The sequence below is a fragment of the Miniopterus natalensis genome, chromosome 3 (assembly GCF_054644295.1).
Source record: "Miniopterus natalensis isolate mMinNat1 chromosome 3, mMinNat1.hap1, whole genome shotgun sequence".
Taxonomy (NCBI): Eukaryota; Metazoa; Chordata; class Mammalia; order Chiroptera; family Miniopteridae; genus Miniopterus; species Miniopterus natalensis.
The window spans coordinates 70,752,292-70,815,851 of NC_142083.1; the positions used below are offsets into that span (position 1 = coordinate 70,752,292).

Sequence of the window (63,560 nt, forward strand, 5' to 3'; positions counted from 1 at the left end):
ACTTTGAAATGATGAATCTTATGTTGTATTTTACTACAATGAAAAGATACAGAGCAAATTAAGCAACAAGGGCAATTATTAACTATGGGGAAAATAAAAGATTAGACAAGAAAGGCATGATTTTAGGGCATGGTTAGGCTTGGTTGTTTTTGCATATTCACAATAATTAAATGATGTCTATAGATTTAACCAAAAGCTGCAATATTAGCAGAGTAGAAGTAAGAGTTTATGTTTGGGAAAGTGGTAATAAGAACATCATTGCTCACTTACCACAAGCCAACAGACAATACCTACATTGACAAATTGAAATATAGCAGTAAAAGCTTATTATTTAGAAATATGGAGGTCGATAACAGCAGAAAGGTGAGGGTGATTCTCTCTCTGGTAAGTGGGGACTGTGGGAGAGACAGAGCAGGAGGGAGCAGGAGCTGCTGGTGTTTGTTATAATTATTCTAGCCCCATTTGAATTTTTAATTGCACACATACAAGTATTCTTTAAAAACACACTGAAACAAAAAAGTAAGCAGAGGGAAATATTTGTAACCTAACTTCTTAAATTGGAAAAACAATCAAGGATCAATAGATTTCATTATATGAAAAGTCTAAAAATTAGGTACATCAAAATGTATCAAGTTTCTGGGACTGAAAATAATGGCCTGTCACCTAATCTCTTCACACACCTTCTTAAAAACCTTCAAGACCAAGTTATGTGGAAGGAGTGCTAAGCATGGAGAGGGCAGAAATTGCAGAAACAGTAACCTGTGCAAATGTCTAGAGCAATCGGGCAGATAAAATAAATCAGGGAAACAGGATAAACAAGTGACCAAGTCAGATGTAAGACAATGGGGTGTTGGGGACCACAGGAAATGAAATTTATTTGTCTTTAGCTGGAAATACTGAAATAGAAAACATCTTAAAACACTCCAAACCAGCTTCCTCCTGGCAACCTTGTTTGAGTGAAGCCAACAGGAAAGAGGTTTGAAAGTGACTAGCTTAGAGCAGAGGAGCAAGGACACTGGCCCCTCTCGGTCCCTTCAGCATTCTCAGGGACAGAGAACACCCCCGAGAATGTTCTGTGAGGAGAGCAAGATGTAACAGCATCCTGATTTGCTTTGAGAAAACTGCCTCGTCTCCACTGTGTGACATCCCATAACAGAAGCCCAGATGGCCAAGTCTTCCACGCCCTTCCTATGGAGCCACTGTCAGGCCTCTAGGATCAGCCGACTGGATGCTCTCTCCAGGGACTGGAGACAGACAAGATCCTAAGAAACCTGGGGTTCAGCACAGTGGCAGACGTTGGCCTGCTGACCACAATTTCCTCGGGTCCACAGTGAGGGTGGGAACCGGCGGTAAGGCTACCACAGCAGACGCAGGCGGAGGGCAGGACAGTCGGCCAGGGCTCAGTGCAACTAGTAATCAGCAGTACAGGGCCCCTAGCACCTCAAAGCCCACGGGCCAGGAACGACACATGCAAATACGCGTTTTAACTTTTATGGCTGAAGATACTAATGAGCAGTTCTCACTTGTTAGGTCAAAGAACATAGAACACAGGGAACCAATGTAAAAGTAAAATTTTTTAATAAACATTATGGCAAAAATGTCCTTGTTGTTGATAGAAATATGTAAAAAAACTATAAATTAGTTTCAAAGAAAGCTTTCAGAATCAGTTTAACTTGACTTCTACTTCGGAGATCAGAGCTGCCCATCGCTCCCACTAGCCAGTGTACTGGAAATTAATTATTCTGAGTGGACACAATGCCGTGACTTTTGCAGAAACACGGGAGGATGGAAAGCCTCCTTAAATACCTAACTGCAGAGAAATTATACTGTAAACACTTATGAAAACAAACACTGATGCTGCTTTTAGTTGGGAATGCTTGTTTAAAAATAATATGCTGGGGGGAAAACAGAATATAAAAAATATTTTAATTAAAAATCTTCCACAATTTCACAAAACAAAAATTATCTATTATTATGTGGTTCCTAAAAATGTTTTAAGTAGTACTTTACTTTCTTCAGAAAGTATTGGAGGCAGTAAACCAGACAGGCCTAGAATACTTCACGCTGTGACACAAAAAGAGAAACCATGGCAAGATTTTTAAATGCCCACATTGCATAATTTTCTTAAGCAACCACTTATCTTAAACAGTATATGTGTATCAATACAGAATTATCTAGTCTATTTTAAACTCTAAAAAATGGAATAAAAGTAGGCTTTCAGTAGGAACATTTTATGACTTTTTTTAATATTCCCCTGAGGATATTTTTTCCATTGCTTTTCAGAGAGTGGAAGGGGAAGGGAGAGAAACACTGATGTGAGAGAGACACATCTATTGGTTGCCTCCCACACATGCACTGACTGGGGCCAGGGATTGAGCCTGCAACTGAGCTACATGCCCTTGGCTGGAATCGAACCCAGGACCCTTCAGTCCGTGGCCCAACACTCTAACTACTGAGCTAAACTGGATAGGGCTTATGAGACATTTTAAAAGAGCCCCCAGTTCAATAACGGGGAGCAACAAGTGTGCAGGTATGCGGGGAGTGGGGTGGAGGAAAGGGAGTCTGGAAATGCAGGAATCCACGGATCAGGAAATTCCTGATTCTCCAACAATTGTGGTTTTTTTTGTTGATTTTAATTTTTATTCAGTTATACATTGTCTTGATTTAAAAGAACAAAAGAGCTCTACAGGACTTGTTATAAAAAAGAACAATCTGTCCTGTCTCCAAGCTCCACCCCCCACCTGACCTCCCCCGAAGCAATGCCTCTTTCGGAATTTACCTCCCTATCTTTATAACCCTGTTACTATTTTTCTTTTGTAATTTTAGGTATTACTGATGTTCCACTATGGAGCATACAGAACTGCCCTCCTTTCTAACGGCCTCACCCCTAACTTCTCCCGCCCACACCTTCTCAGAAGGTGTACCATCAGCACTGGGCTCGATGAGTACTGAAGGCTGAGAGCAGCACACGGCGCACACGCGTCACACTGGGCCGTGGAGCACAGCACCTTTCCTTCCCAGATACATTTATAACTTAGTTTTTTCATTTGCTTGCTTCGCTGTCATAACAACCCCAAACTCCTTGCCAGCTGTGAAAATCTCTCCATACACCCTGATGCATCAGGTCATCTACAAACGTCATCTTCAAAGGCGCCTGCCCCGTCCAATCGGCAGCAGCCCCGGGGCGGGGTGGACTGCCGGGAAGAGGAGGACCGCCCGGGCCAGCTGGAGCTCCGCAGGGCCCCTGGGCAGCTTCTCCAGCAGAGGCGGAGGGCTCTCAGCGAAGAGCAAGCGCACTTTGCTCAGTTTGCCAACACGCGCTGCCACACACGTGGCGGTCCTTCTCCGAGAGCAAACCCAAGGGCAAGTGCAGAAGCCTAACAGCTCAAGAAGATGGCCTAAAGCCACAGAGGAAATCCAGACACGCTTTCTATAGAATCCTGCACAGGCCAAGTCCACGGGAGGTGCAGGCTCCAGGGCAGGAGTGACATCTACGTCCCCCACAAACTTCTCCTGTGGTGACACAAGCCACCGCGAGCAAGAGAAATCGTAGTGGTGATGAACACCTTAGTCGTTTTTCACAGAACAGGCCATTCCACAGGCACTGTGCTGTGGCCCCCAATACATGAGGATATACCCCTTTCTTCCAGTACAGGCTAGTGGAGGGCAGTGTGAACCAACACTCACCGGGGAATTCTTTTCTTGCTCAGATGTTCCTGCATCTACTGAGAAGACTTCTTTTTTCTTCTCTATTATTTTTGTTCTATTTTTCCAAATCCCTACAATGGCATGTACTATTTTTCCTAAATTATAACCATGAACTTTTTAAAAATTAGTGACTACTAGTAACATAAAAATCCATTTTTTTTATCTTTTTACTAAATACGGCTATGCCATGACCATTTTTATTTTTAAAAAATGAGTCTCTTGATTTAGTCAGGACCTAGGGAGCATAAAGGATTAGCCACTGTCATACTCAAAATGATGCATTTATTCAGGGCAAATCTTAATTTTCTTTGTCTTCTTCAGAAGAAAGAGCTGCAAGAATACCTGGAAGACTTGAAGTAAAGTCAATTTAAAGCACCTTTACTGAAACTTGATTCCTTGGGCCAGCGGAAGGTCCTTACTGTAGTTGATGGTACTAGGGAGGGGAAAAAAAATGAACAAAATTAAATGAAGGATAGTACATACATGATATAGAATATTTTTATGCTTTTAAAAATGTAGCAGATCTATATATATCAACAAGGTGAAATGTCCAAGTTACAAGTTGGTGAAGAAAAAAATCAAGATGTAAAACAATACTAATATGGATCTACTTTTATAAAAGAAAAAAAAGGAGAAACAGAAAAGTCTGGAAAGATATACAGTATGCATGTTATTCATAGTTTTCAGGGCATAAGAATATAGGGACTGTAACAATCTTCTTTATCTTTCTCAATAACTTGTATTGAACTAGCAGGAAAAACACAGATTCCCATTGTGAAAAAACTATAATATAGAAAATAAAAACTTTAGTCATTTAATCATCTCATTTTTCTCCTACGAGAAAATGTGTCCCATTAAATGGGTTCCCAAAAGGCCATAGCTAAGTGTCTTCCACTCTAGAACTCAAGTGCACAAGGAAGTAAAAGGAACATAAGTGACTTTGAAGAACAAGTCAGGCAAAAAGTGAGCATGTATTTGAGACAGCAAGCCACAGCCAAGACCACCTCAGAAATTCCTCACAGATATAAGGTGCTAAGGCTACAAAGGGTCAGGGCTGAGAAACCCACCGGAGGTTACAGAACTAGTGGGAAGCAGTAAATGGGACAAGGATGGGTGTCCTTCGTTCCTCACCACATGGGCCTGACCCCACATACTGTTGTATTGCACTTGGGTAAAGCTATTTCTACCCAAGGCGGAGGGAAAACAGAATACATTTAACAGAAAGGACTCCTAGTCAAAATCTCCCAGAAGCTGGGTCCCTCACCAGCTATCCATGTGCTGGGTGAATGAACTAATCCTACTTCCAAGGGTCATGCTCACTATTCTGAGAGCGGGGATCCCCCAGCTTGCTAGCCAGACCCCCAGGCCCCCTGCCCATCTCCTCTCCTCCTGCTTCTGCAGTCTGCAAGGGTGGTAACCGCGCCCAAGCAGAAAACTCAAAAGGACAGCTTCTTCCACTTTCTCCTGCGGGTTGACACCTTTCCCCAGTGTCCTGTTCCTATGCTGCCTCTAGAAACCACAGTTGGGTGCTAGCTGAAGCTGGACGGGAAGGGTAGAAAAATAACAGTACAAAATGGATGCTCTGGGAGGGGAGAGCTGGGAACATTAGAAAAATAAAATTAAGTAGAAATGCATAAAGCCAGAGCAGGAAGTAGAAGAGTGTAAAAGCACGTTGCAACAGCTTTAAGTCCAAACCCGTCTTCCCAAAGCCTTTTCTTACCAAGTAGATCTTCTCATGTACTGTTTCCAGGCGTCACTGCCAGACTCCCTGCCTCCGCCAGTGTGCTTTTCTCCCCCTAGAGAAACACAAAGGCAGCTCACATCTCATCTCCTGGGCTGTTTTGTTCTGTGTGGGTTCCTACTTTGTATCACTGAAGTGAAGATACCAAAAGGAGACCAGAGCTACCTGACCAGTTCCCGCACATTTAGCCCTTCACATTTATTCAACTCCTTTACATTTATTTGGTAAACAAATGCATAAAAGACAAAGACCAAAATAAACACAAAAAAGGAACTAAGAGGGAAAATAGAAGGAATTAAGAGGAAACAGAAATGTGTCAGGAAGAAAATCTTTAAAAAACAAACCTCCCATTAGACCAAGGTGTTAAGAATAGTGCCTCTGGGCAGTGAAAATATGTTATTTTCTCATTTATGCTGATCTATGTGTAATTTTCTATAATATACATGAACTGCTTTTATAATAAAATATTGTAAATGTTAAATTAATATCCTTAGGTTAAAAGAAGATAATGATTCCATAAAACAAGAAAATGATACTATCGAAAAATGTGCCATTGCCAGGCCGGGCGTGGCTCACCGGTTGAGCATGAACCTAGGATCCAGGAGATCATGGCTCCATTCCCAGTCAGGGCATGTGCCCCGGTTTCGGGCTCAACCCCCAGTAGGGGGCGTGTAGGAGGCAGCCGATCAATGACTCTCTCATCATTGATGTTTATCTCTCCCTCTCCCTTCCTCTCTCTGAAATCAATAAAGATATATGTTTTTTAAAAAAAGAAAAAGAAAAATGTGCCGTCAAAGCACAGGAATTAAGTCTTGGTGGTGTTTTTAATTATAGCAAAGGAGGAAACACTTAATAGGATTAGAAGAAACATTTGAGGTATTGGTGGTGTTTTTAATTATAGCAAAGGAGAAAATACTTAATAGGATTAGAAGAAAATTTTGAAGAGATCTTGCATACAAAAAACAAAAAAGATAAAGAGATGGAAAATAGGAGAAAAACACAACCAATTTTTCAAGAGATATTCAAATAATAGGAGTTCCAGAAATTAAAATAGAAAAAATTCAAAGGGCAAAAATTGTCAAAAAAACACTACCAAAGCAAAATTAGAACTGAAAACTATGAGTCTCTATATCCTAAGGTCAATCACTGGCCCACTGACTACCCAACAAATACTTTTACAAAGATCTCCAGTGAGGCATATTACTGTGAAATTTCAGAACATCAGACATGAATTGTAGAACTAATATTTTTTGAAACAGGAAGAAAAAAAAACTATCAGAAATCAAAGTGGATCGATTGGACTTTTCAACCACAATATTAGAAACCAGAAGACAAATGGGTAATAGCTTCAAAAGTCTGAGGAAAAATTATTACAAAACTGCAGCAAAAGCATAGCAGGTCTGCTTGCGATGCTGCTGGCACCTGGGACCTTGGCTGCTAAACAGTTCCCTGCACTGGTATAAAACATTCCCAAATGGTCGAGGTGTCTTACTGAGCCTAAACTGTTTCTGCACAAACAATGTGGTTTATGTTCAACACCTGCCTTCCTCTGAGGGTCTGGAATTTGGGGTACGTGCCAGGTGGAGGGTGCCTCCGAGACCAGCCCCCCCATAGAAGCCTTGGGTGCAGAGTCTCTCATGAGCTTTCCTGGCAGACTATGTATGTTGTCACAATCTGTGGCTGGAAGAATTAAGCACCTCTTTTGTGACTCCCCTGGAGAGGACTCTTAGAAGCTTGTATCTCGTTTCCTCTGGACCCCACCCCACACGATAATGTCACATCACTTACAGGGAAAGAGAGAGAGGACTTAAGAAGGTTAATCGAGCCCGGCCGGGCGTGGCTCAGTGGTTGGGCATCGACCTAGGATCCAGGAGATCGGGGTTCGACTCCGGGTCAGGGCACGTGCCTGGGTTGCGGGCTAGGCAGCCGATCAATGACTCATCATTGATGTTTCTATCTCTCTCTCTCCCCCTCCTTTCCTCTCTCTGAAATCAATAAAGATATGTTTAAAAAAAAAAGGTTAATCGAGCATAGCAGAGGGTCAATTCATAATGTCCAAATTTGTGAAAGAGTACAGTTAAAGCACACTATTAAGAAAAATTGAAGTAAATGCTAAGGTAAATTGACTTTTTTCTTTAAGTGTGAACCTCAAAGTGGCTGCCTCTGGGAAAGTAGGAGGAGGAGGAAGTGTGGGCAGAACTGCTTTTTCCATTAAAAGATTTTTTAAAAAAAATTTCAATTAACTGTGAGGGCTGAAATGAAGAAGAGTCCATTGGAGAGAGAAGGCATGGGCTGGACACAGGGATTAAAGGGTTCAGAAGGACAGACAGACGCATTCAGGCCACTGAACAGTAGAGGGCAGGGGTGACGGGCTGAACTGACAGCAGGAACCTTTTGTCAAAGTCTGCACACTGAGTAGTAATTATAGTCTTTTGCTTAAAATATATGAAAGAATGACCCCAATTATTTAAACTTTAACAGGTGTTCAATGAATGTTTGTTTTGCTTCTGTATATATTTAAAGGCAATCTGTTTTTACTGTACTTTGGATCATTTTTAATAAGTAGAACAGCAAGTGATTGTTTGGAAAAGGTTTTTTTAATTATTACTAAGTTAAGCACTAAGAAATCAAAGCATATATAGAGAAAATAGAGACAGATTAGGTGAAAAGAAACAACTTAGCATTTTCTCTAAGATTAAAGATAACATTTAACATTTACTATGCCCACTTTGCCAGTAAAAGCCAGAATTTTTTGTGTGAAGTTTTCTGGCTTTAAAGCAGGGGCTCTTCATCTTTCTTGGGTCTTGAATCCTCTCCCCAGAAAATAGATGCCACCACTTTAGGGGCGCACACATCTCAGGCTGAGGGCCCTGCCCCAGTGTGATACTAAATAACTAAACACAGCTGAGAATAAAATGCAGGACCTGGACAGTCAGTCACTCAGAAAATGGAGCATGAGCTTTCTCAAGCATGTCAGACCAGGTAAGACTATCATTTCAGTTTCTTGGTCAAACTTTTCTAAAAGCTACTACTGCGTTTCCTTTACTGCCTGCCTGTTATGATCTGAATTGTCTCCCCCTCCCGTCCCCCAACCCCATTACTATGTTGAAGCCCAAAAACTCTGAATGTAGCTGTATTTGGCAATAGGGTCCTTAAGTAGGTAATTAAGGTTAAATGAAGTCATAAAGTTAGGGCCCTAAGCCAATAGGACTGGTGTCCGTATAACAGGAAGAGACACCAGGGATGTGGGTTAGAAAAAAGGCCACGTGAGGACACAGGAGGAAAGTGGCTGCCTGCAAGCCAGGAAGAGAGGCCTCAGGAGAAAGCAACCCTGCCAACACCTTGATCTCAGACCTCCCGCCTCCAGAACAGTGAGAAAATTGACTTCTGTCGCGGAAGCCACCCGGTCTGTGGTATTTTGTTATGGCAGCCCTAGCAGACCAATACTCTGCCCAACATGGAAAGGAGAAACGATTCTCCACATACCAAAGGCACCTCCGATCTCAGCGCCGCTCGTCGGAATATTGACGTTTACGATGCCACAGTCTGATCCTTTCGGTCTGCGTGTAAAAAGGGAGGCATGGTGAGACCAATGTACAGGAAAGTAAAAAACAAAACAAAAATTAAAAATCCAAACAAAACCTCTAAGACTCTCAGTGCCAAAACATGGATTTTCAACTATGATGGTTTCATTTTCTATTTTTTTAAAGTCTGTCACCACACAGATCAGACTTACGCAGGTTTTTAAAATAAAGAGTGACTGGGGAGGGGGAAGGAACGGGGGGAATGGGTCATTGGGGAAAAAAAGGGACATCTGTAATACTTTAAACAAAAATAAAATAAATAAAATAAAATAAAATAAGTTTTACCCAAGCCAGCGGAAGATTCTGCCCAAATCCTTGGTAAAGACGCTACTTGAAAGTCCCTGTTTTACTTCATTATTCCACGCAAAGACTTCGTCTTCATTCTAAAAGGACAGATGTTAGAAGCTGATAGATGATACAGGGTTCAGGTCAAAGTTACTAATGTTAAACTCATTCCATGAGATGTGCCAGTATAATTTTAATGCAAAAAAGGAAACCACAGAGCCAACCTCCGACTAATTCTGTTTCTCTTGTACAGTGCCTTTGTGGGGGTTTTCTCCCCAACTGTAATTTAAGAAGCAAGTATCTTTCTTCCATTCTTCCAGTACTTCCTTCCATTCAAGCAATTATGTATAACAGCGAATGTTTACTGAGGCCTTATAACGTGCAGCACACTGACCCACGCACTTAGAATATATTTAGTTATTTAGACCTCAACCTGTGACACAGGTTTTCTATTTCCCCCAATTTACAGATTAGGCAAAGGAGGCCGAGAGAGGCTAATTTGCTCAAGGCCTCATAGTCGCACACACATTACAAAACATGAAATTATACTCTCTAGTCACCATATGTGGAACAATTTAAAGCAAGATTTTAAGCCCTGGCGGGGTAGCTCAGTTGGTGAGAGAGTCATCCCTATGCACCAAGGTGGTGGGTTCAATCCCCGGTCCGGGCACACATAAGAAACCACCAATGAATGCATAAATAAGTGGAACAGCAAATTGATGTTTCTCTCTCGCTCTAAAATCAACACATAAAATATAAGAAAAAATAAAGCAAGATTTTAAAAAATGCAATCATGTGTTTGCAATGAGGTGTGATTCACATTATTCTTCAACTGTTAATCATGGCACATTCAAACCCTGATTCAATCTCTAAACACGTTCCAGCCTGGCTAGGGCCTGTCTCATGCTGGGGAAGGGGACCCTCTAGTTTTCTTCATCTGTTAAAATCTCCAGACTGTCCTCTGATACAAACTGTAACTGTAGATCTTTAGGTTGCCCCATACCTTCCCATTTTGTCTGCAGATACTTAGCTCTCAGTCTATCAAACTACCTAGTCCCTCTGCGTAGAAGCCAAATTTTTGGCCCGCAAGGCTCAGAATCAGGTGATACAGGCGATGAGGGTCACATTCTCCATAAATTACAACACTGGTTCTCTGCTCGTCTTGGTTTCCCTGGCAGCTGGCTTGACATGTTCTATAGTTTAAAGTGTTCATCCCATCATATTTTATCCATAACCTTCAAATTTATACTAATCAGAATGACTTTCTGAAACCTCCCTAAAGGCCAATCGAGTGAAATTTTATACGCCTTCATTCTCTCCTAGTCTTCTCCAAATGTTTGCTTCAGCATTAGACTAGAGAAAAGAGAGACAGAACCCACTTTTACCTTGAATTTGAAGACATAAAGAATTGGAGCAAAAGTCTCTGTGTGTGCAATGGCTGCATTGTGGGCAAGGCCTGTCACAATGGTCGGTTCTACGTAATTTCCAGGGCGATCCATGGCCTTCAGTAGAGAAATGAAATAAAAACAATGAAAGCATTTTGTTTTCTAGTACTTGTGGTCCGGGGACAACATCTTTGCCTAAACTTATGAAGGAGAAAAAAAAAAACACACCCACGCCATTTTAGGTGAATTATTTCTGCAAGGTAACTTCCCATCATGAATGAAAATTTTGTCTGCCTCTTATTGGCTCTAACTTGGTCAAAGAAAAACAGGAAAAGAAGAGGAATCAAGGATAGAGAGCTGTGCCATGTGTCACAACCAAGTAGTGTTGAAAAAACAGTTGCAGATGATGATTTTAAAATTTATATAACTTTAAAATAGGTCATCTATACCCACTGTGTTATAGACTACATTGTGTCCCCGACCCCCAAATTCACATGTTGAAACCTTAACCCCCCAGAGTGACTGAATTTGGAGACAGGGCCTTTAAGAAGATAATTAAAGTTAAATGAGGTCACATGGGTGGGGACCCAATCCCATGGAACTGATGTTCTTATAAAAGGAAGAGACACCAAGACCTCTTCTCTTCATGCACGGTGGGAAGGTCGTGTGAGAACACTTCCTGCCAGGGATAGAGGCCCAGCAGCATTTAGACTTCTAGCCCCCAGAACTGTGAAAAAAATAAATTTGTTTTTCCAGCCACCCAGTGTGAGATACTTGGTTATGGCAACCATTGTACAAAAATCAAAAGCTCCAACAGGATATAGTGTAGACACTCCCAACCAACCTTCATGTAACCAAATTACTAGATTATGTGCAATTAATGAATTTTCACTTTTCCTTCCATGCCACACTGATGCCCACAGCAAGCTGCTCTGGCAGGTGCTCGGCTCTCCAGTGTGCTGTGTAATTCTGCTCTCAGCCTCTGAGCTTCTGTTTACCAAGAGTCCAGGGGATTTACTCCCAACCCTGGGCACAGCAGCTGTACTTGTTACTGCAATGCTATAGTACATTGCATAACTTAAATAAATATTACACAAAGGAAAAAGGAGCTATGTCTATAAAAGTGGAATATTTCAGGAAAAAACTCACCAAAAGTAACAAAAATATACATAATATTCATACGCATGCTGTCCAATGAGATGTGGGTATGTCGATGGTCAGATGACTAGGGAGGAGTCTCCTCTCGGAGAGCTTTGCAAGAGACTCAGTTCTCAGTGATTTTTAAATAAAGTGAAACTCAATTGTAGATAATTACTGGCATAGCTTATGCAAGGATGAAGACGAATTCCTCCCGCACAGGAAGGAAATGTTTTGAATACATCTAAAGACTCAAACAAGTGTAGTTATCTGTGTTACATTAAAATGTTTTCGGCGTGTATTTTTTTGATTACTGTCTTACTTGACCTTTTAAAATAACCATTAAATACAAATCCTAATTACTTTGAATACAGTCTTCTACCGTATCATGACAAAGTCTCCCTCCATATAAATTCCTAGACACTCAATTCAAAGGCAACCATGCCTCTGAGGTTCTTGTGCGTCCTTCCAGAAATTTCCATGCAGCCTATGTTGTCATTCTTTAAAATATGTTTCCCCCTTACAAAAGGGAAGAGAGAAGCAAGACAGCAGTGGGGACCCTTCTCTTCTCCACCAGTTTTCCCAGGGCCCTGCTTGTGCCCAAGGGAGAGGAGCGAAAATCTCACTTCTGAGCTCCGAGGGGTCCTTACCTTGCCGCCATAGACCACTGTGCCTCCTTCCTTTTTCGCTGCCTCCACTGCTCCAAGAAACATGCTCACTGCCTGTTTGGTGTGGAGTGGCCCATAGAGAACATTAGCTGGAGAGAAAAAGGAATGTTCTTCATTTTCCCCTAAATGGCACCATTTTATTATTATAACAGCTTTCCCAAGGAACAGACCAATCCCTTCCTAAAGCTTCTCAGTTGAGAGCAGGAGTCTGCAACCTTTTTCTGTAAAGGGCCAGACATTAAATATTTATATTAAAATATTTACATGACATATGTGGTCTCTGTCACAAAAACCTGGCCACTGAAAGCAGCCACAGAAGATACGTAAACCAGTGGGTGTGGCTGTGTCCTGACAGAAGTTTCTTCACAGAAACAAGTGGCAGCCAATCTGTGTGTCACCCCTGGTCTAGATCAATTAACCAGAGTGCACCTGTTCATTCACCGCAGTGTGATCACTCTCTAAGAACTTCGTAGGCTCAGCAGCTGGCGTGCAATTTACAGGGGAGAGATGGATGCCGCCCTATGACCAGCTGCCAGAAAGCAGAGCATTAAAGGTGAGCCCAGGAGAGAGGAAGAGAAAGACTTAGCTGGGCCTCAGGAGGAGGTGGCTTTGAGCGGAAGTAGATGTGGGATGGCTTAGACGAGAGTAACAGTAGTGAAGAGTGAAAAGCTCATCAAACTCATCCCAGCGGAACACCACCCCCCAGCTCACATTGACCGCTCAAGATCCTGACCTAGGAGCAGATGCATCACCCTAAATGCCCTATAACCTGCTTTCTATGCCCTCAGTCTCCTCAGGAAAGGTGGGGCAGGGGGCAGGGGGATGGTCAGAAACACTTGTAACACCAGCTATCAGAAAGGAACACCTCTGAAAGCAACTCACCGTCCCACGGGTTCCCGACCCGGATCTGTGCATAGGCCTTTTTAAGCCTATTGACAACTTCATCATGGACACTTTCATGCAAAAACTAAGTGAAAAAAAGAAATATGCAAGGGCATCGTCAAATAAATGTATAAATTTGTTAACAATTACAATTTTTCTTAATAGTGCTGATTTATAGTTCATAATAATTTTTGAAAAATTGTGATCTCCAAAAATATATGCAAATGAAGTATGTTTATTTTTGTAATTATAGAATTTCTAATTTTAATGTTAACTACATGAAGATAATAATTTCCTGTAGGTGGCTGTTAGAATAAAATCATAAGACAAGTCTTTATCAAGTCTCTAAGGATCTGTTAGACTAAGCTTTACAAATCAATTATGCCTGTTTCTGTTCTAGAGCATGTGACGCCTTAAGAAACAGAAAACCTAAGCATATGTATTCCACAGCATGCCTGTGTGAGTCACGGTGAGCACACAGCACAACGGCCTGGTCAGCCTACCTCTGCTGCTGTGTAACTACGTGCTCCCAACCTCAGGCCGAGATCTCCAAAGTGAGGCCTTACTCAGGTGACGACAGCCTTGGACTCGCTCTGGGTAGGACGTGAGCTCCACGCTATGTTCCCAGTGGTGGAGGTGAACTTGTCAAGCAAGCCACACATTCTCTGAGTTGGTCTCCATGTGGCAAATGCACTGACATTACAAGTAGTACATTAGCCTGTAGTGCTACAAGGGATTTTTCTACATCATCACTTAACTGTTCCTATGGAAATCAATTTGGGCAATGAGCAATAATATCCTCTAATTTTTAACACTAAATATAAAGCATGCCTATGTATATTTGCTATAAGACACAAAGGAAAATGAAAATTTGGCTGAATAAGGAAATACTTCTTTTATGTCATTTCATATTTTGCCATGTAATTAAGATTATAATCTTTTTTAAAGAACCCATTTTCTTCCCAGCATTAATGGAATAAATGTTTAAGGTGAATAAATTTAATAAACTGTATATACTTTATGAATATTGCATCATAGATTTTTTTGAGAACTTCAACTGAGTAATGTCAAAATAAAGGAAATAAATTTTTTGTTGCAAAATACAGGAAAAAAATGAATAAAAAATGTTATGGGAAAAGTAAAGACTTAATTTTCATATATATGTTATCTTACTTTTATTAATTTAGATTTTGTCAACCTCATGAACAATTTGATCATACTCACTGTGGGTGAGAGTTAAAAACCGAAAGCCAATTCCTCGGTAATTTTACCATAAACTCTTTTTTAATTACAGGAGGTAAACACTAATAATTTAAAAATGACAAATGAAGCCAAATTTTGTACCTAATCAAACCTGTCAGGTGGTAGTACAGTTTTGTGTCAGGTTGTATCTGACACAAAACTGAAACCCAGCCCAAATCTAAATGTGAAGATTAACATCCCAACCCCTATTCATGCTGAAGCTAAACAACATCTCATATGCACTTAATATTCATGTCTTATTTATATATTTATTTATATAGAGAGAAAGCACATACACGGAGTCATTTGCTTTTCAATAAACCATGTCACATCAAGTCGAATCTGAGACTTGATTTATAGGCCAGAAATTAAAATCTTTAACATGTTTTTATAAATAAAAGCCAACAGCTTTATCTTTTAGCTCACAGTTTTAGAATTCTTCATATATTGAGCTTGTTTTAGTCTCTAAGTGACACTGGACTTTGTCCATATTGTTCTGGGTGGGACTGAAAATCGTCTCATCTCCCAGTCCAAGGTTAACCAGTTAGAGTGAGGCCACTTTCAGCCTGGGGGGGAGGGTTAGACAGAGCCCTGGCTGATTGGCAACATCTGCCATGGGCAGAGAAGAGAATAGGGCCATGAATTTGCCAACCATGTCTAGGAAGTACATGTTTCTAACAGTACTACCACACCTCCGTAACACTACAATTTGTTAAAAAGTGGTGTTTGAAGAGCAGGACAGCCTCATGTGCCTACACAGACACACTCACCAGGCGCCTTGCAGTGGTGCACCTCTGGCCGGCTGTCCCCACGGCGGCAAAGAGAGCTGATGGAACGACTAAGCTGAGGTCCGCATCCTCAAAAGCTTAGAGAAGCACAAACACACACCCATCAGTGTCATGAAGCAGGCAGACAAGGTACTTGCTAACTGGTATGAAATGATGCCTTTAGCCCGGCCGGGCGTGGCTCAGCAGTTGGGCATCAACCTAGGATCCAGGAGATTGCGGTTCGATTCCCGGTCAGGGCACATGCCAGGGTTGCGGGCTTGAACCCCAGTCGGGGGTGTGCAGGAGGCAGCTGATCAGTGACTCTCTCATCATTGATGTTTCTCTCTCTCCCTCTCCCTTCCTGGCTCTCTGAAATCAATAAAGATATATGAAAAAAAAAAAAAAGAAGATGCCTCTATTACTTGCAATAAATCATATCAGAATGAGCCCTGTAAAACAAGCATGTTCACATTGCAGAGGCCACTTTTCTTACAGAGATTCTATTAGAATAGAGTGATGAACCCTATGGTCTTTATCCAAGTACATGTATACGGAGTCTCTCACTCGTCTGAGCTCCTCATCTTTCATTTCTCCAAGTTTCTGATACTGAGACCACTACCCTTTTTGTCAGCTTTACTTGCCTCCTGCCTCAACCCCAAGGCCCACTCTGATGCCAGCTTCTCTGGGCCCATAGAGAGCAAAGGGAGCTCTGACCATCACCGCCTCCAGACTGGCTCTCTAACATCTATAGCCTCACGGGCACCAGGCCCTGCCCTGAAATGCCTCTTGCTGCTCCTCGACAGACGCATCTCCAAATCTCTGAAGCCCCTAGAGCTCTTTACTCCTTCCCCAGGTCACCTCACCCTGCTCAGGAAAAACTCTCAAAGTGACCCCACGCGCAGGGCCCTTTCCTGCTTCCTCTGAAGGGGTCAATGCGAGCTCATTCTGACTCCTAAGTCTGTGCCTTCGTTCCTCCTCCCCTTTGGCCCTCAGAAGAAAACACCAGCACAGTCTTCACAAAGTGAGCCTTCCATTCATATTATCTGTAATTCCTTCCTTCCTGTCCCTTAGAGAAACTTACGGACATGATTCCCTCTGACATCTTCAATGGTCCCGTTTCCAATTGAACAGCCTTCTCAGCCTGATGGTTAAGGTGGTTTGTGCAAACAAACGGACCAGGGTTCTTGTCCATTTCCACCACTTTTCAGTTGTGTTATTTTACCCTTGTAAGCCTCAATTTCCTCATCCATAAAATGGGATAATGATGTCTGGGGTATGATGGGTGATAGTAAGGAGTTAAGGAAAGAGCCGAGCTCTGGGGCCTGACTGCCAGGCTATCACTTGCTAGACCATCACTTCAGCATATAATCACTTTAAGCCTCAAAGTGTAACCTTCGAATGAGGCTGATAATGAGATTGGTAATTGATAATGGCCTCCTGGACTTACTGTGGGGGTTCAATGAAACAAAACATAGGAAACAGCTGAGCACCGTACCCAGTGAACACCCAGTGCTCACCGAGTGCTAACTGTATTTTTAAATGAACTCTCTTTAACTACATTAGAATTTCATCTCGAACAAACCCTTTGCCATGTACTTTTTAAACTTCTGGTGTGCACCACAAATGTATAGGCATTTAAACATGATGATGATGGCAATATACACAAATTAGCAAGTTTTTGCTTTTTATCACAAAATCCATGCTTTTATTGTCTCAGCCTACTGATGTTCATTATATTATCCAGTTACGCTGGTAGACTATTTCCTTTTGTGCCCAATAATTGAGAAACAGAATTAAGTAATGCCCAGGTCTATAGGTAAGTGATTAAAATGCCTTAATCACTCACCTGAGCATTCCATCTCAGTTATACAAGCACTAAATATCCCACTAAAAACAACTACTGCTTTTGAAATCTAATGTAATCAGCAAGTTACATAAGAGTTACTTATTCTAGAGATACACGTGGCCATTTTTCAGAAAACAGAAGGAAAAACAAACGCCTCATTAGGAAGTCTAGGTTACATTTTCCAAACATGAACCTTTCCTTCCTAGTCATCTCTGCCTTCAAACTATTGTGTCCTGTCTCATAATTAAATTCCTAAACATGTGAATTAGGACTTAGGCACGTACCAGCTAGCACAGGTGAGTTCCTAAGCAAGTTCTGTACATTTAGGAAAACTACTGAAAATATTCTGAACAGGAAACAAAACAAAAACAAAGGGCAGCCTTACCAATAATGGCGTTATTTCCTCCAAGTTCTAACAAGCTTCTCCCTTTAAAAACATATAAAGACAAATTAATGCCCGTTTTAGTATTTAATGCACACTGATAGACGGCCCCAAACCATAACCTATCCCACTTATGTTCTCATTTATTTTGATTGAAAACAATACATGAGCATTGAATCAATGTCAAATTTCCTGATTTTAATAACTGTACTGTGGCTATATGACAGAATGTGCTTGTTCTTAGGAAGTACACTGACATATTTAGTAGCAAAGGAACACAAGGTCTTCATCTTTCTGCAAATGGTTCAAAAATAACATGCAACCACAATATACGTGTGTGTGTGTATGTGTGTGTGTGTGTGTGTGTGTGTGTGTGTTACTGGAGAGAGAGAAAATGATAAAGCAAATGGGGCAAAATGTAAGCCATTGGTGAATCTGGGTAAGGGTATACAGAAATTACTTGTGTGTCTTATAACTTTTTCTTTAAGTTTGACATTATGTCCAAAAAAATCCCAGTTAGTATAAATGGTGCAGCCACTATGGAAAACTATATGGCAATTTCCCAAGAAACTGAACACAGAATTACCATATGATTGATCTAGCAATTCAACTTCTGGGTACATAGCCAAAAAAAGTAAAAATCAGATATTTGTACACCCATGTTCACAGCAGCATTACTCACAAAAGCTAAATGGTGGAGGCACAGATGGATGACTGGATAAAAAAAATATGGTGTGTGTGTATATGTGTGTGTGTGTGTGTATACACACACACATATAATGAAACATTATTTAACCTTAAAAAGAGTGGAAATTCTGACACATGCCTCAACATGGATGAACCTTGAAGATATTATGTTTAGTGACATAAACCAGTCACAAAACGATAAATATTGTGTGATTTTAGTTATATGAGCTTCCTAGAATAGTCAAACCCATAGAGACAGAAGGAAGAATAGTAGTTGCCAAGGGGCCGGGGAAAGGCAGAAATGGAGAATTAGTTTTAATAGGTACAGTTTCAGTTGGGAAGACAAAAAAAAAAGTTCTGGAGATGGATGTTGGTGATAGTTGCACAACAATGTCAATATACTTGATGCCAGAGAACTGCACAATTAAAAATGGTTAGAATGGTAAATTTTTATACATTTTCTCACAATAAACAAGTTTAAAAATTATGTGGTCATTGAAGAAAATTATTTTTTTAAAACAACAAAATGTATCAAGCAAGCAAAAAGCGATGGCCCATAGGTGACCATGATATCTGTCCTTATATTTTGGTATAGTGCCTTCCAATCTTTTTCCTGTGCATTTATATTTAGTTTAGATCACACAATCTAATTAACTTTACTTTCTGATTAATATATTTTATACCTTCTCCTAAGTTATTAGCAGCTGTTAAAAAACATATTGCTGCATTGTATCCATCATAGTGATGTACCAAATTTTATTTCGCTACTTCTCTAGTACTGAATATATGGACTGTTGAACGTCTACATCTTACCTACTTAGGTCAGGGCCAAAGGGCATGAATATTAGGGCATACATACACACACACACACACACACACACACACACACATATATATATATATACACACACATATATATATATTGCCAGCTTACATTCCAGGCAATTATACAGCAGGGTATGAATGCCATTCTGACCTTACACTCCCCAGCATAAAGATCTGAAATTTATTTGCCTCATTTTAGAGCTGTGTTTACCACATCTTTTGAACATACACTTATTTTTCCTTGAATGCATTCTAAAATCAGCTCCTGTGCAAATCACTTTTATTTATTTGTGGTGTCAGGAGTGTATGTGACAGGGAGAGCATGTTCTCACTTCCACGGCTCTGAAACAGCTACGCATCAAGTGAATGTTAATTGTAAGGGGAGGGCTGTTATTACCAAGCCACTGAGTGCTACGTCAGCTCCAGTCTCCGCTGCAGCAGCTGATGTGGTGACAGCTTGCTGGCTACAGCAGAGCACTACACTAGACGACAGGAAAAGGGGAGGGAACAGGAGATTCTACACCTCACACCAGCTCCTCCTGCCTGGCTAGAAGTGCTGTGCGGCAGAAGGGAAGGGACCTATACTCCCTGCACCCTTCCAATTCCCTGTCTGCTCCCAAACCACACTCCTGCAGACAACCCCCTCTAAGACAAGCACCTGTACCTTAAGACAGGTGGATACACTTTTTAAAATTACAAACCTATTAATAGTGCTACTTAAGAGAGAACAAACTACTGCTTTGAAGAAGAGGGGGATGGGAGGGGGACCAGAAGAGGAAATTTGCTAGTGGGGAGAGTGGAGTGAATGACCTTGAGCACCTCCGGGCATGCTTGTTGGCCAGTCCTATATCTTCTTTGAAGTAGTATCTATTCAAATCCTTTGCCCGTTTTTAATTGGGTTGTTTGTCTTTTATATTGTTGAATTGTTAAGAGTTCTTTATATAGTCTAGATATAAATCCCTTATCATAAGATTTGCAAATGTTTTCTCCTATTCTACAGGTTGTCCATTTTTTTAATGGTATCCTTTGAAGCACAAAACTTTTTCATTTGATGATATCTATCATTTCTTGTGTTGCTTGGGCTTTAGGTGCCATGGCTAAGAAACCATTGCCTAATCCAAGGTCACAAAAACTTATTTCTATGTTTTCTTCTAAGAGTTTTATTGTTCTAGTTCTAATATTTAAGTCTTTGATACAGGTGAGTTAATTTTTACATGCTGGGTAAAGCACATATCTAGTTGTCCTAGCACCATTTATTGAAAAGGCCATTCTTTTCTCATTGAAACATCCTGGCACCCTTGTCAGAATCAACTGGTCATAATGGTTTATTTCTGAACTCTCAATTCTACTCCACTGATCTTTATGTCTGTCCTTATGCCAGGACCACATAGTCTTGATTACTGTAGTTTTGTGGTAAGTTCTGAAATCAAGAAGTGTTAGTCCTTCGACTTTGTTTTTCTTTTCCAAGATTGTTTTGGCTACTTAGGGTTCTTCGTATTTCCATATAATTTTAGGATCAGCTCGTCAATTGCTACAAGAGGCAGCTGACACTCTGAAAAGTATTGCATTCAACATGTAGGTCACTTGGGCAGTACTGATATTGGGCAATAACATTATTAAGTCTCCCAAAAGATGAAAATGGGATAACTTTACTTTTATTTAGGTCTTTAATTTCTTTCAAAGATGCTTTATAGCACTCTGTGTGAAAAACTTATACATCTTTTGTTGAATTTACTCCTAAGTAATTTATTTTTTCTGATGCTATGTTATTAAATGAAATTATTTTGTAGATTTCATTTTCAGATTGTTCATTGTTAATGTATACAAATGTAATTGATTTTTGTTTATTAATCTCATATCCTTGCTGAACTTGTTTATTAGCTCTAATAGTTTTTTTGCAAACTTGCATTTTAAAAGCAATGCCAAGCTCTGGCTGGCATGGTTCAGTGGTTAGAATGTCAGCCCGCACACCAAAGGGTCTTGAGTCAGATTTCTGGTCAAGGGCACATACCTAGGTTGCCAGTTCAATCCCCCACCCCGGTCAGGGCACATGTGGGAGGCAACCAATCAAGGCAACCAACTGATGTGTCTCTCTCAAATCCATGTTTCTCTCTCTTTCTTTCTCTCTCTCTTCCTCCCTCCCCCATCCCCATTCCTTCCACTCTGTCTCAAAAAAAAGCAATGCTTAAAAAGCAACAGGGAGGCCTGGCAGATTTCCTAGTCAAGTCTCATCCTGTTAGAGTCTAAATTCACAATAGCCAAAAATGAAAGTCAATATTATCCTTAAAAAACCTCTTTAATCAGTCATAACGTACAGTGTACAAAACTATGTTTACGTAAATGAGGGAACAGATTTAAATCTCCTATTCCACATTCACTGTAGGTCCTGTACTCAATGATGCTGTTTAAATTGTGAGTTTTCTTTTTTTAATTTGCCAAATAGGTCTGATAGAATTTGATAAATATATTTGATATGATATTATTGTAGTCATTTGGAGAGAAATTGACATCCTTTTCCAAATTATGCTATTTAATTTGCGACTGCCCTAATATTAACCCACTAATAACTGTATTCTTTCATTTATTTGGACATTCAAATAAACATGGCTGGTATAACCCCGGAAAGGGTCAAAGAAAAAACACTGTTAGATTTCATATCCATAGCTCTGAGGGAATTAAAATCCTCATTAGAAAGCCGACACTTACCGAACCTCTCCTGCACCATAAGGGCCACCTGTTTCCCCACCTGAGTGCTCCCGGTGAAGGACAGCAGGCTCACTCGCTCATCTTTGGCCATTGCTGTGCTGCAGGGGAACAGACAAGGGCGCTCAAGCAGAGAAACCCAGCAACGGCGCCACCTGGTGGTACTGGCCAGAAAACCCTGGCCCGGGCTCTTGGAAAGGCAAAGTCAGGAGAGCCAGGGAAGGTCTCCGTGAAAATGAACTAGGTTTCCATAAGCAGAACCATATAACAGAATGGGCTAACCTCTTCCATGAGCTCTCTATAAACAGAAATCACCTTGAAGACATTATTAAGGAAGAAAGCCCTTGTACTGAGTGGGTAACTGGTATGTGAATTATAGGGTGGTTTTTAAAAACAATAAATTTAGATATAGAAGCTGTATTCCCAGGGCTCCCTTTTACAGTCAGCTGAAGAACCCAGACAGTAGGCTGTGTTCTCGGGGCAGGGGGTGAGACGCCAGACCACAATTCCACAGCTCTGCTTTGTAAGTAAGCACCTTTATAAACCCAGTGTCAGCAAGCCATGGACTGACACTGTTACAGCAGTTTGTTATTTCAGGATATAAGCACCTTACAATATCAGCTCTGGGCAATTCAAAGGACGATTTATTTATCCTCCAGCAGAGGCTATGCCTTCATAAAGGCAGAGCCCACTGGGGTCCATAATAATGACTCCAAAAAACCACTCTCACTCCAGCTGCACTGGGTCTGGTTATTTTAGGGCAGGTGGTTCTAGTTGCTCAACCTGGGGACCTTCAACAGAAAGATGTTCTCTGTCTATCCACCTACCCGATATCGGCTCCACCACAAGTCAAGGAACAAATCGCACCAGGCAGCTTGTTGTCCTCCAGGACCTTGGCTATTATCCTAGGAAGGAAAAGCAAGTACTGCTGAGGGAGCAATTTCATTTCTTAGGGTTTTTGAAAAACTAAGAATAAATTCCAACCACCTAACTTCCCTGTTTCAACTCTCTTCCTCCCCTCGAACATCCAAGCCTGCATTTCTCCTCACATAACAGAAATGAGGTTTCCAACCCGGCTGGTGTGGCTCAGTGGTTGAGTACCAACCCATGCACCAAGAGGTCACCAGTTTGATTCCCTGTCAAGGTACACGCTCAGATTTCAGGCCTGGTCCCCTGTAGGGGGTGTGCGGGAGGCAGCTGATACATGTTTCTCTTTCATTGATGTTTCTCCCCCTCTCCCTTCCTCTCTCTCTCAAATCAATAAAAACATACTTTTTAAAAATGTTTTTCTTAAAAAGAAATGAGGTTTTCAAAGAAAAGCAGAACTCTTTTTTTTCTCCCTAAGAGAATCTTAAAAAGAAATTTTTTTAAGAAAACATGCAAAAGAAATAAAAGACATAAAGCATTGGTCAGATAGTGTTTTTCTGCCAAACTATAAGGATAAATCTAATTCTAGACGGTTGACTGATCACAGGGCATTTTTTGTCTTCTGGTCTCTCACTACAGAACCACTAAAATGATGATAAAGAAATTTAAAAAAGAAATACTAAGAAATAAGCCCTAGAAAGATGACGAAATGAAAGGGCATCCCCATCAGCAAACGAGAGGTTTCAATATGTCTTGGCAAAGCAGAGGCAGCCAGAAAAGTGGCTCAGACGTATGATATGTGGCCCGTGTTCCTCTTATGAGTCTGAACTTACGAGTTTAGTTGAATTTAAGAACTCCTGTTGGACATGGCGGCACCCTTGCTTAAATACGGCAACATTTCAGCATCATTTTACTCATTGTCTTTCATTACAAAACAAGATATTCTCAATTACCTGAAATATCAGCCACGTTCCTATGTGAACATTCAAACCCTTCAACATATTTAAAGCAAATAATAAACAACTCAAAGCAACAATAACTTAGGACATTTGAAACTACTATCAAAACTGACAATATTTTAAACCAGTTGCTTAAATTGGCGAGTTCTACGTTTTTAATTTTTTAAAAATTGCCTGGGGACTCTCATCATTGTTGTATGTTTTGTGTATCAGAGTTCAGAGTTCTGTGTAATATTTCATTTAAACACCCCTGCCTTGAAGAATATATTTTCCTCAATATCACACATTCCTTTCGAGTACTGTAAATATTCTCTTTTTCAGCTCACTTTTCACTTCCTAAGCAGTGTTCCTAAATGACCTTCTAATATGACCCTCTTACATATGGACTCCACCACAAGCTCTCTACAACAGCTCAAATCAGAGAATGCAAACCATGAAAATGACACTGTTGTAATTGACCCAGTTATTAATAATAGGAAAGAAGCACAGGAAAGGCCAAATATTATGGGCCTGTCATTTGGGCAGCTCCACCAGGAGGCTAAAGCTTTACACAGACCAGGGAGCCACCAGTCTATTCAGTCTATTCCTGCAGATTTCTGGGGCAGGGACTGGACAGGGAGGAGATAGACACATGCCCAGTAAAGTGGGGGTGACACTGGGAGGGTACTTGCCTGTTAGTCACATCTGGGAATAGGTCATTGGCTAGAATGGGTGTGGCCACTGCAAGTGCTGGAAGATTCGAGATATTTAATCCCCTAAACAAAGGAGTTTGCCCTCTTGGTTGACTCCTAGCTTGCGGGAATCTCTCTTCCGCTTCCTGGCATTCTCCCGTGTGGCCCACGGTCGTGTGGCCCTCCACACACAATGCACTAATGGACTAATGGAACTAGCCAGATGCTGAACTAGACCGGGCTGCAACGTGGAACGGCAACTCTGGACACTGGCTTTCCTTCTAGCTCTACTGATACCCCGGTTACACTTCTTCTATAACTGGACTAAAGGAAATGCAACTTTGGAAACCCAGGGATGTAAGTCCACGCAAATAAAAACCACTCATTCTCCCACGTAAATCTCAGAAAATTCTTTTCCCCAATATCATAAGGACTCCACCCTCAGCACCCAGTGGGGAAAGGGATACCCCAATTTCCCCAATAACAAAATCAATCAACTATGAGGATGCATCATCACCCATCATGGGAAGGTGCTCTCTTCTATATGATCTCTAAATTCCAGAATGATAAATTAGTAACACTGATTTTATGACATAATCAGAGTTATCAAGTTTTCAAATATGAGTAAATAAAAAAATTTTTAATCAAAAGATAAAATACATTTTAGATAGTGTGAGAAGAACCCATGGAATAATGTAGTGAACATTTGTCTCTGCTTTGCTATAGTCTATTAAACAAAAATAATAAAAGAATTAGCTGGGTGGAAATTAAAACCATTAACATGTAGAATAGTTAAAAAATATAGCCCCTAAATCGCAAAAAAATTTCCTCTCTGCTAGATTTACTTTTATTTTGCAAGTGACAATAATGTTTATAAGAGTTCAGTTTCAACACTTAAATCAATACCTGGCCTGTTTCTAAAGAGTTAAATGATTTGGTCCTGAAAGAGCTCTATACACTGCAAAATGATACCAAATGTTATTACAACCAAATGAGAAAGAGGTTATCCAAATTCCATACTTAAATATGACACTTTCACATCCCATTAAAAATGCAGTGCCTGTCAATCACCCTTTTGAAATTACTCCATACCCAGGAAAAAGAAAGACACACATACTCACTTTGTGACGGCGACACTGATGAGGGAAGTGGTCGGAGCGCCTTTCCTTGAGAGGATTAAAGAAAAAAAGGCAACTTAACTTGGTGGAAATCAAAAATACCTTTTATTATCAAGCAGGAGCCAAAGTCTTTTTAGACAACTGAGCATAGTAACTGAAATAGTGGTGTCTCTGGGACCTAGCAGACTACAAAACTTCCATAAATATAAAATGGCAAAGAGCAATTTTAAGCCTGCTTGCTGCACTGACCATAGGAACTGCTACATTCATCTCCACCAGTTATGGGAACTGTGTGAAGCGGAAGTCAGCATGGTTTTTGTTGGGAGGGTCAGACAACTGCAGGAAGCATCGGTCCCTTTGGCAACACAGTGCCAAATCATCAATCCTCCCACTATGCATTGCTTCTGTAGACAGTCTTAGAGTACATTCGACTGACTACATTGAGATCCGCATATATAACTAATGGTAAGATGCAAACAGGGAAAGACAATTCTCCTGGTTTTCCTGACCTAAGTTCTTCCACAGAACGTGAAAGCTATAAATAGTGTTTTGTCATCTATAAGATAGACATTTTCCCACTTAACTTTTATTATCAAACAGTTTATAAAATGTAAATTTTTTTTTCTGATCCTCACCAGAGAATACTTTTTCCATTACTTTTCAGAGAGAGTGGAAGGGGGGATAGAGACAGAGAAACATGGATTTGAGAGAGACACATCGATTGGTTGCCACCCCAATGTGCCCCGACTGGGGCCGGGGATGGAGCCTACAACCGAGGTACGTGCCCTGGGCCAGAATGGAACCCAGGGCCCCTCGGACCAAGGGCTCATGTTCTAACCACTGAACCAAACCGGCTAGGGCTATAAAATGTAAAATTTAATGCATCAATGGCAACATTAGCCCAGTGCCTCAGAATCACTTGAGAATTCACTATTGAATTTTTATTGGGGGGGGAGGGGGAAAGGAGCCAAACTTTAAAAAGAAGGTTGTGACTTATCCCAAGTTCTTTTTCTCCCGCTTGTCTGCTTAGTTTTCTGTTGGGGAGTGCAATATAACAAAGATTATTTCTCTGGTCTTTGTTCCTAGCACGGAGTTTCAGAACACCTTGGCATTCTGAGGGATAGGAGTGTGTTTGTTATGCCAACAAGGTGACTTGTGGTGTCCACTAGATAGCTTCCAGATGCGGTTGGTCGCTGGTCACCAGAAAGACCACCAATGGAGAAGGGAGGAGGAATCTAGATTGAGTTCTATCACATGTCCAATGACATAATCAATAATGCCTAGGGAATAAAAGCCCAATAAAAAAAACTCTGGACTCAAGCTCAGTGGAATCTCCTGGTTGGGAGAGTGACCTACCCCAACTTCACTGGGTGAAGGAATGGGAGCTCTGCATCTGGGACCTTCCAGACCTTGCCCTATGTGTATCCTTTATAAAAAACTATAATCGCCCTGGCCTGTGTGGTTCAGTTGGGTGGGCATCCTCCTCTGCACCAAGAAGTCTCAAGTTCGATTCGCAGTCAGGGCACATGCCCAGGTTGCGGGCTTGATCCCAGTGGGGGGCATGGGGGCGTTAGCTGATCGATGTTTCTCTCTCTCCTTCTCCCTTCCTCTCTCTCTAAAATCAATAAAAATATATATATATATTTTTTAAAAACTATAATCATTGAGTATTGTGCTTTCTTGAGACCTGTGGGTCATCATTCTAATGAATTACTGAAGCCAAGGGTTCATGGGAACCTCCAAATTTGTAGCTGGCTGGTCCAAACTGCAGAGGTCCTGGGACCTGGGGGTACTTGCAGCTGGCATCTGAAGTAGAGCCAGTTTGTGGAGATCTGAGCCCTCTGAGGAGCCTGACACTAAATCCAGGAAGTCAGTGTCAGAATTTAATTCCACCTGCTTTGGATGGAAACAACCGCAAGGACAAGGCTGTGTCAAAAAAAAAAACTAAATCAAAAAAATTAATTTTACCAATGGTAAAATGCAAAGTAATTCAAAGTCGGTGTTTCACAACTAGCAGATATGGCTTAATATGTTAATAGAAAGAGTAGAGTAGTAGCACACATTTCAATACATCTAAAATACTTTTACTAGTACAATGGCCACTTTTATCACCTTACTACTGGATAAGAAAGTGAGCTGTTCTCACCAAAGGCAGACGTTGCCACAGATCATGGCGATGGCATTGTTCCAGCCGTACACCGCCACGGGGAAGTTGAAGGCAGTGATGATCCCAACCAGGCCGACAGGATTCCACTGCTCAATCAGCGCATGGCCGGGTCCTGAGGACGGGGGAGGTGAGGAACGTGCTTAAGCATGTTCATTCAATGCGTCTCAAGTTAACAAGCAAAGTCTGAAGTCCTCCATTTTCAGGACAAAGGTACACAGGACCAAGTAGGGATTCCAGATGCCTTGTAGTGGGTTAATTTACAGAGCCGAGGGATACTGGTACATTAATTAGCATACGACAAAAGCTGTTATGACTACACCACCTCATGAACTATAATGACAGACACTATGCCTCTGATCCTCATAGGAACTCTGATTGTTTTAGTCAAGGGCAACCAGAGCAGTGAAGAACCAAAGCAAGGAGTGATGGCTCACAAACCCTGGGGAAATCCAGAACAACTGGAAGGATGTTGCTCCCAGCCATGAATCTTTCTGGCCACACTCACACTGATAGGTAGGCACAGGAAAGCTGCCCACTGCTGTACCCATGCCACGCCCTCCTTTAGTCTAGGCACCCTGGACCCCATTGCCAGACCCTCCTTGAGTCTAGGCATCCTGGACCCCATTACCAGATCCTCCTTTAGTCTAGGCATCCTGGACCCCATTGCCAGACCCTCCTTTAGTCTAGGCATCCTGGACCCCATTGCCAGACCCTCCTTTAGTCTAGGCATCCTGGACCCCATTGCCAGACCCTCCTTTAGTCTAGGCATCATGGACCCCATTGCCAGACCCTCCTTTAGTCTAGGCATCTTATACCCCATTGCCAGACCCTCCTTTAGTCTAGGCATCCTGGACCCCACTGCCAGACCCTCCTTTAGTCTAGGCATCCTGGACCCCACTGCCAGACCCTCCTTTAGTCTAGGCATCCTGGACCCCACTGCCAGACTCTCCTTTAGTCTAGGCATCCTGGACCCCACTGCCAGACTCTCCTTTAGTCTAGGCATCTTATACCCCATTGCCAGACCCTCCTTTAGTCTAGGCATCCTGGACCCCACTGCCAGACTCTCCTTTAGTCTAGGCATCCTGGACCCCATTGCCAGACCCTCCTTTAGTCTAGGCATCTTATACCCCATTGCCAGACTCTCCTTTAGTCTAGGCATCCTGGACCCCATTGCCAGACCCTCCTTTAGTCTAGGCATCTTATACCCCATTGCCAGACCCTCCTTTAGTCTAGGCATCCTGGACCCCATTGCCAGGCCCTCCTTTAGTCTAGGCATCCTGGACCCCACTGCCAGACCCTCCTTTAGTCTAGGCATCCTGGACCCCACTGCCAGACTCTCCTTTAGTCTAGGCATCCTGGACCCCACTGCCAGACCCTCCTTTAGTCTAGGCATCCTGGACCCCACTGCCAGACTCTCCTTTAGTCTAGGCATCCTATACCCCATTGCCAGACCCTCCTTTAGTCTAGGCATCCTAAGCTCCCTTCAGTGATGTACTGTTTCCTCCTCTTTTGCCCTCCCCTCTTTACTCTCCTCCCCAGGGAGACCAGCGCAGCTCTGATAACATCACTCCCCTGCTTAAAATCCTTTGGTGTCTGGGTCACTACTGTAGCTGCCCTACCATACAGTCCAAACTCCCTATCAGGAAAAGTCTCTTCCCACTTCCTCTCCACCCTCTCTCTCCCCTCACACTGTGCCCTCCATCTCTGCTAAAATAACACAGTTCCCCAAATAAGCCACATCCTCCCATCCTAAACTATCACTTTTTTCCCTCCCTATTTAAAATAACGCCTGCCCAGCACTCCACCCCTCTCTTTCTTGAGGCCTAAACTTGGATTACGTTCTCCGGCTAGCTTAGCGGCTAACTATGCTGTCCTCCAACCCAGCAGAGTACCTACCATGTCCTATTATAATTTTCCATTTACTTATCTCCCACTTGCTTCTCACTCCTAAGTGTAAGGAATCTATAGGTTTATAAATTCCTTGAGGACAAGGACTGTGCCTTACTGGTCAAGTATCACCTATTATAAATCACCTGGCACCTGGGAGACACTCAATAAGAATTAATTGCAGCACCGAGGTCAAAGTTACCCCAAAGCCTCTGCATAGATGAACAGTCTACTCTTTTAAAAAAATCCATTTTTTCTTTCCTGATCATAACTGTAACCTAATTCCCATCATGGAAATTTTGAAAAATACCAAAAAATAGAAAGATGACAATAAAAACCATTAATAATTCGGCCACACTGGGATAACCAGTTCCCACTCTGGCAGATTTCCAGCCCTTATATCTTCGGTGCAGCCACATGGAGCCATCTGTTTGCTCTACAAAAACTGCAAACATTACAAATCACGTAAGCCCTTGCCCTCTTCACTGAAACCTCTCAGAGTACAAGGCTGGTCCTTGCAGCAAAAATCTGGAAATATCCATCATTTGGGAACTGGTGAAATAAATTATGTACAGTATTTTTACAGCAAATACACAGCCATAAACAAAGATGAAGGAAGCACCTTCATGGAAAAATATGAAACAATTTCCAAGACCCATTACATAGGAAAAAGTATAGAACAGAATGTATAGTTTGCTAATGCTTGTGTTTCCAAAGGACACACGTTTGCCTACAAGTGAACAGAAACTCTAAAAAGATATATAAGAAACCAGAATCACTGGCACTTCCATGGGGATATTATGGGGTGTCCAGGGGAAGTACTTTAAACCTTTTACTCTTCTATTCCCTTTTAATTTTGTGACATGAGATGATAATCTCTTAAAAAAATAACATTAAAATCACTTAAAAATAAATAAATACAACCCTCCCATAAAAGTGTGGGATTGGAGGAAGGCAATCTTCATAAACAGGATTTATATTACCCACTAACAGACTGCCAACATTAGCTCAACCTTTCCCTTGGACATTTAGGTCATTTTTAATGTTTCCTATTATACCACAGTGAACATCTTTGCACATAAACTTTTGTCACATTTCAGGTTATTTACTTAAATTATTGAAATTGGTATTAAATATCAGGCTCTTAAGATTATTTCCAAATTGTTTTCCAGATGGATGGGCAATTCACGTTACCAGAAGTCATCATAAAAGAGTGTCTGTCTCACCCACAGACTTGCCAACATTGAGTTTTATCTTTAAAACTAAAAAAAATTTTCAAGTGTCTTAATCTGATGTTTTCACCTGTTTCAATTTACATTTTTGAGTATGAAGATGTGGGGAAGGGCCTGGGCGGCATGGCTCAGTGGTTGAGCACCAACCTATGATCCAGGAGACTGTGGTTAGATTCCCGGTCAGGGCACATGCCAGGGTTGCGGGCTCCATCCCCAGTGAGGGGCGAGCAGGAGGCAGCCGATCAATGACTCTTTTATCACTGATGTTTCTCTCTCTCTCTCCCTCTTCCTTCCTCTCTCTGAAATCAATAAAGACATATTTTTTTAAAAAAATTTTTTTAAAGAAGTGGGGAAGGCTTGGGGAGGGGACAGGAGCAGGGTGGAGGGGACCAAAGGCAGCAGTGGGGGGAGGGACATCTGTAATACTTTCAACAATAAAGATTAAACCTATTAAATAAATTAATTAAATAAAGATATTTTCATTCACTTATATGCCACTTATAATTCCCCTTTTGCAAACTGATCACAGCCAGGGCATTTTTTGGAGCTCTTTGTATCAAAGCACAGAACTCTTAGCCTAAGTGACTTCATTGCTTACTCTCAGAAGGCAGGATGGGTCCTCCGATCATCCGTGATAGGCCAACAGCATAGTCACAAATATCCACGTATTCCTGAACTTCTCCCACACCTTCTACTAAGATTTTCCCCATCTCCAAAGACACCTAAAAATACAAAAAGCCAAGCTCCATTTTTCCAAGAAAATTCATGTTTTAAACATTAAAATGATAAGGGGGAAATGCATAACACATTTGTGTCTCTCTTGTGAAGGTAATAAACTTCAGAAATTCTGTTCCTATTTTTCTGAAGAATTTTAAAACCCAAGAATAGTCTTCATTTTCCTGTCCTTCTTGCTCATTTTTCCTCCAGAAAAAAGACTTTTGAAATATATAAATTGCTTTTCTTAAAAATCACAATCTTGCCCTGGCCAGTGTGGCTCAGTTGATTGGGCTTTGTCCCAGGCACTGAAAGGTTGATGGTTCAATTCCCAGTCAGGGCACATGCCCAGGTTGTGGGCTCGATCCCGTCAGGGGCGTGCAGGAGGCAGCCGATCAATGACTCTCTCTCATCATTGATGTTTCTATCTCTCTCTCCCTCTCCCTTCCTCTCTCTGAAATCAACAAAGACATATTTAAAAAATAAAATTAATTAATTAGTTAGTTAATTAAAATAACAAAAAACCTTTTAAAAAAATCACAATCTTATACACAGAAATGGGTGATGGCTTTATTCCCTTTTAAAGGATTATATTTTTACTACAGAAATACCTTACCAAGCTTCCTAGTACTTGAATCTTCTCCCGCAAGGCATCACCAATCTGTCTCACTATTTCTCCTCGCTTTGGAGCAGGAATCTAAGAAAAGAATGGAACTTTAGTGTCTGATTTAAAGTATAAACTCTAAGCCCTGGCCAGGTAACTCAGTTGGTTAGAGCATCATCCTGATATGCCAAGACTGTGAGCTCGATCCCTGGTCAGGGCACATACAAGAAGCAACCAATGAATGCATACATAAGTGAAACAACAAATCAGTCTCTCTTTCTGTTTCTCTCCCTCTCGCTCTAAAATAAATATATATTTTTAAAGGTGGTAAAATAAAGTATAAACCTCATGTCTTTAACACTATTAGATAAATGTGCTCTGAGAGAGCAAACAACAAGCAGATGGCTTTTTTGATCACAACAAGATGATAGGTTCATAGCGATCAAGTGACTGTGCCAAGAAGAGAGAGAAATTCAGAGGTTGAACACAATCTTTTAGGATGACTCCAGTAGGCTTCAAATACCTTAAATACCTATAAGGTTTTGTGATTCCCAGCAATGAGTTCCATGGGTCAAACTGGCTGCATGCCCAAACCCTCAATTTGGCTTCCTTATAAACTGGTATTCCATAATCCATTCAAATCATATCATTCACTCACCAAATATTTTCTAAACACTCTTGTGGCAAGGGTAATAATAAGCACTGGGACTACAATAAGAAGTGAGGCATTTATGGAGCTAATTAATAACTAGAGGGAGGCACAGAGATTTTTTTTAAAGGCGACAAATAATTACAAATTGCCAACAGGTCTATAAAGTCCAAGGAAGTAAACAGGGTGCTGAGGTGGAGAATACAGCAGATTTGGGTAATAAATGGATGTTATTTAATCTAAAAGGTTGTCAGGGAAAATCTCTAAGGAGATAAGATTTAAGCTGAAACCTAATGTATAGAAAAAGTGGACCATAGGAATATTCTTCCTGGAGTGGGGATGGGGGAGTGGAATGTAAGAGACAGCCACAGAAAATAAGAGCTTGTCATAGGCCTGGCCAGTGAGGCTCAGTTGGTTGGAGCATCGTCTCATACACCAAAAGGTAGTAGGTTCAGTTCCCAGTCAGGGCACTACCTAGGTTGCAGGTTCGATCCCCCGGTTAGGGCATGTGCAAGGGGCAAACAATCATTTTTCTCTCTCATCGCTCTCCCCCCCCATAAAATTCAATAAAAAAACCATGTCAGCCCAGCCGGGCATGGCTCAGCGGTTGAGCATCGACCTAGGATCCAGGAGATTGAGGTTCGATTCCTGGTCAGGGCACATGCCTGGGTTGGGGGCTCCATCCTCAGTAGGGGGCGTGCAGGAGGCAGCCGATTGATGATGTTTCTCATCACTGTTTCTATCTCTCTATCCCTTTCCCTTCCCTCTCTCTCTAAAATCAATAAAAACATATTTTTTAAAAAAGAAGAAAGTAGAATGCAAAGGCCAAAAGAGTTTTTTAAGGAGTTCAAAGAGGCAGGAGAGGACTGCAGAGGCCACACTGCAAAGGGCCATGTAAAGGATCCAAAAACAGTGAGGCAATTACCAAAGGGTTTTAAATGGGAGAGTGGTGGGCATGGATCACAGTTCGTTTTAAAATATCACCCTAGTTGTAGTATAAAAATGGATCGGAGGGAAACAAGAATCAGGCAGGAAGACCATTAGGCCAGACCAGAGATGGTGGCTGTCAGGACTACAAAAATGGCAATAGAGAGAAATGTAATTTAAGATGTTCAAGACTTGATAATTGAAAATTGGTAACTGATTGATTCTCAACCCTACTATGTATTAGAATCACCACCCATGTAACTTTGAACTAGATTCCAGTTTAGACCACTCAATCTGGCATCTTTTCTCCCCCCAGCTTCCCAGGTGGTTTACACGAACAGCAAGAGTTGAAAACACCAGGATCGGGTTTGGGGAAGTGAAATGAGGGGGGTGTAGGAAACAAGGGAGAAAGCCACAACTCCGTGTGAGCTTGATCGTCCTAACATAACAGGGCATCGATATCCTCAGACCCTCCTGAGATGGGCAACAGAGCCCTCATCCCTGTACACTTCACCCACGAAGTCACATTTAGAATTAGCATTCAAGACAGCCACATGGAGGGAACTGTGAGCATGGAGGGAAGCATTAACTGAGCCTTTGAGGAATTAATACAATGACACCCATGTTAAAGAGCTGCCAGGTATGTAGTATCCTTCATTCAGTTAAAGATGGCCCACTAACAGTTCCTGTCGTCAAGGGAGGGAAGAGGCTCTGGCTCTTCCTCGCCGGGGATGGAGAGGAAAGTGAGGATGCAGAGGGGATGCAGAGGGGCAGAAGCAGGTGGCCTTCTGAGCTGAAACTATCTCATGAAAGGAGCAGCACCCAGTATTCCCAGCTAGGTTCTCTGTGGTTAGTTCCAGTTGAGAGGAAGAAATCAGTTTTGATAAACTAGTCTTCTGTATTTTTATACTGTGCTCTTTTTCCCTTCAAGAAAAATGTTTCCTTAGAAAAATTCCTGGCTTAACTCAAATGAGCTAAATGAAACAGTGGTCTGTGCTCACGCAGGCAAGGTCAGCCAGCGGATCATGGCCAACTAGGGGCTCCACGTGAGTGAGGACCCAAGAGGGAAAGCGCATAGACCAGGAGGAGATCAAGCTCTGATCTGTATTTGTTTGAGGCCCCAGCAACCTCTAAGTCACTGCCCCCATTGGCAGGAGCCCCAGAGGCACCGTTCAGAAAGTCTCTCTTCCCTAAACTTTGAACTCAATTGCTTAACTCAAATTCTAACAAGTGGATCCCCAACTGACTCAATCATCACCCAGAAAAGCAACATGTTCCCACTTAGCAGCCCCACTCTACTGGGAGGTCTAAAAAGTACGAAAAGTGTGAGAAAGAATGTAAGGCACAGAGTCCAGCACTGTTGAGTAAGAGCAGGCGGCCAAGTGAGGTCCTAAATTCGAAAACCACCACCAAGCATAGCCCAATATTAAGGACAGGCGTCACAACATCAGCTGCCACCCCCTAGAGCAAAGACAGATTTAAGGGCCAGCTCAGAAGAAAAGACCCTGAATTCACACTAGCTCTTTTCTCAGACACGACTGTATTTACCCTGGGTAAATACACACACATAATAGATGTTTCTGATCGAATGTTTCCCTGGCATTCAAAACAGTGTATACAAAGAGTGAAATCCTAATATAAATGATGGACTTTATATATTTAATGATAATGTATCAATATTGGCTCCCAACTGTATGAAATGTATCACACATGCAACATGTCAATAAACTTGCTAAGAGTGATGGGGGAGAGGAGAGAAAACTCTCTGTACTTTCTGCTCATCTTTCTGTTGAAGGGGCACAGAACAAGTCACCCCAGCACGTGCCATGTTGACATGTGGATTACTCTGTGCTGAAGGCACTCAAGACCCAGAAGACCCAGGAAAAGCATTTTATCTCCCCCTTAACTTCCTAGAAGAATTCAGAAAGGGGCCTGTACCAGGAAGAGAGCTATTACCAGACACAACTCTTTATATCTGAGAGACTTATCTGCATAGCAGGATAAACATTTGTTTAAAGCCCCAGACCCTATTCCTCAGGATGCTAGATAACCATCAGTTACCTGGCTGTCTCTAGGTTTCATGTCTTCAAGAAGCCCTGTAGGTACGAAATTAAAATTTGCTTTTCTGTTAATCTGTTTTATGACAATTTAATTACTAGACCAACCACAGAACCTAGAATGGAAGAAGGGATATTTTTTCCTCCCCTATAAATGTGAAACTGCTCTAAAAAATAAGTCTATTAATTTTGTTTGTTTATTGATTTTAGAGAGAGAGAGGAAGGGAGAGAAACAGATTTGTTGTTCCACTTATTTATGCATTCATTGGTTGCTTCTTGTATGTGCCCTCACCAGAGATCAAGCCTGCAACCTTGGCATGTAGGGACAATGCTCTAAACAACTGAGCTACCAGCCAGGGCTAAGTCTATTAATTAAAAAACAACAACAAACAATATACATACAAGAAAACAACGATGTTTAAAAATTATGCAGTAATTTAGGCTGGTATACAATGTAATCACAGGTCACAAAATTTCACACACATCGTGTGTGTGTGTGTGTGTGTGTGTGTGTGTATATATATATATATATGCATGTATGTATAATAATCATCACAATTATGAAATAAACACATAAAAGACTGGAAGGAAACGCACCAAACATAACTCTTAATAACCATTCTATATTGAGAAGATAAGGGGATTAAATTCAATTATCTTGTTTACTGAATCATCCAATTTTTTTAAAGTAGGGAATATGTATTACTTTTATGAAAAGAAAAAAAAATAAGTTATTTTTAAATGTCACTGCTCTGGACACTATTCTCTGCCCAGGTAGGGTGAACTTTACTTAGCACACTGTTTACTTTTGGAAGTGGTATTTTCCTGCTCAAGCATATTTTTGATTGTGTATAATGGAACTCTCAGCCTAACTTATGGCCAGAATTAGCTAAAGTAGAGGAAAAATGTTCCTCGTGCTTTGCACAGAGGCAGTCTCTAAGCAAACAACAAAGCTACATCCAACCCAGGGCTCTCCTGGAGAGTCTGCCCCTCCCCAAGACCCCATAAAATTACTGATTCAGTGAAAACACTTGGCTTGGCAGTCCCAGACCCACAGCACATGTTTTATCACTGGCAGGTGCTGAGGTTTGCCCTGTGCCAGGCTCTCCTGAAGCATTTTACATGATTAACTCATTTTACCCTCCTGATAACACAGAAAGCAGGCACACAAAGTCTCCCCTTACTACATGACAAAGCACACTGAGGTGAAGTAATTCCCCAGGGGTAGAGCTGGGTTAACCCCAGGATATTCCTATAGCCTCAGATGAAAACGGGTATTCAGGGTGAGGTGAGGGAGGATTGGGAAACTCAGGCTAACCCGGTTCTTTACTCTCTCCTCCTCCAGAGCCTGGCCCTCATCTAGTGACCGCTAAGCTAAGTGGGGCAAACTCCAATCACAGTCCCTACACTTGCTCATATAACCCCTGGAGGAGACAGAGCTGGAGGCGGCAGAACCCATCTCAAAGCCTGATCAGACAGGTGAGGAACTCCAACCCCTGCCCTTTGAAAGAGCTGCCCTGTGAACCAGAAATGTGGACCTATTTCTGAGATACCCCCCACAAAGCTGGTGGGGCGGGAGAAGAAAATGGGTATTTTTAGTATAAATATTCCTTGTACTTCGATAGCATGAATTTATGTTACATCAGTAAGAGATTTTGTTTGTTTTTTTAATTGAGTTTTAGAGAGAGAGAAAGGGAGATGGAGAGAGACAAAAACATCGATATGAGAGCAAAACACTGATTGGCTGCCTCCTGCACACCCCCTATGGGGGAATCGCAACCTAGGCACGTGCTCTGACTGGAAATCAAACCGTCAACCTTTCAGTGCACAGGATAAGGCCCAACCAACTGAGCCACACCAGCCAGGGCCATCAATAAGAGTTTTAATCCATTTAAAACTGCCCATTGATGCACTGGCCTGTGTGGCTCACCAAAGAGTGTCGGGTTCAATTCCTGGTCAGGGCACATACCCAGGTTGTGGGCTCCATCCTCAGTCGGGGTACCCATATGCGGGAGGCAATCGATGGATGTTTCTCTTGCTCTCTTTCTCTCTCTCTCCCTTCCTCGCTCTAAAAATCAATAAAATTTTTAAAAATTACCCATTAATACTGAAGGTCAAATATGTAAAAGGCATTATTCTAAGACCAAAGCAGAGGAGATTATCACAGCCCCTAAAGAGCTCCTGTTTCAGCAAGGTGGCACTGACCTGTGCTCATCGGATGTTTCTTTTTCATTTTTTTATGTTTATTTTTTGGATGTTTCTTTATGTCACTGCAATTACAGTAAGTAATCACACCATGGCCTCCAAACTTACGTCCGCCCAGACTCTCCATGCTTCTCTTGCTTTCTTTACAGATTCTTCATAGTCAGCCACACTAGCCTAAATTAAGAATTAAGGGGAGGGGGTAGTAACAAAAAAAGAATTAGGGGGAGACAAAGGGGAAGTGATGATCTCCTAAGAACAGATTATTTTGGAAGAGAACTGGAAATCTCTCTGGGTGACCCTAAGATTTGTGGTTTGGAATGATTTTCCAAAAACTCTCTTGAACCCAGTAAGACACGGTAGAATCTAGCTGTGCTTTTTAAAACCTTGCTTCTCAAAGCAGGGTTCGTTAGTCTCATCTGGAAACAACACCTGAGGTGTATTAGAATATCAGAACCTGGGGCTCCAACCCGGGTGGAAGAGGTCAGAACCTTCATTCTGGAAGTGCCAGGTGATTCAGAAGCAAGCCCTTAAAGGGACCCCCTCTCTTTATGATTCACGTTTTCTAGGGCACACACACCTCCCCTCAAAGAGTGGACAGTCTCTCCCAAACACCCTTAAATGTCAATGAAAAGGAAACATTGTTCTTTGACTTTCTAATTGTGTATTGCCCTTGATCATTCCCACTAATTCTATGGGAGCTATTTGCAGGAAAAATAAAAGTACTTACCTGTCGGACTCTTGCTATTGGCTCATTGTTAGCAGGACAATAGGTCGTGATAACCTGAAAACAAAAAGATGACCACCATATGTAGAAAATGTAATGCAGTCCAAATTGGGGGAACAGGCCAAATGAGGGAAGAAAAGCGGAAGAAAGAACGTTAAGATACAACATCCAAACTCGGAACCTTAACTTCTGTTACAAATAAGGCACTCTACAGAGCTTTTCATTTTGACCTAAACATTCAGAACCACCTTTCTGCAAAAGTCTAAATGCAACCCGCTATTTAGTCTCTTTTTCCATTAACACACCAGACTCCAGTTTTACTTACTTCCTCCCTTACCCTGCCCATCCTCTGGTAATAAGATAAAATAGCCAAGGCCAAACAATTATGGGAAAGGCCTGTGTTCACACAAACTGAAAAGATCAACTAGAAAGAAAAAACATCAAGGTGCGGCTATTTTTAAAAAGGCCTTGGGGGGGGGGAATCTTTTCTCCAAGAACCTAATGATTAGAGGCCATAGGGGAAAACAAACAAACAGCCGGGAAACTAGCAATTGAGGAGCAGAAGGAGGAGGGGCTTGGGGTATTAAAACCACGTTCATCCTACAGTCACCTAAAGGAAGGTGTTTCCTCTCACACAGAAGGTTACATAACACGCACAAACTTTGTTGCATGTTATATAACATTTTCTTCCAAAAGCTTTCCTCTGTGTGCGACTCTCAAAAACATCTGGGTGATAATAACTTTATCTTTCCATCTGATTCTACAAAACGTTTTATTGAGCACGAGCTGGCGCCAGGCATGGTGTTAGGCTCTGCAAACAGAAATGCGGAACAGCCGGTCCTGGGGGAAGCCAGAGCCCCATGGAAACGGGCCAGGGTTTCAGGAAGTCCGCGCTTGCAGGCTGCACGGGATTTCAGAAAAAGGATTTCAGCGGCGCACGTTACATCAAGCACGAAACCAAGACAATTTCCACCGTTAAGCGGGTGACATGTCCCACTGCAGATCGCAGAACTCTGCCCTAAGGTTTTCAGGATGCGCGAAAAGTTTAACCCCAGCCGGCTCCAAAAGGGCACCGAATCGACTCTTCCACAGCACCCAAGGACCTAAAGCCCACGGGTCTTTTTAAAGGCACCCTACATGAGGAAACTTCTACTGCGGAGCTTCGAAACTTCCCACCCGGTACAGCCGCCCACGGCAGCAGCGGGGCGTGGGGCCGAGCAGAGCCCGCCCGGCCTCCCCGAGCGCGCCGACGCCGCAGAGATTTCCCGGGGCGCCCGCATACCTCTCCCCGGCCTCCCCAGCTTCCATTATACACGCCCTCGTTTTCCTCGCGGAGCCCCAGCTCCTTGAGCCAAGCGTACTGGGGCTGATTGATGAGCAGGGTGGACATGAAGGCGGCGGGCCTGTTCCTCGGTCCTAAGAGCTTGCTCCGCCTCGCAACGTGCCCACAGAGGTGGCCGGGTACGCGCCACATACTGAGCCCCGCACCCGCCGCGCGCCTGCGGCCTCGGGGGCGCCTGAAATAGAGCCCCGCCCCCCGCCGGGGGGAGCCCATTGGGCAGCCCCGTCCCCGCCCGGGACACGCCCCCCACGCCCCAAGGCCAGCCCCAGTCTTCGCCCTGCCGTTTAACTTAGGGCTGGGACCGAAGGGGCCGCCACGGGGAGAAGCGAGAGGGGTACTGCCACCTAGTGAAGACGCCCGGAACCGCGACGCCAGCTACAGATTCTTTCCAGCAAAATACTGGCTCTGAAGCCCAGCGGGTTAGAGCAGGGCCGCTTGGACCCCAACGTGCCTGGGCTCACCGGCACCTTCCGAATCCGCGGTTCTGGGCCCGGGCCTGAGAACCAGCATTTCCAAACAGCTCCCAGGTGATGGTGACGCTGCTGCTCCGTGGAATAGCCCGGGGAGGAGGAGGGGTGGTTGCTTTTTTGGTGGAGGTTATTTGTTTTCACTGCTTTATTATGTTACAAATTAGAGCTTTCTAATGAATGGAAGATGTTACATTATGGTACTTCCTTCTAAAGATCCCGCCTGAGTATATATTCTTGCTTTTGAAGAATAAAGACAGTTTTGATCAATTTCCTTCATTCTCAGCTGCTTCTCCTTTCCACCCCTCCCCTCTTACCATCTCATTTCCCATCTAATTTCACAATAACTGGGTCTATACAAGGGAAATAGTAACATCTCCATCACCATGATTTGAACATGAGTTAATACACACACTCTCAAATTAGTCCAATGAGTAGGTGTTTCAGTGAGTCCCAACCTATTTTTCAAAATATTACTTCTCACTACATGCCTGTGGCCTTTCGCATTGCAGCCAGACAGAATCAGTCCCTTTATGTTTCTGTGTAAAGCCTGTGTAGTCCTCCCACAGTATCTTTGCCCTTGCTGCTCTCTCCACCTGTCAAACCCTTCTTCCATCTATGCACTCAAGCTTGAGCTTTATCTGTTCCACCCTTACGGCACAAATAAGTTCAGCAAATACTTGGCATATATCAAGCACTTACCAAGAAACTGTAGTAAGTGCTGGATGATGCTTCCATTTGTAAATGTTATATCTTTCCATGTTAAAACAAGTACCATCTCTGACTGATCCTTGCATGGCTCCACAATTCCCATCATTGTATCAGGGTCAGATCCACCTATATGAATGAATGAATGAACAAATGAACCTTTGAAAACTCCTCAGGAGAAATAAGCATAGATACCCTGTCTCGCATTGGTAATCTCTATCAACAACCCAGCTACTGTCTTCCATCTAGTGTAGGATTGAGGCACTAACTTCCTTCATTTTATTTCTCAGGCATTTTAACAGAATTTAATTCTCACTTTCTGGCTGCCAGCAAGGTTCTTTGTACATGTATCCCAACACCACACCCTTCCTTCTCTTCTCATTTGATTCAAAAATGAAAAGACATTTAAAGATACACTAAATTTTAGTGCAACACATAATGCCCTTAGGAAATGTTAGCTTCCTTCTCTTCACTAAATCAAGGTGGGTGGCTGTCAACCGGATCTGGGAAGATACGCGTCAGCAAATGTCATCATTGAAAACTAGGATTCCATCTCTCTTCCACCTTCTTTTTTCAAAACTCACTTAGTTCTGCCCAACAGGAGGTCAGGAAAAAACGAATTTTGATAGGGCAGAGCAGGAAAAGATAAAACTAAATGAATCATATAAAAGCACATTTCATATATGAAAGAGAGTTAAATGAATCATATATGAAAGCACATATAAAAACTGCAAAAGCACTGGAGAAATTTAGATGTACTGACTGACCTCAGGACACCTTGAACCAATTCCGTATTAAAAGTGGCAGAGTTAGCAAATGGCTGATTCTGCTTTTCAAATGACTTATCAAAGGCATCACAGGGTGGTGATTAAAGCAAGGACTCTGGAATTACAGCATACGTACAAATGACCTGTGCTTAGGATACCCTCAGTGAATGCTAGCCATCTCCATTCTTCAAAGGTAGCTGGCCAACAGGCAGAGGGATGTGACCTGAACATGCATGCTTGCCCTAAAGCAGCAGCAAATTGGAGAAATCATCACAACTTGGGATGTAATTTCATTATTGCAAACTGGGAGCCTGATTTGTCAGAGCATGGGGGAATGACACTATTGTTCTGGGCAGACTGATATTAATCCAGTTCACAAAAAAATGATGCTACAACTAGAATGATGGATTTTATAGAAAAAAATTATCTTCAGAAAAACAACCATTCACATCCTCTGATCACTGCATTCTCTTCCAGGATACAATCTACCTATCTGGTTGTTCAATGAGCTCTGAATCAGAAGAATTATTAACAATAAATGATTCCAGCGTGAGTAATGGGTCAGGCTAAGAGAGTCTCACTAATATGTGAATTAAGTTATAGATTCAAAGCAATCCCAATCAAAATACCAGAACTGGTAAGCAGATTCTAAAGTTTAAATAGAAATGCAAAGAATCTAGAACAGCCAAAACAATTTTGGGGGAAAACTGGAAAAAAAAATTCACCTAATTTTACAATTATTATATAGCTACAGTAACCAAGAAAGCTTCACATTGGTGTAAAGATAGACACAAAGATCAATGGAACAGAAGAGAGAACTCAGATATAGACCTTTGTGTATATATATAGTCAATTTTCAGTGGCAGTATTAAGGAAATTCAATGAGGGAAAGGATAGTCTTTTCAACAAATCATACTATAGTAATTGAATATTCACATGCAACAAACAAAAATAAACCAAAAAACCTTGATTTTACTTCACACTATATAATTAACTCAAAATGAACCATAGATCTAAAGGTAAGAACTAAAATCTAAAACTTCTAGAGGAAAACATTGGATAAAATATTTTGTGGAGGGGGCAGGGCTTCTATGCATTATATATTTAGTTGTATCCCATACCATATAGAAAAATGATAATTATAGCATGAAATTCCACTCCTACCTTACACCACACACAAATCAATTCCAGAGGGATTGCCATTCTATGTAAGAAAGGTAAAACAATAAAGTTGTCTAAGAATTAGGAGACCTGGAGTCAAGACTCAGCTCATCAATAGCTTAGCTATGTAATCTCTCTTCATGCCTCAAAATAAGGAATAGGATCAAGTGATTTCTAAAATTCCTTTATATGTCTTAAATTCACATTTCAAAAATTTATATTCATCTTTCCCATAAAGTGTAGGAATGTATCCTAAGGAAATAATAAAACAAGTTTGCAAAAACACATGTTAATTGCAAAATTGGCTACAGCCTAAATATACTATCAGAGACTAAATAAATAATGGTACCTCCATGCAATGGAATACTAGGGAGTCATTAAAAAGGAGCTAGATCTTTGTATTTTGGTATAGAAAGGTGTCTAGGATAAGTTGCTATTTGTTTATTTCTTTAAAGCAGATTACACAATAGTAAAAGATACAAATAATAAGATTCTCTTTATGTAGCCCTGGAGGGGTGACTCAGTCCGCTGGGCGTGGTCCAGTGCACCAGGAGGTTGGGCTGATTCCTTGTAGGGAGCCTGCAGGAGGCAGCTCACTTGGCACTCTCACATGATGTTTCTCTCTCCCTCTCCCTTCTACTCTCTCTAAAAATCAAAAAACTATTCTTTTTTTCAAAGAGATCCTCTTTATGTGAAAAATATTCAATAACTATTTCTTGATCGCCTATTAGATACAAGAAGTCACTGGGCGGTATACTAGGGTAAACAACACTGAATGAAACAGACATGTTAGTGGCGAGCTCAGGCCAAAAAAATAAAACAAATATGACTATTGATGCCACGAAGAAAAACAGAGGGTTGAAGAGTGACATTAGACGTTCCTGTCTTGGGGTGGCCCAAGAAGCCTCTCTGAGAATACGGCATTAAGTCAGAAACTGAATCGTGTGAGAGAACCACCTGTACAAAGAATTGGGTGTTGGCGCGTTGGAAGCGGTCTGTCTGGCAGCAGGAACCGCGACGGCAAAGGCCTTGAGCTTGGAAAGAACAAAGGGCGCCTGGGGAACAACGCGAGCAGCGCCGCGGCGGCTGAAGCGCTGGGGAGGGGCCCCGGCGCGGGCCAGCCGCCCCGTCGGCCGCGCTGAGGACGCGGGCCTCACAGTGCGGAGCGGAGCCCCGGAGGGGTCTGAGCAGGGCGGCGACTTCAGGCGACGGCTTCCCAGGAAGCTGCATGTGCATCGCGCAGGAGCAAGAATGGAAGCCAGATGTCCAGCCTGGGCATCAGGGCGAGGGGGTGAGGCCAAGGAGGAACCCCCAATGGCCGCTGTCCGCGCACAAACTTAGGTCTGCACGAAAACCAAGCCTGGGAGAGACGCGCCGAGGCGGCGGGGAAGCAGGGCACGCATCTTCCCAGGGTAGTGCGAGGGAGCAGTTGGCGGCGACCACGCTTCTCCGTCCGTCTCAGGCATGCGCCGCAGCGAGCCCCGCCCACCCCTCTGCCCCCACGCCCCGCCCCCAGGGCGGAAGCAGCCCCTCGCGGGGGCGCCGGAGACGCGGCCGCCCGCCGGACCCGCCCCCGCCGCGCCGGAAGTGCTCTCTTGACTCGCCGCGCTGTGCCGCGGAAACATGGCGCTGGAGGCAGGCGACATGGAAGATGGGCAGCTTTCCGACTCCGATTCCGACATGACGGTCGCGCCCAGCGACAGGCCGCTGCAGGTGCCGGTGAGCGCGAAGGGCGGGCGGCTGGTTCTGGCCTGGCGCGCGGAGCCCCGGCCGCGGGCCCTGCACTCCCTGCCCAGCATCTCGCTGCCGAGGAGGAACCGCGGGGCTGGCGGCCTCCGGGAGGCCGTTTTTTCTCCACCGCTTTTCCTTTTCTAAACTTACCGACCTCCCCACTTCCACGCCGCTAGGATGCCCCGGAGGGGACGCCGGCCCGCAAGAGCCGATGGAGCCCATTTTTGCCCTGAGCAGAGAGGGAGACTGGGGGTTAGGAATGAAGTCCTCGCCTGCTCAGGAGCCTGGTTGGTCTTCCATGTTCCCATCGGACCTAGCTTTGTCACGCGGTCATGTGGCACTGTTTTTGTGTTCGTGCCCCAGCTTCTAAACGGCGTTTGCCTTGACCCCGCACTGAGCACGCTCTCGGAGGCCTTGGGGCCGGGTTGCCCGCTTCGAATCTTGGCGCCGCCGCCGTGTGACCTGGGCGGGGTATTTAGCCTAATGCGCCCGTCTGTGGACCAAGAATGATAGCGCTCCGCCACTGATGGCGCGGTTGTAAGGGTTCAGTGGAGCATACTGCTTCAGAAATGTTAGCTGCCGTTATTATTTGAGCCCCGGCACGTGTGGCTCAGTTGGTTGGGTTGCGGACTCGATCCCGGTGGGGGTGGGGAGCGCCTGCCCGAGGCAGCCGGTGGTTGTACCGCTGTCACGTGGATGCCCCTCTCCCCTCCTTCTAAAACGCCTTAAAATCTATCATCTGTCTATCATCTATCTATCTATCTATCTATCTATCTATCTATCTATCTATCTATCTATCTATCTATCTATCTATCATCTATCCATCTATCTACCATTTATCTATCTATCTATCATCAAGACTACCTAATGGACTTAAGTCACCCCACTCCCATTTCTAGCTCAACAGATAACTTTAGTGTTTAGTACAAAACAAGGATGATTCTTTTGCATATAAATGACACCAAGGTATTTTGTTTTCAATCTCTTTCAGGTTGTTTTACATAGATTGACCCATGACTTGGTAAACTTATTATCAGTGGCTCTACCAGTAGTAAGTCAGGGAATCCTACCCATAGTTTACTATCTAATCTAAAAGGAATCTAGTCACAAAACCGGGAAAAGGAAGTTGATGTGTTTAAATCGATCAAAGGCATTTTTGGAAAGAAAGGAAACAAGTTCTGTTTTAAGGCCTAGTAAGTGTGTATGTCATTTTCAAACATTCTGACAATAACTGAAAAGATTGAAAATCTTCTAAAGGTGAGAATGAAAGGCTTTGGTAATTTTTTAGAAAGAGGCCTTAGAACTAAATTCTGCATTAGCTCTAGAAATAAGCATTTGTGCCTTTAAAATTGGAAGTTCCATGTGGACCTTTAGAAAAGTAGGGACTGAATTGGTACAGAGATAATTGTTGAAGATCAGTTCTGCTTCAAAATGGTCCAGCTGAATCCCTAAGTAATTTTTTTTAAATAGCACATTGTGGGTGGAGTTGATGTGTTTTGTGGAACTGACTGATTTCCTTTCTCTGGCAGAAAGCACTAGGTGGGGACAGTGCGGTGAGGCCCTTCCAGAGCACTGCAGCAGCCTGTGCACCGGTATCACATTATCGGACTGTTAAAGGTGTGGACTCAAGTGAAGAGAGTTTTTCTGATTCAGATGATGATAGCTCTCTCTGGAAACGCAAGCGACAGAAATGCTTCAACCTCCCTCCCAAACCAGAGCCTTTTCAGTTTGGCCAGAGCAGCCAGAAGCCGCCATTTGCTGGAGGGAAGAAGGTTAACAATATCTGGGGTGCTGTGCTGCAGGAGCAGAATCAAGATGCGGTGGCCACTGAACTTGGTATCTTGGAAATGGAAGGCACTATTGACAAAAGCAGACAGTCCGAGACCTACAATTATTTGCTTGCTAAGAAACTTAAGAGGGAGTCTCAAGAACAGACAACAGAATTAGACAAAGAGCTAGATGAATATATGCGTGATGTCAAGAAAACAGGCTCAAAGGAAGAGGAAAATGGGCAAGGTCATCTTAAAAGGAAACGACCTGTCAAAGACAGACTAGGGGACAGACTAGAAATGAACTATAAAGGCCGGTATGAGATCACAGAGGATGATTCTCAGGAGAAAGTGGCTGATGAAATTACTTTCAGGTGAGCATTTAAACTTTTCCTTGCAAATGAGCACCTGACCAACTATCTTCCATTTAAAGGAAATAAAATAGATTCCAAATGCATTAATGATAATAGTACTTTTTAAGATTTTTTAAATTTAAGGAACAAACTCTGGTCTTATTTGGTTGTATGGATATATTTGGATTTTATTTTGGACAGGCTGATAGAATAATTCTGCAAACTTTTATGAACTTATAAGCAGTTCTTTCCGTTTAGTGCTATAGAGCTCTTTATATAAAAACATACCTTTTAAAATTGTGTGGGTTTTTTTTCCCCAAGCATTCATGACTTTTTTGTTACTTAATTGAAGCATATTGTACATTTGATGAAATTTACCCATTTTCAAGTGTTGATATTTTTTAAAATGTATCAGTTGAACAACTCTCACCATAAACCACTTTTAAAGCATTTCCATCACCCCAATAAGATCCCTCATATCAATATGCCCGTTTAAAGGTAACCCCTGTTCCCGTCTCCAGATAACTGCTAATCTTTCTGTAGTTACAAATTTGCATTTTCTGGATTTTTCATATTAATAGAATTACACAATGAGTGGTTTATTATACGCACACATATATGCATATCTATATTGAATGGCTATTCCACCTTTTGGCTACGCTGGAAAATGTTAAGACTTAACAGCCAGATCTTTGGACATGTATTTTCACTTTTCTTGGGTAAATACCTCAGAGTAGAATTGCTTGATGTAAATTAACATTTCATGTATTTTTAGTTCAAATTTTGTTTAACTTTTCATTAGCTCTAAATCACTAATGAACAGTGTCACAGATTTGAAAACAAATATTGTTCAATAGTAAAATAACTGGTAGGAAAACAAGTGCTTACTCTCCAGGCAAGCCTGTCAACACTAGTGCTGGATTTTTAAACTACTGAGGAAGCTTGGAAAAGTGTCAGGAAAAGTGTCCAGGAAAAGACCTGGAACTAAACTGTGGTCCCTTTGTTCCTAGTCTAGTGCTCTTTGCACTGCCTCCTATTGAGAATAAATAAGGGGAGCCAGGTATAGTTAGGGAACTGTTAAGACTCCTGCAGCATTAATCCTCCTTCACTCTGTGGAGTGTGGGCTGACATTACAAGTGTTGCTTAGGCTCCTGATGTTTTTATTTCTGGGTGGTAAAGTGAAAGTCATAGTACCTACTTCCTAAGGTTGTTGAGAGAATTAACTGAGATAATGCATGTAAAGTTCTTAGGATTGTGCTTATCCTATAATAAGCCTCAGCAAATATTAGCTATATCCTTTTGTTCTGAAGTGGGGAGCCTGTCAGGGAAAATTCCTATCCATTTTAAAGCTCCCAGATATCTCTGAAGTTAGGAGAGCTGATTTTCAGGCTTAATAATTGAAAGCTAGTGTATGTAATTTGTTTTGACAGGAGTGGACTGGTTTTATCTTTTGTGTTTAGGCTTGCATTCTCCTTGGTATATATGCACATTTACTTTGAAATCCTCCGTAATCCAATAAAACAGAGTGAAGAGGCCAGTCATGAGACTTGAGATGCAACCTTGAGGTGCCTACTCCTTGGGTGACCCAAGATAGGAATGTCTCCATGTCACTGATTTCAAGGTTAAATACAGAAGATTTTGAAAAGCAAATGCTATTAGAATAGGATTTAATTCTAGTTGAGGACTAAATTGGAGACTAAGGTAGATTTCAACTTTATACAAGAAATGAAGAGGTTAATATTTCTTTATTTGTCCTTTATCAGGTTGCAGGAACCAAAGAAAGATCTGATAGCCCGGGTAGTGAGTATAATTGGGAACAAAAAGGCCATTGAACTTCTGATGGAAACTGCTGAAGTTGAACAAAATGGTGGCCTTTTTATAATGGTAAGTCTAAGAGCTTCATTGTTTCTGTTTTGAATTGTGCTTCATATAATTTTTTTACAAAACAAGCTTGTCTCTGATTATTGGGTCATAAATTTGCTATAAATTATTGGTTTGAGATTTTAAAAAACTTTATTAACAATGAAAACTGAACTAAAAATTATTGTCAGTTTTGATACTTAGAAAAAACATATGTAATTTGTAGCCTTTTAGTGTGCAGACACTAACCCGGAAGCTCAGATTTTAAAAATATGGGTTTTGGAGTTAGGGGGTCCTTGTTTTGAGTTCTGGGTCTGCAACTTATTAGGTGTGAGGTTTGACTAAATTATTTTACATCTGGGAGCCTCAGTCCCCTCACCTGTAAGAGGACGATTAATCCTGTGTTGTGGGGATTAGATCACAATGCCCAAGTACTTAGTTAGCAACAGTGAGCAGAAGGGTTACTCTTGGTATAATTCATGCATTCTTGAAAATTGGTTCTTGGGGACAAAAGGAAAAAAACCCTTGTTTTGTAAAAAGCACAATAAATATATAGTATATCTGTGAGTATTAAATTTCATGGGTGTTGGGGGTGAATAGGAAAAAGAATGTCTAAAGGCTTCTGCTGTGTGGGAAAAAATTATGAGGAAAAAGGTTTCATAATGGTAGGAAGAGCACTCCTGTGGCTGGGGCCAGATCCCAGGCAGTGGCAGTTTATCCCATAGAATGATTTTGTAGATTTCACTTAATTCAGCTTTCACCTCCAGGTGAGGGTGAAGTTTAAATGGCTTCCTCCTTATTTGCTCCTTGGAAATCGGAATGATGACATCACAAGGGAGTAAATCAGTGAATGTGTGCTGTGGAAACCAATTAGAATTGATAGCACCAGCTGAGGAAACAGCCTGTGGACATAGATTACCAAAGTCAAAACTGAAACAAATTGTAGTAGTCATGAGTGTACTGGCCCCATTTGTGTCATTGTTGAAATACTTTGATTTTCATTTAGTTGAGCACAAATTTATAGGTTCATCAATGTTTTAATTCTATAGTAATATAATAAAACTTCATATTCCAGTTGAGCTAATGCAAATCTGTTGGGAAGATGGAAGTCCAAATTCATGCTCTTTTGATGCACTTTCCTTTTATCACTACGTGCCCAGCACTGTGTTAACATAGGAAGCTTATGTTGTAGTGGGGGTGGGAGGGAGACAACCTATAAAGAATAGAGCATCTTCAAGTATATTAGAAAGTGGTAAGTGCTATGGGAAAAGAAATAGATCAAATGTAGGTAGAGAGAGGAGAGGAGGGCATTTCAGTTAAACTGGAGTGGCCAGGGTAGACTTTATTGTCGCCTTAGGCACATCTCAGTTTAAAAGATACTTTGGCCAGCGTGGCTCAGCGATTGAGCATCGACCTAGGACCTAGGAGATTGCCCTTCGATTCCCAGTCAGGGCACATGCCGGCGTTGCGGGCTCAATCCCCAGTATGGGGCTTGCAGGAGGCAGCCCATCAATGACTCTCATCATTAATGTTTCTATTTCTCTCTCCGCCTCTCCCTTCCCTTCTCTGAAATCAATAAAGATATATATTTTTTAAATAATAAATATATATATATTTTTAAAAAGATACTTTGGCCATTTCTGGGAAGAGTCTATACAGTATGTTTTTCCTGTTTCTTTTGTAGAATGGTAGTCGAAGAAGAACACCAGGTGGAGTTTTCCTGAATCTCCTGAAAAACACTCCTAGTATCAGTGAGGAACAAATTAAGGTAAAAATGATAATGTTCTTGACTTTTAAGATCCATAGTAATTTGACTTCCACTCAGGCTCTAGCTTCATTTTCTACTAATCTTTATCGCCTGCTCTGCTTTAAATTGGACGATTTTGTCATAGTCTCATTTCAAGAGAAACTTGTGCCTTTTGTAAAGCTCTACCTCTTTTTCTTCCCTTTCAGAGCCAAGACCAAGATTTCTTTTATGGCAACTTTTCCTGATTTCTTAGCACGTAATTATTTTCTACCCTCCTACAACTTTTATTATTAAAAAATTTTAAACATGCAGAATAAATGAAAGAATGGAATGAGTACCCATGTGTCCTCCACTTAGATTCAGGGGTTGCTGATAGTTTAACATTATTACTTTACAATTTATTTTTGTACTGTTTGGAAGTAAGTAACATCATGACCCTCATCCCTAATTATTTCAACAGACTTCTCTCAGTAATAAGGACAATATTCTACATAGCCATACTTACGAGAAATAAAACAATTTCATAGTTTTGTCCAATTTCTAGACTTCAATATCCTGAATTGTCCCAAGAATCTTATTTTCAACCCTTTTCTCCCCAAAACATGATTCTGTCCAGATTTTCACATTCCATTTGTTATATCTCTTTTGATCTTTTTAGTCCCACATTTTCCTCCATGATTTAGACCTTTGAAGAGTCTTCAAGAGTGTACTACATTCTTGTGATTGTCTTTTCATGGGTTTGTTTTGTTCATCCTTCTATCTCCAATATTTCTTATAAACTAGAAGCTAGGCACTTCAGTATTCTTAATCATTTTTGTGTTAATAGAATGTCTCATATGGGAATTCTACAACGTGGGTGTTTCATAGCTCAAAATTTGATATCTTTCAATTTGTTAATTAAGGAACATGATTTTTTTCAGCAGGTATAATCAAGAGTTAACTTCTTACATTGGAAAAATGTGTGCACAGGGACCATAGCTGCTATATTTGAGAAGGGTTGTATTCTCATTATTATAGTGGGTGATAAAAGTAATAAGAATATGTTGTAGCCATAATAATTATAATGCTAATGATGACATAAGTAAGAGCCATTTTTCTTGAACTGATGTGAGCATATTTTGCATCTGTTCCATGTTGGGGGTTTTTTCCTTAGGTTTTCTGGCTGTTCACTTCCCGGTCACATTTCAAAGCTCTGTTATTGAAATTGCTACAGGGAATGTTACTGTTGTTGCAGATTTGAAATCTCTAGTTAGTAACTGCTTTTTTTTCCTTATAGGAACAATTATTTTTATAACATAAATCTGTAACAATATAAATTTCCTTAGGAACACAACTATTGAGAGGTAGAACAGTTGTACCTTAATGTTTTCCTACCTCCCTCACAGGTATAATCCCTGACAGTGTGTACTTAGAAGGAACATTCTTGAGTTTTCATTAGATAGCAAAATGTCAGTCTTTTCAGAGAAATAGCATGATATGATGAGTAGAATTCTCTAAGATTCAAAATGTGGGTTTTAATCTTAAATTTGCCATTTAGCAGTTACATGACCAGGAGCAGGTCACTTACTCTCCCTTAGCCTCCATTTTCTCATCTGTAAAGTGGGGACTTTAATAGGTGCTCTGCCTAATTGAAAGACCTTAAGGGGGATTAAATAAAAGATCTAGAAAAGCTTTCTGTAAGTAACTAAACCTTGGGCAAAGAATTTCCAGAAGCAAGAGAAAAGAAAATAGCACTTATTCACCCTTAGCCTGGATTAGACCAAATATTTATATGGCTTAGTCTTTACCACAGGCTGTCAAAGTGGGTGTTACCCTGTTATGCAAATGAGTAACAAAAATGATGTGCCTGGGATCACACAGACACTGGCTTCAAACCTATGTTGTTTTCACTAACATGTCTTTGAAGTTCAGTTCTTCCGACTTGTACAGAAGGGGATTTTAATGTTAGGTTTTTATGTTAAACTGTCAGAAACACTGCATTAAAATAACAAACAATAGAAATATTTAGAATATCTAGTAATAGGGGAATGTTGACTTATAGGGACATTCTTAAAAGGACTATGCTATAACCTCTTGTGAAGCAATTTTAAGAAAATGAAAAAATGCAATAATACTGAATTTTTTTTAAGAGGCAAAATACAAATTTATAAAGAAAAAAAGGCATGGGACAATAGTTTGGTATATAAAACATCAAAATGTTACAGTGATTTGATCTTTTGTGAGGGATTATAAATGTTTTGGCTTTTAAGATTTCCTCTGCTTTTCCAAATTTTGTGTATGTGCATGGATTGAGTACCTTTGTTATTAGAGGAAAAAACCTGAAGGCAAATAGAATTTTATTGCAGGTAATTTCATATGCCATCCAGATAATGATGATGTTATAATTATTCTTTTCATCACTATATTGCTAACAGTCACAGTCTGCAAAACTTGGAAGCCAGAACTAAACTGAGTGGGCTTTCCTTTTTTGCATTTGATTTTGTTTTGTATGTGGCCTTGTACTTTAATTTTTGTTTTAAAAAATACAAAGTCAGCCCTGGCCAGTGTAACTCAGTTGATTGGGCATTGTCCGTGCACCGAAAGGTTGTTGGTTCTATTCCTGATCGGGGCACATGCCTCAGTTGCAGGCTCGATTCCCAGTTGGAGGCGTGCAGGAGACAGCCAATTGATGTTTCTCACTCACATTGACGTTACTCCCCCTTTCTTCCTCTCCCTTCCTCTCTCAAGTCAATTTTTTCAAAAAATCAGTAAACTATTCTTTAAAAAAGAAAATAGTCACAAAGTCAGATAGATGCTGCTAAACATTCTACAATACACACAGGAGACTGCCACAACAAAGAATTATCCAGCTCAAAATTTCAGTAGTGCCATAGTTGAGAAACCCTATACTAAAAGGATCTCATATTTTCATGCTCTAAAGTCCTTTTTCTGGCATCCTGTGCTATTTTTATGCCTGTGATAAAAGTTTTTGACAAAGATTTACATTGTTACATGTGAATTACAGTAATTTTATTTATTTTAATCCTCATCCAGGGTATGCTCATTGATTTTTAGAGAGAGGGGAAGGGAGAGAGAGAAAAACATCAGTGTGAGAGAGAATATCAATTGGTTGCTTTCTGTAAATACCCTGACCAGGGATCGAACCTGCAACCTTTCGGTATATGGGACGACACTCCAACCAACTCAGCCTCACCAGCCAGGGCTACAGTAATGTTTTTTAAGCGATGGAGTTCTTGCATTATGTAAGTTACATTATCATACTTGGTCACACAGTTCAGGGATGGCTCAGTTTCTTAGCACATTGTTACTGATGATATTTCAAAGTAAATCTTTATTCCAAAGACTTCTGTTTTATTGTGATGAATTATATTTCTATTTTTGTTTTTTAAGATTTATTTTAGAGAGGAAGGGAGAGAGGCATGGGGAAACATTGATGTGAGAGAGAAACATCAATCTGCTGCCTCTACACAAGCCCTACTGGGGGCGGGGTCAAGCCTGCGACCCGGGCCTGTGTTCTGACCAGGAATCAGACCCAGTGACCTTTTGGTTCATGGGATGATGCTCAGCAAACTGACCCACTCCAGCTGGGTAGTATTTCATTTAAATTCTAAACGACATGGTTTTTCTACTGTATCTTTCCATTTAGAAACCTTTAATTTTAGAGATATGTGTTATGGTATAATATGCATGGGCCCTGGACCTAACACTGTGTTGAAGCATAGCTTCATCTTTTTCTTGCAGTGGAGACTTATTTAATGTCTTGGACTCTGTGTCTAATTATGAGTCTAATAATAATGGCTTGTTTTTTTGTGAAAAATAAAGATAATGTAAAGGGTCTGCCGTTTTTTAAAAAAATTTTTGAATGTTTTTATTGGTTTCAGGGAGAGGGAGGGAGAGAGAGAGAGGTAAGAAACATCAGTGATGAGAGAGTCATTGATCAGCTGCCTCCTACATGGCCCTACTGGGGATCGAGGCCAAAACCTGGGCAGGTACTCTGACCAATACTCAAACCAAGACCTCCTTCCTGGTTCATGGGGTGGATGCTCAACCACTGAACCACACTGGCCGGACAAGGGTCTGCCTTTCAACAAATGGTAGTTCTTATTTACTAAAGTTGTTCCTTTATTGTAGGCCATTTTCTACGTTGAAAATCAAAAGGAATATGAAAACAAAAAAGCCGCTAGGAAGAGGAGAACACAACTGTTGGGGAAAAAGATGAAACAAGCTATTAAGAGTCTGAATTTTCAAGAAGATGATGATACATCACGAGAAACTTTTGCAAGTGACACAAATGAAGCCCTAGCCTCTCTTGATGAATCACAGGAGGGACATGGAGAAACTAAGTTGGATGTAGAGGAAGACATTGAGGTTGACCATTCTCACGATTTGGACATTTTTTAGTACATGTTGAGGAATAATCCCTCCTACAGTGGTAATAAACCATTTCTACTGAATTGCTTTGTTTTACTTTGCACTGATAAACATGAAAATCTGGAGAGAAAGACCTGTTTTCTTGTTTTAAATAAAATTGAATATATGGGGAGATGAATGCAATTGATGAAAACATTTAGAATTTTCTCATGTCTGACAAAATACTCAAAAAGTATATAGCAGAGGATTTAATTTCTCGATCTGTTGCATGCGCTAATTATAACTAGATAATAATCAGTTTTGTCCAGGTCATTATAATATGCCATTCAAAAGTTTTTTTTTTCCTATTTATCTTTGCAGAGAATTATGACTGGTTTCAAAACATTCCATTAGAAGATCCTAGTAAGACACATAAATTGTTAAACTATTTATTACAAATGCATCCAAATTTAGTTTGTCTGTGTCCTAAGAACTCTTAGGCTATTTTAAGGTTAGCGATTACAATTCAAATAGGTTTATACTGATGGTTCTTCTCACTTATTTGTCCAGAAGTAAGTAAACAGCAGAAGCTTTTCAAAGATGTATTGATTCGTAACCTTAATATTGTTTTGTTTGTCTTTTTTTTTAACTTATTAACTTGGTTGTACACTAAATACTGAATGTGATCCATACCCGTGTTATTACTTACCATGGACATTTAAACTTTTTTCAATGTTAGCCTGCTTAAGACTGTTTTACCTTATATTAAGGAAGTATTTAAAATGTCATGTCTGGCCCTGGCTGGTGTGGCTTGTGGTTAGAGCGTTGGCCTGTGCACCAAAGGGTCGAGGGTTTGATTCCTGGTCAAGGACATGTATCTGAGCTGCAGGTTCGACCCCCGCCCCCACGTGCGGAAACCAACCAACCAATTGATGTGTCTCTCACATTGATGTTTTTCTGTCTTCCCCTTCCTCCCTTCCACTCTAAAAATCAATGGAAAAAATATCATACCTGCATGGATTTTCAGATTACTCATTTTGATTGAAGGAGTAAACCTTCTGAAGGTGTAGGTTACTTAAGATGTTCCAAAAGTTGACTATAGTTAACAAAATAGATTAAGCAAAAGCGTGTAAGAAGTGATTACAAATATTCTTTGCAGGCAATATGCTTGAACTCAACGGGTCCTGAAATACATGGTCATTGGAGTTGGATTTAAGGATCTAAGTGGGAAAAGAGAAAAGTGGTTATTGGTTGCTTTTTATTCATAAAGAATGCAAAAATATTCCCATCCTGATAAAAGGCTTACATTTACAAAAAGATCCAGATGCAATTTTCAACTACTCTGAAACCAGCAGGTCACACCTGACTGTAATAGTTTTCTTAGCTGAAATTGTAGGTGTTTTTCTTGAGATTAACTTATGAGAAAAGATTATCTGATGCATTTTGCATTGAACTGCCCCTTTAGTGGTTTATTTTCTTTCTGCCCATCTGTCTACTAAAAAAATGTGAAATAAAAGAATGCAAAAATAAAATTAGTTTTGGCAGTCCTTAATGAGATTCAGGTGACTTTATTTTTTAATCTCAAATATTCTTTCATAAAATTATAACCAAGGAAAGAAAAATATTTTAAATCGGTAACTGGATACTGGCCCTGAGATTGTTTGAGAGATAATATTAAAGGTATAGTACATTAGGAAAGACAACATTCAGAAATCTAAATGCCACGTGTTCATGCAAAGCTGATTTTTCTAGTGGGAGTTATGGTTTTTGAAGGGCATTAATGCCTGAGAGGCTGCTTTATTAAATGGAGCCTTCCTCCCCCCCCCCCCTTCCTGATTCATTTTCTTCAATAGTTATTTCCTTAATATTTGGAAACCACACAGATTTCTGGCTTGTATTGCATCCTAACGTTATATATAGAAACCAACACAGCCTTTCTATGTATTCAGATCTAGGGATAGGTATCTAAACTTGCCAGATATGTATTCAGTTAACATTCAATGGACCAGTCAGTATATTTTGCAGTAACTCTTCTGCTCGGCCTAACATTTTTCCTACTAGCTGCCTAGTAGGATCGACAATAATAACCCTCCCCCTCTCTGTCCTTGTCATTGAGGTGCTCATCCTCACTTGTAACCTTTCTTTATTAAAATGAGTTTTTGTAATCTAAAATACTCTACAGTGTAACTTGAAGATTAGGGTTGGATTGGTTTGGGTTTAAGCAAATTTGATTTATACTCTTAAAGTACACTTCTGATTAATAGTTGATTTAACTATTAACGGGACACATCAACCACGTGCAATATATAAAGAGGAAAATCAACTAAAGACAGAATATTAATATGAAGTGATTGTGAATAACTAGTCCAATATACGTTCTACTATGTTTCTCAAATTTGTAGTATGTCTGCAAACATCCTCATTTTTTTAATTGTTCATGATAAGAATGATGTTTTACTCAAGAAGGGATATAAAAACCAGCCTCCCTGGCTGGGCTCCGGCACCCTACTTGGTCATTGGGGGGCAGGCGGCAAGGGGATGCTGAGTGGAAGGGCAGCTCCCACTAGTGCCACCGCCACCTTGGTTAGGGACCCACAAGGCCCTTGTGTCTTGCCCCCAGAACAGTGGGACTTGGCCCCTGAGGTGTCGGCCGTGTTCACCATGAGGGACCTTCCTGTTGCTAGACGGTCCATGACAGGGAAGCCGGTGGGATCTTCAAGCAGAGAGACTTCTATGCTTCCCGAAAACCCCACTTCTAAACCAACAGGGAATATCCTACCTGTGCCTTTCAGCCCTACGACTGAATCTCCCAACAACACCGTGAAACCATCTACACCTCCAGCTTCCTCAGTGGCAATCACCACCTTGAAACCCATAGCAACATCTAAAATGATGACACTAGTCACTCACAAATATGACTTCCACCACCTTAAAGTCTACACCCAAGATAAGTGTTTCACAAAACACATCCCAGATGTCAACACCCAGGAGGACCACAACCCACAATAGTTCGGTGACATCTGTTTCTTCATTAGTAACAATCACAGCACTATAAATTCTAAAGAAAGCAAAGGATCCAAATTTGATACTGGCAGCTTTGTCGGTGGTAATGCATTAACACTGGGAATTTTTCCATTCTTTACATTGAATGTGAAACGTATTATTCAAAAAGAGGCATTCGGTAGAGAACCACTAATGAACATGATTCCATCACTTAAGGACATCCAAGGACCAGTGGAAAGAAAGGTTGAGCCCTGGCCTGGTAGTTCAGTTAGTTGCAGCGTCGCATCCTGATGCGCCACGGTGGCAGATTTGGTCCCTGGTTCGGACATGTACAGAAATCAACGGATGAGTGAACAGCAAATTGATCTCTCTTTCTTTCTAAAGATAAGAGCCCTGGCCAGTGTTGCTTAGTGGTAGAGAATTGGCCTGCACACCAAAGGGGTGTGGGTTTGATTCTCTGTCAAGGGCACATACCTGGGTTGCAGGTTTGTTCCCAGGGGGCACAGGAGGCAACCAATCAATGTCTGTCTCTCTCTCTCCAAACCTCCCTCCTTCCCTCTGTCCCTTCCACTCTCTCTAAAAATCAATGGAAAAAATATCCTCAGGTGAGGATTAACAACCAAAAAGTAAAAAGATAGGAAGCATTGAGGCAACCCTATTAAAGGCAATATTCTCTTTTTGAATAGTGTAAACAGGCCATGCATACAATGTACAATATATTATATAAATATGTAAAGACTCCTCATGATTAGTAAAAGTAAAGAGTTTGGTTTGGGTTTGTTATTTTTTAAATATATCTTTTACTGATTTCAGAGAGAGAAGAGGGAGAGAGAGAGAGAAACATCAATGATGAGTCATTCATCAGCTGCCTCCTGCATGCCCCCCCCCCCCCCCAAAACCCGAGCATGTGCCCTGACCAGAAATCAAACTGTGATCTCCTGGATCCTAGGTTGCTGCTCAACAGCTGAGCCACTCCTGGCTGGCTGGTTGGGGTTTTTAAGGGACATTTGGAGCGCAATGGTTACATTCGCTTTTAGAAAATACATAGTAAGACAAGTCCTGTCCCATTTTCTTGTGGCATTGGTCACATAGGGCCAGTAAGTGGAAGACATCATCAGGGAAGGGCATGGTGCTATGTGGGCCTTCAAGTAAGGAGCTTGTCACAGCACTCAGAATGTTGATTGTGTTTATTCCTCACACAAAATACTTAGTGCCACTCAGAGATGGAGATGTCTTCATTACTAATGCCACACAGCAGAAATTTTTTGACTAAACCAGGTCTTAAGGGAAATTTTATATTAAGTGCCTCTTCCGAAAGCATCAATATTTTATGTTTTAAAGTTTAGTTTAAAAACAAAATGCACGCCCTCACCTCACCCCCCAAAAAATGAGATCAAATAAAGGCAGAAAGAATACGGGGGTAGCCCTGTTAGAGAACCACTGGACAGCCCGTATCTTTAATAATAATTTCTTTTAAGCTTTCGAATGTAGTTGATATAATTATCTTTTTCCACTGTAATTTCAGCAAATTGCATTGTTTAACAGGATAATGTTTTAAAGACATAGTTGGTATTAAATAAGGAGTTAGATTTTTTGCTACTGTGAGACTATCATCACCAATGGAAATTGCTTTATTTTATATTCAGCTATTAATTATATATTTAGTGAATATTTTAAGAGATATAGAGCTGCTTTCAATATCTAGAAATGTTTAATGTCTTGTAAACACACCTGACTCATAGGGTGATGAGTGCACAATGCAGTGTGCAGATGGTGTTTTACTGAGCTGTACATCTGAAACCTGTATGGTTTTGTGAACCAATGTCATCCCAATAAATTCAATTTAAAAAATGAGAACAAAATAAATTTAACAAAACAAAAGACAAGGTTCTGGAGACAGATGGTAGCGATCGTTGCAGAACAATGTGAATGTACTTAATGCCCCAGAACTGTACAACTAAAAATGGTTAAAATAGCAAATTTTATGTTATGTATATTTTAATACAATAAAAAGTTTGCAAGTGAAGACTAGGAAAAAACTCCACACTTAACTTATAAAAAAGCCCCTTACATAATTTCTAAAACAACACTTAGAACTCTATATAGTCAGAACTATAGACTAATGGTCTGTTTATCAAGCCCAGGATTGGGGCGCTCCCCTCGAGCTGCTAAACCTACAGGATGCAGTGCTGCATTTTCCTGCACTGTAGATTCCACTCAATGATTTGGGGAAACAGCATTTTTATACTAGAACACGAATGTATTTTGGTATACATTCTTATGAAGTTTTAAAATGGGAATTTTTAAGACAAGGAACTTCCTGCCTCCTTATTCGAGCATTCTTCAGCCCACTCCCCTTCCTCCCTTGCTGAAGACACGGCAGTTTCATACCTACTGTGTTATTAGAGAGAAAAAGCACAGTTGTAGGGATGCTGGGACACCAATATTAGCTAACATTTTGGAGTGTTTTCAGGTGTTTTTTTGTTTTTTTTAACCCTGAGCTGATTTTTTTAATTGTTTTTTTAGAGAGAGTGGAAGGGAGGGGGAGTGACAGAAAGAAACGTCGATGTGAGAGACACACGTCAGTTGGTTGCCTCCTGCATGTGCACTGACCAGCCGGGGATCCAGCCTGCTCTTAACAACGCTCAAACAGGCAACCCTTCAGTCCGATGGCCCATGCTCTAAGTCTAACTACTGAGCCAAACCAGGTAGGGCTAGTGTTTTCAGTTTTTCAGTTTATATTCTAGCACTCAAAACTCAGGGTCAAGCTTTGACAAAAGTAGTATTTAATCAGGCTATATACTAAAATAGCGTTTATCTTAGATTAGTCAAAGTAAATCACACTGATTTCTAATAGTCTAAAAATGAGCTAACGTACTAATGAGCATGCACCTGCATTTTATAGGAATTAAATTAAATGTAATTGTGATCAGCTTTTGGTTCACAAGAATATCATCTATCAAGAATTTTTATATCAAAAGATCACTTCTACTCACTGTGCATCATGGCCAATCGCTGTGATGAATATGGATGATAAATGATCCAAAATATGGACAGAACAGGATGTATGTGACACACTGTGTGGAGGAAATATAATATAAACACATGTGTTTACATTAGTTTGAAAAAAGATGTGGGCAGGGCAGCCGGTGTGGCTCAGTGGTTGAGCATCAACCCATAATCAGGTTTGATCCCCAGTCAGGGCACATGCCTGGGCTCCGGACTCCATCCCCATTAGGGGGCGTGCAGGAGGCAGCCGATCAATGACTCTTTCATCATTGATGTTTCTCTCTCCCTCTCTCCCTTCCTCTCTCTGAAATCAATAAAAACATTAAATATGTATATATGTGTATATATATATATTTATATGGGCAGATATGTAAGTTATATGTTACTATCTTAGCCCTAACTGGTCTTTCAACGACTGCTTTCATATCTCTGCAAAATATACTTAGAATACATTTTATAGTAATAGGGGCCTTCTACATTTAAGTTGTTTTGTCCCCTGCATTCTTGATATTTCAGTACTTCAAATCAGCCAGAACTTTGTAAACAGGACTGAAATTTTCTTGAGTGCTTGTTTCTTTAGCACTTTGAAGATAAATAACCATTACATTTTTAAGTAGTAAATGTCATTATATGCCTTTAAAGTGTCCTGTGCTTTGGGTTTGAAATAATTTAGTTGTCTTTTCTCTATGTGTAAGTTGTATAATTTGTTACTTTGCAGCTTTATTGACTGTACTTCAACACAATCAGACAGTTGGGGTTATGCACAAAAATTGAGGGAAACAGTGATTCAAACCAGTATTTTGCTTTGGAGCTCATTTCCTAAGCATAAACTTATCTTCCTAATTATGTTTACTTAAGCAAATGTTCGATTTTGCTTGCGTTCCTTGAGAATGTATTTACTTGGAGATAAAAGCAATCCAGATGAACATCTAAATATTGCGCAGCCCTCCCGGCATGGGGCAGTCGATTGGGGCACCATCCTGTGCACCAAAGGGTCACAGGCTCGATTCCAGGGAGGAGCGGGTATGGAGGGCAACTGATTGATGTTTCTCTCTTTCTATGCTTCTCCCTTCCTCTATCTCTAAAATCAATTTTCAAAAGCCTATCCTCAGGTGAGGATTAAACGTTAGGCGGAATCCAATAACCGATTTTAAAATTCCCTTGGGTAATCCACAGAAAGGGTAACTGAAATATATATAAACGAGAGTCGCAGTGCATTACAGTGATCATTTTGTGTTTTTCAGGAAAAAAGTGGAAAGTAAATTCCTCTTTTTTTCCTTTTTATTGCAATGGCCAGTTTTTGCCATTTCGTTGTTACTGAGATCTATTTTTAGAATAAAATTTTGTTCACCAAGGAAAAAAAAAGAAGGGGTAAAAAAACAAAACAAAACACCCCTGGAAATAGCTTCCAGATCTGCACTTCTAATCAACTGCTGATGGGTTGCTATGAAGTTGGCAGAACATTGTTACATCGGAGGCGGCAATGGCATCATAATTAGACTCATGGGTTTGTCAGGCCCTAGGTGAGAATTCCCGTCACCACCAGCAGTGATGGCTTCAGGAAAGGACACTTGTCCTACCTTACCTAAGCTGGCCAACAACTGTTCTGATGAGCATTCATATAAGCCTGCTAATAAGTGAGTACTTCAGGGTTTGGGCGTTTGGTTATTTTTGTTTGTTTGTTTGTTTGTTTTTTCCATCTGTGAACTACACAGATGAGGCCTATACTTTGTGCTTCCCCCTGGCATCTATGTAGAAAGCTTTATGTTCCAGAGAGAAGCAGTGTGTGCGCAGGGAAGGAAAGTCTGACCTGAGTGTAGAGCATGTACTAAATTCAGAAGCTAAATCAGTTACTGTTTTTTGGGACCGGCCAGAGATTCCTTTAGGCAGTGGGTAGGCCTGAGGCAAATCACGGTACTCTGTCTTCTCCCTGAAAATCAGGTTAAAATGGACGTGGTGAGCACATTCTGAAGGATGGCAGGCAGTTGGAAGTACAGAGACACAGCCCTGACTCTTGAACTTGGTGATACGTAGGGATTTAATGGGTTCGTTATATATCAGGTGGGCCTCAAACAATGGCACAGCTCTCTGTCCTGCAGCTGCCAAGGTCCGAACATCATGGACAGGGCACAGCTTCCTCCATTCCCTGGAGTAATGCTAAAATGATTATATTTAACTCACACGATATCTTTTTTCCTTGCCTTCCCAACCTTCAGGTGTAGTGAGGTTCATTTGCCACGGTTTTCATTAAAACAAGGGATGATCCCAAGACGATATGTTATGCCTTGGAAGGAAAGCATGACATTCAGGAATATAAATCTGAAGGTATTTCCTACAAATATTCATAATAAAAAATATATGCTAGTTAATATAATGAATAGACATAATAATTATATAAAGCCATTTTAAAATTAATTTTGCATTTTTTCCAGCTCTATTGAAAACTAATGGGAAGATATAGTTGTATATATTTAAAGTGTACACCCAGTCGGGAGTGGCTCAGCGGTTGAGCATCGACCTAGGATCCAGGGGATCAGGGTTCGATTCCCGGTCAGGGCACGTGCCCAGGTTGCAGGCTCGATCAATGACTCTCTCATCATTGATGTTTCTATCTCTCTCTCCCTCTCCTTTCCTCTCTTTGAGATCAATAAAGGTATATTTAAAAAATAA

General features: G+C 41.3%; 3 protein-coding genes and 1 pseudogene across 5 annotated transcripts in view; 3 read left to right on the forward strand and 1 right to left on the reverse strand.

The window, feature by feature from the left end:
- Window positions 1–3,973: 3,973 nt before the first annotated feature.
- ALDH7A1 (aldehyde dehydrogenase 7 family member A1) lies at window positions 3,974–44,121 on the reverse strand. 2 transcript variants are annotated; one of them, XM_016217814.2, is made up of 19 exons: window positions 44,026–44,121; window positions 41,135–41,269; window positions 38,627–38,680; window positions 38,008–38,073; window positions 32,074–32,154; window positions 31,342–31,465; window positions 27,604–27,736; window positions 25,461–25,505; window positions 22,670–22,747; window positions 21,846–21,943; window positions 17,631–17,672; window positions 15,403–15,497; window positions 13,391–13,475; window positions 12,491–12,597; window positions 10,704–10,820; window positions 9,319–9,416; window positions 8,936–9,009; window positions 5,429–5,504; window positions 3,974–4,141 (listed from the first exon to the last, which is right to left on the reverse strand). In XM_016217814.2, exons 2-19 carry the CDS (start codon window positions 41,168–41,170, stop codon window positions 4,087–4,089), a joined length of 1,464 nt encoding a protein of 487 aa, XP_016073300.1. In that variant the 5' UTR covers window positions 41,171–41,269; window positions 44,026–44,121; the 3' UTR covers window positions 3,974–4,086. The 2 variants fall into 2 exon arrangements, with proteins under 2 accessions (XP_016073300.1, XP_016073299.2); XM_016217813.2 differs by lacking the exons at window positions 41,135–41,269; window positions 44,026–44,121 and adding an exon at window positions 39,906–40,112.
- A 540-nt stretch (window positions 44,122–44,661) lies between these two features.
- On the forward strand, window positions 44,662–56,430 carry PHAX (phosphorylated adaptor for RNA export). Of its 2 annotated transcripts, XM_087815533.1 has the most exons (6): window positions 44,662–44,787; window positions 46,329–46,942; window positions 48,685–48,805; window positions 50,466–50,549; window positions 50,735–50,784; window positions 54,660–54,746. In XM_087815533.1, exons 1-5 carry the CDS (start codon window positions 44,692–44,694, stop codon window positions 50,771–50,773), a joined length of 954 nt encoding a protein of 317 aa, XP_087671659.1. In that variant the 5' UTR covers window positions 44,662–44,691; the 3' UTR covers window positions 50,774–50,784; window positions 54,660–54,746. The 2 variants fall into 2 exon arrangements, with proteins under 2 accessions (XP_087671659.1, XP_087671658.1); XM_087815532.1 differs by lacking the exon at window positions 50,735–50,784 and having other exon boundaries at window positions 44,672–44,787; window positions 54,660–56,430.
- A 986-nt stretch (window positions 56,431–57,416) lies between these two features.
- LOC148093516 (uncharacterized) lies at window positions 57,417–58,341 on the forward strand (annotated as a pseudogene).
- Window positions 58,342–62,441: 4,100 nt separating this feature from the next.
- Window positions 62,442–63,560, forward strand: part of SPMIP10 (sperm microtubule inner protein 10) — a 3,847-nt gene continuing 2,728 nt past the window's right edge. The window contains exons 1-2 of the mRNA XM_016217759.2: window positions 62,442–62,527; window positions 63,107–63,215. Coding sequence (XP_016073245.1) covers window positions 62,442–62,527; window positions 63,107–63,215 — 195 coding nt within the window. The remainder of the gene's footprint in view (window positions 62,528–63,106; window positions 63,216–63,560) is intronic.

Bases quoted from the DNA above. Each gene is read 5' to 3' on its own strand.
- ALDH7A1 (XM_016217813.2), bottom strand. From the start codon at position 40,097: ATGTGGCGCGTACCCGGCCACCTCTGTGGGCACGTTGCGAGGCGGAGC. The intron at 38,074-38,626 runs GTAAGTACTTTT...TTCTTAATTTAG, and splicing joins CAATAGCAAGAGTCCGACAG to GCTAGTGTGGCTGACTATGA. The intron at 10,821-12,490 runs GTAAGGACCCCT...TCTCTACTGAAG, and splicing joins CAGTGGTCTATGGCGGCAAG to GCCATGGATCGCCCTGGAAA.
- PHAX (XM_087815532.1), top strand. From the start codon at position 44,692: ATGGCGCTGGAGGCAGGCGACATGGAAGATGGGCAGCTTTCCGACTCC. The intron at 46,943-48,684 runs GTGAGCATTTAA...GTCCTTTATCAG, and splicing joins GCTGATGAAATTACTTTCAG to GTTGCAGGAACCAAAGAAAG. The intron at 48,806-50,465 runs GTAAGTCTAAGA...TTTCTTTTGTAG, and splicing joins ATGGTGGCCTTTTTATAATG to AATGGTAGTCGAAGAAGAAC.